Source organism: Phacochoerus africanus, chromosome 4, assembly GCF_016906955.1.
Source record: "Phacochoerus africanus isolate WHEZ1 chromosome 4, ROS_Pafr_v1, whole genome shotgun sequence".
Classification (NCBI taxonomy): Eukaryota; Metazoa; Chordata; class Mammalia; order Artiodactyla; family Suidae; genus Phacochoerus; species Phacochoerus africanus.
In genome coordinates this window covers 14,688,862-14,751,002 of record NC_062547.1, presented here as the reverse complement: position 1 = coordinate 14,751,002, position 62,141 = coordinate 14,688,862, and the positions used below count along the sequence as shown (strand labels likewise).

The 62,141-nt window shown below is 37.7% G+C and overlaps 6 protein-coding genes across 6 annotated transcripts; all 6 read left to right on the top strand.

Annotated features, from left to right (window-relative positions):
• Nucleotides 1-12,974: 12,974 nt before the first annotated feature.
• On the top strand, nt 12,975-13,913 carry LOC125124038 (olfactory receptor 5L1-like). The gene has a single exon (XM_047774214.1). The coding sequence runs from the start codon at nt 12,975-12,977 to the stop codon at nt 13,911-13,913; it is 939 nt and encodes a 312-aa protein (XP_047630170.1).
• Nucleotides 13,914-21,317: 7,404 nt separating this feature from the next.
• Nucleotides 21,318-22,271, top strand: LOC125124037 (olfactory receptor 5L1-like). Its single transcript, XM_047774213.1, has one exon. It carries the CDS (start codon nt 21,318-21,320, stop codon nt 22,269-22,271), a length of 954 nt encoding a protein of 317 aa, XP_047630169.1.
• A 10,080-nt stretch (nt 22,272-32,351) lies between these two features.
• Nucleotides 32,352-33,293, top strand: LOC125124036 (olfactory receptor 5D18-like). Its single transcript, XM_047774212.1, has one exon. The coding sequence runs from the start codon at nt 32,352-32,354 to the stop codon at nt 33,291-33,293; it is 942 nt and encodes a 313-aa protein (XP_047630168.1).
• Nucleotides 33,294-39,250: 5,957 nt separating this feature from the next.
• On the top strand, nt 39,251-40,189 carry LOC125124035 (olfactory receptor 5L1-like). Its single transcript, XM_047774211.1, has one exon. It carries the CDS (start codon nt 39,251-39,253, stop codon nt 40,187-40,189), a length of 939 nt encoding a protein of 312 aa, XP_047630167.1.
• Nucleotides 40,190-47,246: 7,057 nt separating this feature from the next.
• On the top strand, nt 47,247-48,191 carry LOC125124034 (olfactory receptor 5D16-like). Its single transcript, XM_047774210.1, has one exon. It carries the CDS (start codon nt 47,247-47,249, stop codon nt 48,189-48,191), a length of 945 nt encoding a protein of 314 aa, XP_047630166.1.
• Nucleotides 48,192-56,511: 8,320 nt separating this feature from the next.
• Nucleotides 56,512-57,438, top strand: LOC125124454 (olfactory receptor 1020-like). The gene has a single exon (XM_047774564.1). It carries the CDS (start codon nt 56,512-56,514, stop codon nt 57,436-57,438), a length of 927 nt encoding a protein of 308 aa, XP_047630520.1.
• The last annotated feature ends 4,703 nt before the right edge of the window (nt 57,439-62,141 follow it).

The following is a 62,141-nucleotide window of genomic DNA, read 5'->3' as shown; positions in this document are numbered from 1 at the left end:
CATGTTTTACTGGCATGGCATAGATTCATCTGGCGGACAAATATGGCAGGGTTACACTTATTTTAATTGAACTGTCCTCTAAATTGATTATTCATGTGTTGGTCTTAACCCAGTGAGTGACTGAGTTAGAAAACAATTCAAAATGTCATCTGTGTTTATCTCTCGCTGACCATAATTTGTAGCACAGAAGTTTTCTTAGAATGTGTGCTGCATCGATGTGTGATATTGTGGTTCCACGTCCCCTTCGTGATTAAATAATGGCCACATCTCCAGAGCACGTGTGTTGGTCTCAAATAAAACACTTAACTTCATCTTATACTACAAAGATATGTCACCCTACTTTGTGAGTAGGTAGACAACTATAAAACATAAAATAAACAGATATCTTACTTTTAATTTTTCTTACTTGTAAACCAGGTTTCCCATATGCCTACCATAATATTCTGACCAGTTACTAATGTACCGTATTGCGCATTTTCCAGATAATGCTACTCAAAGGATGGTCTTCACGCTGGACAATGAAATGAAATTTTTCAGTTTTAATTCCATCAGGAAGGATTGTATCTCTCTCTCTCTCTCTCTTCTTGTCTTTTGTCTTTTTAGGGCCACATCTGCAGCATATGGAGGTTCCCAGGCTAGAGGTCTAATCAGAGCTACAGCTGCCGGTCTACACCACAGCCATAATAATGTGGGATCCGAGCCATGTCTTCAACCTATAGCAGAGCTCACGGTAACGCTGGATTCTTGACCCACTGAGTGAGGCCAGGGATCAAACCTGCATCCTCATGGATACTAGTTGAGTTTGTTAACCACTGAGCCACGACAGGAACACCTCTCTCCCTCTTTTTTTTTTTTTTTTTCTAACAGCTGCACCTGCGGCCTATGGAAGTTTCCAGGCCAGGGGTCAAATCAGAGCTGCAGCTGCCAGACTATACCACAGCCACAGCGATGCCAGATCTGAAACACATCTGTGACCTACACCACAGCTTATGGCAATGCCAGATCTTTAACCCTCTGAGCAAGGCCAGGGATCAAACCTGAATTCTCACGAACACTATGTCAGGTTCTTAATCTGCTGAGCTGCAGCAGAAACTCCCTGGGACTACATATTTCTGTGTGTGTGTGTGTTTGTGTTTGTGTTTATTTGGGATGCAAAATATATAGACACTCCCTTTTCCAACATACTTGTGACAAAGTAAGCATTGTCATCCATTTCCCTTCAGAAAGAATCACATTATTCCATAGTTTGTGGCACATTGGCTTGCATATGGAGAAAAGATGACTTCTCTCTGGATTTGGATTTGTGAATAAAAGAGGAAAGATGATAAAAGACAACATAGAAAAAGGCAGAAAAAAAGTGCCCAAATCTATTAATTTATTTTTATCTTGCCAAATCACCAAAATTTCCACCAAACCAAGATAATCATTGATTTTAAAGCTCTATTCCTCGTGCATACCAACCATGTGTGCAGGAAAACGCAGATATTGGTGCTGTGGTGTGTGATGGGGCTAAAGGGTCTGCATTTCTAACAGACTTCCAAGTAAGCGATGCTGGTATTATAAGACATTGGACCAGACTCTGAATAGTAGGCATCTAAACAGACATTTTTATTTGGGGTAAAATTCAGCTGGTTTAGATGTGTGTCAGATTGCGTTTGGAGTCATCAGAGGCCCCTTAATGTCAACTCCCCTTTTCCCCTTTCTTCCATGGGCAAGAGTTTGACTAGTTATTAAACTGATTTAAGTTATGACTGAAATAAAATAATTTTAATCATGAAATTTTGATAATTTCACAAACTTTATAACAAGCATGTTTCCTTAATGTGAAATATTTAGAGAAATAAAGCCTTCATAACCTTGGGTCTTAGTACACTCCCTTTTTAAATTTATTTGAAGTTTTTAAATCTTTGTAGAAGTTAGAAAGGCACGAAACATACTCAAGCAGGGCTTCGTTGTATATTTTAAGAACATTGGCTTTTACTTTAAGTGAAATGGGGAAATATGCAGGATTTTAGAAGAGGGATATGATGTAGCCTAAATTTTAAAAGCTTAAATTTTAAAATTTAATTTTAACATGTCTGATGTTGAGAACAAACTGTGAGAGAAGAAAAGAGATAGAAATTGGAAGCATGTTAAGCATATGTATATAGTGTACAAAAGATGGTGAATTCTGCTTCTCTCTTTCCTCCTAAACCACACACAATTCTTAAAAAAAAAAAATCTCAGTTTTAGCAGCACTGGTCTTAAATGCTTCCTGGCCATTTGTAAGCCCCCGAAAGCTCATACAGTTGTCCTGTACCAGTTGTGTTCCAGCCTCCTGGCTGTTCCCTACACTCATCCTCTGGATTGTATAGCCTGCTCTGAGTCCATCATAGTTAATATGTTTTGCACGAATATTTTGTTGCCCTTTTGTATCCTGTTCATTTTATCAAGATAATGTGTTTTATTTTAGCCAATTTCAGTGGATTAAGAAAGCTCACAGTCATCATTTCCTAGCTTTCCTTTTGATCATTGTCTTAAAGGCACTTGCTACCTGGGAGCATCACAGAATCCTCCCCACCTGTGTCTTCCACCACCACCATCCTTTCTCTTCATAGTATGCTCAACTCCAAATGCTCATTGGGAATTGTTCCAGGAGGGTCTGTGTTTTTACACTGTGCTAATCCCCATGCTAAACTCACTGATATATACCTTGAGATACTAAAGTGTTAACGATCCTGTGAGGAAGTTAATAGGCTCCAAAATATTTTAGGGCTCCATCTAATATTGATAAATATTTCCTGTGAAATTATTTATGGGCCTATTCAAATGTCACCTTTCCAGGAAATTCTTCCCTGAAACTATAATGAGAGAGTCACACCTTATCCACTTGATCCAACTTACGTTTTTCCCATAATAATAGATGATATGGTTAGTGCATGCAGTGTTTTGCCTCTTGTTTGTTTCTCTCAGTAGAATATAAAATCTAAGAGTGGAAATTTCTTATATTATTATTATTGTACCTTATATCTCTACTGCCTGAAAAGTACCTAGGAAACACATTTGACCTTCAGTGGCTACTATCTGGATGAATAAAAGAAGAAAGGAAATATACATTTCAGATGAAACTGATAATATTCAGTATTATGTTTTGTTCACTTAGGTGAGACTTTAGGTATTGTCTCCGCAATGAATAGTTGTCACTTGAGATTCAAAAAGCTAAACAAATGCAAATAATACACTCAAATTAACTGTGATTATTTATGTGAATGCTTCTGATGATCATTGAACTGTGGAAGATATTTCTAGTATAATTTTAAGTGCTTAGCTGTAGTTGGATATCCTATAACCACAACAGTCTTGCAGTTGTCAGAACCATAAAAATGATGCTTCCATCATCAATGGCGTCTCTTATAATTAGGGTGAGAATAGTTTTAAAAAACTGGTCATGTTTAATTTAAAGATCCTTCCTTTTCAGATTTTAGCACAGATTCCAGAAAAATTGAGGGAGTTTATTCAGTAATATAGTTAATATTTCAGGCAATATTAGTTCATTTGAATTACTTAGACTCAAAAATTCAAACCTTTAAGGTTGTAGGTATAATTGACAAATAATATCCCTGGATTAGACAGACTCTGGTTCACCATAATGGAACAAAGTTGCGTATAGCTTTGATTAAGTACCAGAATACTTCTGGATCATTCCATATATTTCTGGCTAAATTTCTTTGGGGCACTGGCCAAGCAATAATTTTGCTTATTGGAAAGAGTGAAATAATAATGTATCACCACCAGAATTCTTGAAGTATAGAACCTCAAAAATATTTAAGATTCATAAATAATTATGCACAATTCACAAGAAAAAGTGTCTGAAATGTGTAAGTAGTTTGTGAAATATCTATGCAAAGCTCTCTGTAAAAAAGGATTTCTATTAAGAATTCTTGGAGTTCCTTTTGTGGCTCAGCAGGTTAAGTACTCAACATTCTGTCTATAAGGATGCTGGTTTGATCCCTGGCCTCAGTCAGTGGGTTAAGAATTGGGCATTGCCGCAAGCTATGGCATAGGCTACAGATGTGGCTCAGATCTGGTGTTCCCATGGCTGTGGCATGATTTGCAGCTGCAGCTCCAATTCAACCTCTGGCCCAGGAACTTCCATATGCTATGGGTGCATAAAAAGAGAGAGAGAAAAAAAGAATTCTTATAGGAGTTTCCACTATGGTGCATTGTGTTAGGGATTCACCATTGTTTCTGTGGTGGCGTGGGTTTGATCCCTGGAATGGCACAGTGAGTTAAGGATCCAGTGTTGCTGTAGCTGTGGTGTAGGTGTGGTTGCAGTTGAGGCTTGAATTCTATCCATGGCCCAGGAACTTCCACATGCATTAGGTGCAGCCTTAAAAACAAAACAAACAAACAAAAAAGTTCTTATAAAAGATGGCATCTTTTAAGACAACAAAGAAAATTTCTTTATTTCAGAGTAGGCAAACACTCAAAACGTGAAATAAATGTTACCACATTAAAATTAAGGCATATTTCATTGAAGAACATGGGAATATTAAAAAAGAGAAGCCTCAGAAGGAGAGAAAAAAATTGCAACATATTTAAAAGACTAAAGATCAATATCTAGGACTTCCCGTCATGGTGTAGTGGTTAACGAATCTGACTAGGAACCATGAGGTTGCGGCTTCCATCCCTGGCCTTGTTCAGTGGGTTAAGGATTCGGCATTGCTGTGAGCTGTGGTGTAGGTTGCAGACGCAGCTTGGATCCCGTGTTGCTGTGGCTCTGGAGTAGGCTGGTGACTACAGCTCCGATTCGACCCCTAGCCTGGGAACCTCCATATGCCACTGGAAGTGGCCCTAGAAAAGGCAAAAAGACCAAAAAAAAAATCAATATCTATAATCAATATGTGCTAAAGATCAATATTGCAATATCTATGACAAATTAATTGGGAAAGGCATTAAAGAAAGTGATAGTACTGGGAAAATAAAATGAATCATCTTCAGTTTTTCCCTGTGTATCCTCCAAATATTGTTTTCTGTGTATATCATGATATGAGAAAAAGGGGGCAAATCACTGCTCTGGAGAAACTCAAACACATATGCACTAAAAGAGATCTACAAAAACGCTTAAGGGAGTTCCACTGTGGTACAGTAGGCTAAGGATCCAACACTGGCCCTAAAGCAGCTCGGGTCACTGCTGTAATATGGGTTTGATCCCCGGCCTAGTAACTTACATATGCCTCAGGCATAGCCCAAAAAAAAAAAAAAAAAGATTCAATTGTATATAGCTTGTAATTTAAAAAATGCAAATAGCAAAATAGATATTAACAATAATTATATTGAACTGTAGAAGTTAAAATTATATTAGAAAAAAATATACCAGTTAGTATAAATACTGTTCAAAATCATTTAAATAGTTGAGAAGTACAATGAAAGAGTTCCCTGATGGCCTAGTGGTGAAGGATTTGGCAGTGCCATCACTGTGGCACAGGTTCAATTCTTAGCCTGGTAATTTCTGCATACTGAGGGAAAGGCCAAAAAAAGAAGTGCAATGAATACACACACACACATATCTATAGTGGTTATGAATATTCACTTAGGAACAAAATAAATGGTATCATGGAAATGAAAATCACCAAATTAAAGACGAAGTTAGCACTGAGAAGGGAGAGGGGTATGAAATATCTGGAGGTTATGAAAGGGTCTTTGATATGTAATGTAGTTTCTAAAAAATAAGTACATGTTAATTTGTTTCAAGTCAACCTCTCAAGTGCTTTATAGGGAAAAGAAAATCATGAATGTTTCAGTGTTCTTTCTTTCTGCCCCAAGGGAGATCATTAAACTGGAGCAAAATATCTTTTTCTAGGAAGCAATTACCTTTCAATGCTCAGGGAGCTTGGAGTCAGTAAAACAACCTGTCTTCACATGTAGTTTGCTTGTTTATACCCGCTGTGACCAATTTCTCTGGTGTAAATCCAAAACCATTTATGCTTTCATAAGGCAAGAAATTTCACATGTAGAAGGCTAGCAAATTGCAAACTGTAAATGGCTCATATTTAAAGGCATATTGGTAGAGAATAAAAGAAACTAGAAAATTAAAGTACAAAAAAGCTTTTTAACTAAGCTTATTATTCAGTACTCTGAAATTTTTATCTCATTGAAAGAAATTACGAAGTCTTAGCTAAAAGAAGGGAGTTACCTTGATTTACAACATAATTATAACGTTCTTCTTTTTCCTAAAAGAGCTAATGTATTATTTCCAAAAACATACAAGTGGCCAATATATACATGAAAACATACTCAACATCACTAATTATCAGGGAACTGGAAATCAAACCCAAGATGAGATTATCCCCTCATACCTGTTAGAATGCTTATTATCCAAAACACAAAAACGAGACACAAGAAATAAAAAGATAGAAGAAATGCTAAAATCACTTAGTTGCTAGCAAGGAAAAGACAGAATCCCAGTGCACTATTGATGAGAATGTAAATTTGTATACCCACTGTGGAAAATAGTATGGAAATTCTTTTAAAAAAAGGTAAATAAAAATGAAAATAAAACTACCATATGATCCAGCAATCTCATTTCTGAGTATCTATCCAAAGGAAATGAAATTACTACATCTTTTTTTTTTTTCTTTTTCCACTGTGCTTGCAGCATATGGAAGTTCCTGGGCCAGGGATCGAACCCAAGACACACCTGCAACCTATACTGCAGCTACAGCAATGTCAGATCTTTAACCCACTGTGCCACAACAGGAACACATTTTTTTTTAATAACTATGTCTTTTTTTTTTTTTGATGGGCACACCTGTGGCATATGCAAGTTCCCACTAGGTGTCAAATCAGAGCTGCAGCTTCTGGCCTACCCCACAGCCACAGCAACACAGGATCTGAACCATGTCTGTAACCTATACCACAGGTCACAGCAACTCCAGATCCTTAACCCACTGAGCGAGGCTGGGGATCGAACCTGCATCCTCATGGATACTAGTCGGATTTGTCACTGCTGAGCCACAAAACGCCTACCTGCATTTTTTATTATAGTTGATTTACAATGTTCGGTCAATTTCTGCTGTACAGCAAAGTGACCCAGTGATACACACACAGGTATATATACATTCTTTTTCTCACATTTTCCTCCATCATGTTGCATCACAAGTAGCTAGATATAGTTCCCTGTGCTGTACAGCAGAATTGCATTTCTTATCCACTCCAAATGCAATAGTTTGCTTCTAATAACCCCAAACTCCCAGTTCTTGATGTAACAGTTTAAGAATTTGCTTAGGAATAAATCAAATGACACCAAATAAAGCAATAAGTCAAATACAGGCTATGAAGCATTCTACAACTGATACAATTTCTCAAAAATAATTACCTAAACACACACACAAGGAACTGTTACATGATATATGGAACATAATATTACGTAACACTGAAATGGTCATATAATAAAGGAAATCTAGTTACAACTAAATTTGTTTGAATCTTGATTCAAACCTGTAAAAATATATCTTGATGACACTTGTGGAAGTTTAAACATAGATCTGGTATGAAATTACATTAAGACTATGTTATCATTTTTGTTAGGTGCAATTTTGGCATAGGTATTTAATCAAATTCTTACTTCGTTTGTAGTTATGCTTTTTATAAACCGCTATTAATGGCTTAGTTATTTTGGCAAGTGGATTGATAGAGAAACATAATATCCTACCAATATGATTATGTTTTACACGACTCCAGTTTATTGAATCGAAATGAGGGATTCACTGTCCTTGGAATGTCCTGATTCTTCTGGACAGACAAAGAACAATCTACATGCTCTCCTATTCTAATGCTGCATACAGGAATGTTTGGCCAAAAATTACATCTGGGACAGGAAAAAAGTGTAGCAAGCTGTTCTTATGATTTGAGGCTCGTAGCTTTGGCTTGAGTACTTTTTGTTTCCTTGAAAATCTTCAAAAGATTTAAAATTTTAAATTTTTTTGTGTTTCAGTATCCAGATTATTTCTGTTGAGCTGCAATTATTTAATAATAATTTATTAATGAAATTGAACTGGGAAAGTACTTTACAAGTGTCACCCCATGTTTTGTTATTGTTCTAAGAACTGCCAATTCAGTGAAAAAAACACATTAAAAAAAACCTGTAGATATTTTCAGATAAGTTTTTTATTTCCTTCTATAACTAATGTCACCCTTAAATATCATATATATATATAAAAGATTTAGAATGCCTTGAATATCACTGTAAACTGCAGAATTATTGAGATGCATTTTTTTAAGGCTGTCTATTTGAAAATAAGTTGTTTTCCATTCCCTTTGCCCAAACACAACACTCTTCCACCATTTATCTGTATAACTTTCTCCCTCACTTCATAATGGTCCATGCTCAAAAAGCACCTCATAGTAGACTTGTCTGAACTCCCTATTGAAAATGATACCTTCAATTGTATATTTTTAGCATTTATAATTACTGCTGTATGTATTTTTGTGCATCACCCATCAAATATAAATTGTTGACAAAGCAAAGTTCTTTTTCTTTTCCCCCAATATCTAAGAACCTAGCTCAGGGTAAACCTATAATAAATAGTATTTAATGAATGAACGAATGTAAGAATGAGTAATTATGTATCCTCATTTTGTACTTAATATTCTCTATTGCTTGTCATATAACAATTAAATATGTCTACTATTCTTCCCCTTTGAAGAACCTTGATTAAAACAGTGAAGAGTTTAGGAGTTCCCACTGTGGCTCAGCAGAAATGAATCTGACTAGTATCCATGAGGACACAGGTTCAATCCCTGGCCCTGCTCAATGGGTTAAGGATCTGGTGTTGTTGTGAGCTGTGTTGTAGGTTGCAGATGAGGCTTGGATCTAGGTGATGCTGTGGCTCTGGTGTAGGCTGCCAGCTAGAGCCCCAATGCGACTGACCCCTAGCCTGGGAACCTCCATACACCACAGATGTGGCCCTAAAAAGACAAAAAAAAAAAAAGAAGATTTTAGAAAATTTTAGATGTTGTTGAATTCATCAAAACTTTCCAATACATTATTCTTCTAAAATGGCATTATTTTAGGTGGTTTAAATACAGTTCATCAAAAACTTAGAACTTCATATTTAGATTATCCAACTTATGGGATAATGGCCATGAAATAAATTGCAATAATATTTTTATATTTAATTTTTTAAAAAACCACCTTCCTTCTCTTTATGATTAAGATAAACAATTAAGCAAAGCAACTTTCCTGTGAGTGGGTTGCTCAGATAATGTAAAGTGTCACTGTCAATGATGCTCTTTATAGATTTTGTTTAGTTTTACTATCATGAGACTCTTTTCTTCGGGGGATATATTTTGTGACAAGAGATTCAGAACAACAAAAAACAGATACTAAACAAATCTCATCAAGCTATTAGTGTCTAATCTCAAAACATAATTGTACTGGCTGAAACACGTCTAAAGTCATTATTTTCCACAAGAAATTTTATAGGTAGATAGATTATAGATGGTAGATAGATAGATAGATAGATAGATAGATAGATAGGGATATATAGACGTTTAAAGCTGCATGGAAATAAATATTTCACAGAGCTCTTAAGTTTTAGGTTTTGGAAGTCTGCTTTCATTTTTTAATTTGGATAATTCGCAGAGTAATAAGAGAAATCCTTGCTTTTAAAAAATGAAAGAGAAGAAAGTGAGAGTGCTAGGTGAAAAGGAAACACAGAAAAACTATTCAATCTCAGGAAATTATCAGATGGATCAATTTTAGGGAAAACCACATAGGTTATTGAGAATTTGGAAACAGATTACCTGAAACTAATTACATTTAAGGAACTCCTGAAATATTTGGTGTATCCAAAGACACAAACCACACACTGTTTGTTGCACACTATTGGTTTAGGGACACATTCTATTGTCAGCAAAGGAGCAGATCTGGGGGAAGTCCTTCCAGCAAACCCACTAAATGGCCTCTGGCATCGAGTAAAGAGTAGACTCTTCAGGACAGTTCATTTGTTCTGCTCTTCATCACAGGGTTGTGTGGGTGGCACAGACCAAAGAATAATATGCGAATTCATTCTATCAGTGATTCCATTTATGGCTTTATGCAACTTACACCCGTCTGTGCAACCATCACCTCATTCATAAATGTGCATGATTACACCTACCTCACTTGTTTCTGGAAAGTGAAATGTGTTAATAGTTGTATTCAAAATACTACCTAACATGTAGGAAGTGGTCAGTATACACGAGCAGCTTTATTCTCATGAAGAAATTCATTATTTCCATCCCTTTCTGGTGTTGGGCACTACTCTGCTGTGACTTCAAACCCTCAGCCCTCCAGGAAGGAGCCTGTTGAGTAAAAGACAGACCAAGTTGATAAGACCTATTTCATGATGGCAACATGGTCCCTGGTTCACTGAGGGATGTTAGGATGCAGTATACAATGCTCTAATATTCTTCATGACCTCTGGAGGGGAGCATGTCTTATTAGAATGGTATGTACCAACTTGGGATAGTTACTCTCATCAAAGTCATTAATTATTTGAGTCCCAAGATAACATTGTTTTGGTCATGTCTTGTGAATGTCCCACAGAGATCAATGATTGACTTTGGAAATAAGGAATATGGTCTCCAGGGACACACATGCATAAAAACACAAAGCCTGTAACGTTTATCTATCCTAGCATCTTTAGAAACAGGAAGCAATCTTTATGCCACAGGTTGGTTGTTGGGACTACACTCTGATTATTTGGGGAAATGGGAGGGCAGTTGTATTGACGTGTATTTAAGAATCTGTATCTAGTCCTCTTTTAATCAGAAAGTGAAGAACTGCAAGGATTTGGGCACTCCTGTAAAAAAAAGTTTTCCCTTTTTGTCCTGAGAAACCATCTCAATGGGAAATGGTAGCAATTTAATTGGCAGAAGGGAATATCATATAACAACTCTTGGTGTAAGAGGGAAGAGTGTAAGCAAATTGAGAACAATGCCTGATTTCGATCTCCTTCCCTCTTCCTCCTCTCTCGATTTAACTCTATCCATGGCACCTGGTGAAGACAGCATGGTGATTGTCCTAGCAGTCATTCTAGTGCTGAGGGTGAGAGTGAGGGGTCCCCAGGACTGTTCATGGAGGGACATAGACATGGGAACCACCTCCAAAACAGATAGGAAAGGAATTACTTGGGCTTTGTGCCAAAGGGACATTGAGATGTGTCTCCACAGAAAGTGTCTTAATCAAGATAATGACATTTTTGGAACTGAGTTCAAATTCCTCTTCCTCCAGGAATAACTGGCTCCTCTAACGCATGTATAACTAATAAGGATCAGGAGAGAGAGATAGGAAATAAGCATGTTTGTACCCCTGTTGCTATTTTCTAGATATCAAAGTCCATTCTTAAAAAATCCCACCATCCTTTCCCATACCGCCCCATAATGCTTATGTTTTGTGGGAAATCAGACGAGTTTCCATCTCGTGGGAGGTTTTGTTTGTTTGTTTGTTTGTTTTTTGTTGTTTTTTTTTCAAGGTAACTGGAATGAAATATTTATGATTCAATGATGTTGTGAAGGTTAAATATATACAGATATATAACATCCTATCTGTTCAATCTGTTTTACTACCTTTTAACTTGATATTTTTCATAATCTTTTTTCAAGGAATTAGAAGTTCTTGAAAAAGCTGCAGAATTTTCCATAATATATATGTGCCATAGCTTTGACCATTTTTCTGGTGTTTACTGTTTGTTTCTAAATTAAAAAAATATTGCAATGCAGCAGCAAGCATTTATGTAAATTTCATAGTCATCTCTTTGTTCAGGTTCTTCAAATAAGTAAAAGCAGTGATTTCTTCATTAAATAGGTCTTCATAAGGCTTTAGAATTAGTTGCAGAAATTTTGTCTTTGAGTACCAACTTCCTGAATGAAAAGAGACATTGTATAGCATAAATAACAAAATATCTATGCAAATTTTGTAGAAAAATGCTAATATTTTATAAAGACTAATTTTCTGTCTAAGGCGTATTGATAAAAAATTAACACTTATGGTTTAATGACCTTAAATAAGGATTTTTCTCATCAGTTCAGTGGGAATAAAGAAAGTTAGTATGAGTTATTTTAAAAATTATTTCTTGGAGCAACAAGGTACTATTATATAGCACAGGAAGATATATCCAATCTTCTGGGATGGACCATGATGGAAAATAATATAAAAAATAGTATATAATATATATATGTCATATATATGTATGACTGAGTCACTTTGCTGTAGAGCCGAAAGTAGAACATTATAAGTCAAGTGTATATATATATATATATATATATATTTAACTTTTTTTTTTCTTTTTAGGCCCATACCCATGGCATACGAAAGTTCCCAGGCTATGGGTCAAATGGAGCCACGGCCACAGCAACATGGGTTCTGAGCCATGTCTGCAAACTACACCACAGCTCATGGTAATGCCAGATCCCCAGTCCACTGAGTGAGGCCAGGGATTGAACCGCCATCCTCCTGGATGCTGGTCAGATTCGTTTCCACTGAGCCACAATGAGAACTCCCAGTCAACTATATTTTAATAAAAAAACAAAATAAAAAGTATTTCTTAGGATCTCAATATTTTCAGTTGCGTTTAATGAGTCTGCCATTAAAAAGATATTTGAATTTCATAAAAAATATGGCAAATTAAATTACATTGGATGTCTTTCAGGTGGTTCAATTCCAAGCTTTAAATTGTGTAGAACAGATTAAGGAGTTATACAGGCTCATATGAATATCATAGATTCTCTGAGATTTGTAAATAAAACTGTGAGCTGTATGCATTTGTGTGTTGTAAAATCTGAACTTTTCCTAAACTTCACACTGGCCTATTTATTTGCTAAAAAAAAAAAAAAAAAAAGTTAATCTTATTTATTTTCATGTGTGTTTTTGAAGAGTCAAAACTGGACTGGGATGATATAATGACAAATAACTACTAATATTTTTCTCCAACCTCAACAGTATGGGGTCCATGGGCAAGGAAAACTGCACCTCTGTCACAGAGTTCCTTCTCCTTGGATTCTCCGAGGTCCCCGAGTTGAGGGTCTTCCTCGTCCTGGTGTTTCTTGTCATCTACGGAGTCACCGTCCTGGGTAACCTGGGCATGGTTGGGCTGATTCAGGTCAGCCCTCGACTCCACACCCCCATGTACTTCTTCCTCAGCCACTTGTCCTTTGTGGATTTCTCTTATTCCACCATCATTGTGCCCAAGATGCTGGCTAACATCATAAACAAAGACAAAGCCATTTCCTTCCTGGGGTGTGTTGTGCAATTCTACTTGTTTTGCTTATGTGTGGTAACTGAGGTCATCCTGCTGGCCGTGATGGCCTATGACCGCTTTGTGGCCATCTGCAACCCCCTCTTGTACAAGGTCACCATGTCCCGAAATGTCTGTGTGGAGCTGGTGTCTTGTTGCTACCTGTGTGGGACTGTGTGTTCTCTGATTCACCTGCGTTTAGCTCTTAAGATCCCATCCTACAGATCAAATGTGATCAACCACTTCTTTTGTGATCTGCCCCCTCTCTTATCTCTTGCTTGCTCTGATGTCACTATGAATCAACTGGTGTTGTACATTGTGGCCACGTTCAATGAGACCATCTCCAGTGTCATCATCCTCACCTCCTACTTGTTCGTTCTCATCACCATCCTGAGGATGCACTCTGCGGAGGGAAGGTCCAAAGCCTTTTCCACCTGTGCCTCCCACCTCACAGCCATCATTGTCTTTCATGGAACAATCCTTTTCATTTATTGCCGACCCAATTCTGGCAACAAGAGTATGGCCACTGACAAAGTGGCCACGGTGTTCTACACTGTGGTGATACCCATGCTGAATCCCCTGATCTACAGTCTGAGGAACAAGGATGTGAAAGAAGCGCTCAGAAGAGTATTTTCCCAGAGAACATTTTCCTAGCAGGGCTCAGGGTTCCAAAGTGAAGCTGGAGGAAGTATGAAATGATGGGCTGCCCTGTTGGAAGAGGGAGAAGAGTGAAGGGGTGGGTAGCTGTGGATGAGTCTTTTTGATTCAATTATCTTTGTGCCTTGTTAATTTACAAGGGAGGCATTGAGAATGCTTCAAATTCTGTAGCCTACTTTGCTTTTATGCAATCTAAAATGTTTGAAATGCATCTCAGCAATGAATTTTTAAGACATGCATTTAGTTTGCTGTAAAACGTTCTTAAGTTTAATGAAGAACTCACATTTTAGTTCAGTATCCATTATGAAAACTAATTTATTTCAAAATTTAATTTCTGTTCTTTTACAATTAAGGCTAAATCTTCGTCAGCAGATTCCCTTTTTTCATTTCTCTTTAACTGTCCCTCCTTTCCCCCATCCTATCCCCCTCCCCCCCACCTTTTTTAACCTTTGGAGACTTGAAAAGAAAGCAGCTAGCAAGGGCGTCTGGGGATTCAGTTTACAAATCCCAGCAGCAGCAGCACAGCCCAAGAAATAGAAGACCTGCCATGAAAATAGAACATAAAGCAACAGGGGACTTGCAACTTATGAGGCTAAGAAAGAGATTCTTTTTATCTCTTCATGCCTCCCTCAGAGTACATAAATCTCTATAACTGAATACTGAAATACACCTCAGGATTCTTCACACTTCATTTTGTTATGGTATTTATAGATGCACTTGATTCTTTATAAAATTTATAAATGCAGAGTGTTAGACCACAGCTGTCAACCCCTAAGGCCTACCTACGTAAAATTACATGGTTTTATAGTATACGTTAGATCTACTGCTTTCCCTACTATTTCTATAAATTGAAAAGTCTTATATTTTCCTTGGCCGATTGTAACCATAGTAACAAAGATGAGACTTTCTTTGGCAACTTGTCCCAAAGGAATTTTAGTCATCCATAATAAATTCTCTTCACAGTTGGTGACTTTGGTATAAGATAGATTGCAAAGGATGATTCAGAATTTGGAAAGGGGGTGAGGGAGAGGCATAAATTATTGGGCCATAGAGAATAGATACAGTGCTAAACTTCATTTCAATATTTTATGTCTTGGGTCAAATAAAATGACATTTATAGTACATAAATCAGCAAGGAAAAGCATATAAAGAAACATTGTCTCAATAATAATGTTTTAGATATTTAGACTAAGACTTCAGGAACATCCTAATGCTGATTTTATCCAAGAGTTAGGTTTACTTTTTGTATCAACCTAACCATGAGAGACAAGAGAGAAAAAATAAAAACAGCAGGATGTTTGAAAATGAAGTGTTTTAGTGTTCAATGATTTTTAACTCTTTTCTGTGAGGTTTCTATTCAAACACTTTGCTCACATTTCCACTGGGTGTTGATATTTTTTGTAATGAATGAAAGATATTTTGCATCTTAAAAGCCTTAACCGCTAAGGTTGATATTTACAAAATACCATAATTTGGTAATGTCATTTAGTTTTATGTAATAGGCATGCTTTTTGATCTGTAGTTTTCATTTTTATATATTTATATTCATTATTTGGTAATTTGAAGAATGAGTGCAATGAAAATAAATCTTGCTCCATTCTGTGTTTTATCTTAAATTTGTATGACTTTAGAACTTAAATCTTGGTAAGTATTAAGCTTATTATTTTCCTTTTTTTTTGTTTTTATCCTGTGTTTGTTAAATCAAAGAGTACTTACAAACTTTTCACCCAGCTCTCCTTCCCAAACTGTATAGTAATGTTCATGACATCATGTACTGAGAATTCTTTCCTTCCCTATTGCTATGTGATCTATCCATTGACATATATTAAATTCTTTAATAAATTGTATGCTTAATCTTGATCTTTCTGCCAGACCCAGGAAATATTCCATGGTCTCCAGCCTCATCTTCTTTTATTTTTCTTTAATAAAGAGTAAAGATACATTTTTTTTACAATGTTATATAACAAGCAAAGTGCAAAATTTTCTCTGCAAGACTGTGTGGTGTTATGCAAGTCTCATATATCCTCCCTCTCCTCTGTTAGCCATTGGCGTATTAAAAGACAGACAAACTACACTGTACCTCTAGCTGGATACAGTAATGAAGGGGTGACTTTTATAAAGAGTCAGATTTAAACTTCACACAGAATAGGAACACATTGTAGACTTGCTTGCAAATGTTTGCCATACAATAGATCTTTAACACTTATGCTCAAGAAGTAAATTAAATCAATCACATGAGCATTTGCTCATAGCAGATTAAAAAGGAACTTTGAAAAATATAATCAATACATAGTTTTTTTTTTTTAAAGAATGCTAAGAAAGGTTTTAAAGGAATTAAACATTTCAGAAAATACTCTACTGAAGAGATGGGGAAATCATTTTCATGGTTCAAGTGACTCCTATTCTGAAATTTTGTTCAATCCACTAACTCATTTGATTCTTTCAAAGTCACTTTGATGGTCTATGCATTCTGAGCAGAATCATTTTTGAACATACAAGAATTAGAGTTTGTTCAGGATATTTTTAGCCTACAGAAGATCATAATTTATAATAATGTCAGAAACTTCAAATTCAATATTTTTTTCTTTTGATTAAGTCACTTAGTAATAATATGTAACCTGGAAATATGCAAAATGAACGAGCAAGCAGACCACCACCAACAAAACACTAGTTCTATGCAGTTTTTGTCTATGTCAATCTCTGTAACTTTAGACCAATCCACCTGGACTCTGTGGCCTTAATTTCATCTACAACATTCATTTTGAAAGACAGGATTTGAACACTGGTCATTATCAGTTTAACTACATCAAATGGTTAGGGTTCAGCATTCTCACCCCACAGCTTCGCGAAACCAGAAATGCTAGCCAAAGTGTAAATATTGAAGTTAAGAAAGATGAATAAATTCTGATGATCTCATGTATAGCAATGTGACTATATTTAACAAGAATGTATTGTTTCCTTGGAACTTACTAAGAGGGTAGAACCTATCTTAAAAAAAAAGACGGTACTGAGAGCTGATAGATATGTTAATTAGTTTGAAAGTGTGATTCTTTCATGAAGTATATGTAGATCAGAACATCTTTTGTACAACTTAAACATGTATAATTTTGTTTATCAATTTTACCCAAATAAATACAAAAAATAAAGTTATAAAACAATATACTAGAAAAGAGAAACATTTGCTGAGTAACATGAATAACTTTTGCTATGACTTGTCATTATCCAAAAATTTTGGAGTCTGTGGAGATGATCGTGGAGCCTGTGGAGAAGACATTCAATCTTTTGATGAATGTTTCTATAAAATGCTTGTACAACTGCTAGTTGTATTTCTTTAGGTTTTCCAAGACACCAGAATTACATCCAAAAACAATGGTTAATTTTAACTGCTTATTTTGAGGCCTCTGAAAGATGAGACAAGCGATTTTCTCCAGGGTCCTGATGGCACAGGGAGGGGAAGACACTTGAGACTTAGCCTGTCGCCCAAACCAGGAAGCTCTCCGAGGCTGGACAAGGGGTCCTTCCAACCAGTAGGGTTGTCTGAATGTTTGAGAACATATGGATATTTTTACCATGTAAGGTATGTAAAAGATACCATAGGTTCAGTCATTTTTCATGAGAAAAGTCATTTGGGGGAAATTGTGGGCCTCTGCAAACATAAGTATCAGTGATAGCAAGTGCATACTTTCTACAGAGCTTTGTAGAGGAGGCCTGGCTTAGCCGAGGTCTACATAGCAGTGTCCCGAACAAGTGTTTCCTGGAATTCGGGGACCAGAAAGGCCCTGAGAGTTTTCAGGTATATGTGTTTCTGCTTATGTGAACTTTTAGAAGACGTGTGCATGGGAGAATAGGCTGGTTTTTGTACAAGATTGAATTGAAAAGAATTTAAATGACTCTTTTGGATAAATAGGAACAGGTCAGCTCTAAATAAGATTTTAGAGAATGAGGGAAAGAAGCTGATTCACAGGAGCAAAAAGAAAACAAAATGGGAAGAAATTATAAGGATAAAGATTTTAGAAACCGGAGTTCCTGTCGTGGCTCAGCAGAAACAAATCCGACCAGGAACCATGAGGTAGTGGGTTCGATCCCTGGCCTCACTCAGTGGGTTAAGGATCCGGCATTGCCGTGAGCTGTGGTGTAGGTTGCAGATGTGGCTCGGATCTGGTGTTGCTGTGGCTGTGGTGTAGGCTATAGCTCCAATTAGACACCTAGCCTGGGAACCTCCATATGCTGCCAGTGCAGCCCCAAAAAGACAAAAAAGAAAAAGAAAAAGAAAAGAAAAAGAAAAGAAAGGATTTTAGAAACCATGCTTCTCTGGTTTAATGATAATACAAAATGTTAAATCTATATAATAATACCATTTGGGATGAGGGACTAGATATTTAATTTGCACATTAGTCAAACAGAAGAACATGAGGGAGTTTCTGCTGTAACTCAGTGGGTTAAGAACCCAACTAGTATCCATGAGGATGAGGGTTTGATCCCTGGCCTTGTTCAGTGGGTTAAGGATCCTGTGTTGTCTCAAGCTGCAGTGTGTAGGTCACAGGTGATTATGGGACCTCTAACTTTTAGTGCTGAAACATCTAGAATCGGCTAGGTCTAAAGGGGTAGGAACAGAGATGATCTTGTCATAAATGTTTATCTTAGAAAAAAATCTTTATCATACAGGGATATGTTTGAGGGATTTCTTTCCATGACTTATAGCACTAAATTGAGCACAGTTTCAGGTGAACTGGGTGTGCTGATCACAATATTCTGAATTATCCCGATTATTAATACGTTACCCAATCGCCACATACTTTTTTCAAAACATTCTGCAGAGCAAAGTTTCATGATTTCTACCAACTCACTTTGGTATTTGAGAACTCTGGTATGACTTCAGACCCTATTGTCTCTAGGAAGGAGTTTTGAGTACAGACTTACTCCAAACTCAATAAATTAATCAGCTGTATTCATATATTTCATAATTGTAACATAATCCTTGCATCACAGAATGACTTTTGGGTGCAGTGTCCAATGCTCTACAAATCATTATGATCTCTGAAATGAATTATGTCCTATTATAACAACACACTTGGGATGATTTTTCCCCTGTTTGCATCTTATGAAAGTTAAAGGAGTCCCAAAGTGATTTTTTTTTTTTTTTGACATCTCATCCCACAGAGATCAATAATTTCTTGGAAGTTTAAGGACTATGGTTTCCAGGGATGCATGCACATAAAAACCTAAAACCTCTAACACTGGCCATCATAGCATTTTCAGAAACAGGGGAAGCAATGCCTATACTACTACAGGTTGGTTGAACTACACTCTATCTTGGGTGAATGGATTGAATATTATCTTGGGTCTAAAAGTTTGTTGGTTTTTCTCATGAGGGAAATTTATTATCACCATGTATCAGAGAAAAGGAATTTTTAAAAAGGGCAGTGATATTAGACCTAATTTTAAAAGTCTATATTTAGCCCTCTCTTAATTAAAGAGTGTCAAGAAATGCCAAGGTCGAAGCACTCCTTTATGAAAATATTTTCCATTTTTGGACTGAGAGATAATCTCCGTTGGGAATGGGAACAATATAATCTGCAGAACTAAATATCTTCTAAGGGCTATCAGTGTAAGAGGGCGAAGAGTGTAAAAAGATAGGGAAGCGTGCTTTATTTCTCTCTCCTTCCCCCTTCCTTCTCTCTCACTCTAACTCCATCCATGGAACCTGATGAAGACATCATGGAGATTGTCTTAGCCATCACTCTGATGCTGAGGGTGGGAAGGGAGGGTCCCCAGGACTGTTACAAAAGGGCACCGACATGAGAACCACCTCTGAAGCAGACAGGAGAGGAAGTACTTTGACCTTGTGCCAAAGGGACTTTGAGATGCATCTCCATAGCAGGTTTCTCACCCTTGGGATTGCTGACCTTTGGGAGCAGATCATATTTTGGTGTTTGCATGTGTTGTAGTGTGTGTGCAGAGTGGGGTTGGGGAGGGGATGCTCTCCAGTGCCTTGTAGAGTTGTAGAGTGTTTAGCATTGTTACTAAAGGTCTGGAGAGAGAATAAATGAGTAAGTTATTACCTTTTGTTGGCATTTTCAACATCAAAGGCTTTCGATATATTCCTTCTCTATTAAAAAAAATTACAGCACCCCATAACACTTAAGTTTTGTGAGAATTCAGGCCAGTTGTTTCATTGCTTTTTTAAAAAAGTAATTGGAATAGAATATTATGGGTGTGTTGAGAGTTAAATATACGATGAGATTTATGTGTAGATATACAATATTCTATTTTTTCAACATAGCTTTCTATTTTTTGACTTCCCATTTTATTATAGCCTTTTTCAAGTCATTAAAAGTTCTTCAGAAAGCTGCATAATATTCCATTTTATATATATATATATATATATATATATATATATATACACACACTGTAACTTTGACCATTTCCTATAGTTTTACACATTATTTCTAAGTTTTGCTATTATAAATAATGCCAAGATGATGCAGCAAGCATTTCTATTAATTACATATTCATGTATTTGATTAGTTCTTCAAATAGATTTAAGACAGTGAATTTCTTTGTAAAGTAGATCTTTATAAGTTACAAGACTCACAGTTTCAGAAAGTTTGAAAATGAGTACCAATTCTCTGAACAACGACAGACCTTGTATAGCCTCATTAGCAAATCACTAAATTCATTTTTCAGGAAAATACTGCTATGGTATAAAAACTACTTTCCCCATTAAAAATATTGCAAAAATGAACACTTGTGGCTGAACAATAGTAATAGGCATGTTTCACATAATTTCAGTGGAAAAAAAGATTACAATGTGTTATTTTTATTTTTTTTATATAATGATTTTTATTTTTATTTCATTACAGCTGGTTTACAGTGTTCTGTCAATTTTCTACCGCACAGCATGGTGACCCAGTTGCACATACATGTATACATTATTTTTTCTCACATGATCATGCTCCATCATAAGTGCAATGAGCTGTTTTTAGTTAAATTATTTCTAGGAGCTGTAATATTTCTAATATTAAAGAGTCTGCCAATAAAAAGGAATTTGAATGTCCTAAAACAAAATGGCTAATTAAATAATATTGGATGTCTTCCTAATAATTCAGTTACAAGCTCTAAATTCTGTAGAACTGGTTTAAGGAATCATACAGACAGTTATGGATGTGACTGCTTTTGTATAATTTGTGAGTTAAAGTATGAGCTGTACGCATTTGTGTGCTACAATGTCTGAATTTTTCCTGAACGTCCAAAAGCAATGTTCCATTTCTCTACTGAAGAAATTTAACTCTTCCATTTATTCTCATGTCTTCTTTAGGATGGAGTCAAAAACTGAATTTGTGATGATATAATCAAAAATAACCGCTAATATTTTTCTCCAGCCTCAACAGTATGGGGTCCATGGGCAAGGAAAACTGCACCTGTGTCACAGAGTTCCTTCTCCTTGGATTCTCCGAGGTCCCCGAGTTGAGGGTCTTCCTCTTCCTGGTGTTTCTTGTCATCTACGGAGTCACCGTCCTGGGTAACCTGGGCATGGTTGGGCTGATTCAGGTCAGCCCTCGACTCCACACCCCCATGTACTTCTTCCTCAGCCACTTGTCCTTTGTGGATTTCTCTTACTCCACCATCATTGTGCCCAAGATGCTGGCTAACATCATAAACAAAGACAAAGCCATTTCCTTCCTGGGGTGTGTTGTGCAATTCTACTTGTTTTGCTTATGTGGGATAACTGAGGTCATCCTGCTGGCCGTGATGGCCTATGACCGCTTTGTGGCCATCTGCAACCCCCTCTTGTACAAGGTCACCATGTCCCGAAATGTCTGTGTGGAGCTGGTGTCTTGTTGCTACCTGTGTGGGACTGTGTGTTCTTTGATTTACCTGTGTTTAACTCTAAAGATCCCATCCTACAGATCAAATGTGATCAACCACTTCTTTTGTGATCTGCCCCCTCTCTTACCTCTTGCTTGCTCTGATGTCACTATGATTCAACTAGTGATATACATTGTGGCCACGTTCAATGAGACCATCTCCAGTGTCATCATCCTCACCTCCTACTTGTTCGTTCTCATCACCATCCTAAGGATGCACTCTGCGGAGGGACGGTCCAGAGCCTTCTCCACCTGTGCCTCCCACCTCACGACCATCGCTGTCTTACAGGGAACAATCCTTTTCATTTATTGCCGACCCAATTCTGGCATCAGTAGTGTGGCCACTGACAAAGTGGCCACGGTGTTCTACGCTGTGGTGATTCCCATGCTGAACCCCCTGATCTACAGTCTGAGGAACAAGGATGTGAAAGAAGCGCTCAGAAAAGTAGTGGAGTCAAAAAGATTTTCCCAGAGAACATTTTCCTAGTGGGACTCAGGGTTCCAAAGTGAGGCTGGTGGGACTGTATAATGATGGGCTGCAGTGCTGCGAGTGGGAAACAGTTAAGAAGCGAGGAGCAATAGTGAGGTTTTCATTCACTTATCTTTCTGCCTTGTCAGTTTGCATGCTTAGGATTGAGCATATTTCAAAATTTGAAGCCTATTTCTTTCCTTTATTTAATCTAAAATATAGTAAAAGGATCTGGGGAATGGATGTTAAAACTTGCTGTAAAGCATTCATAAGTTTAATGAGGCACTCACATTTTATTTCAGTATCCATTATGGAAACGTAAGTTTATTTCCAAGTTGAATACATGTTATTTTACAATGAAGGACTCACCTTGTTAGTTTAAGTACAGAACGAGGTTCCCACAAGTGTATATATTCTGTTTGTGTTTTATTTCTTGCTTCCTTTATTATTTTTTCTTGTTGCCATTGCTGTGTCAAGTATTTTTGAGACTTTATATATCATCACATCTGAAAAAATTGAGACATTAATGATAACTAACTCACAGAAATCTTAAGAAAGTTGAATAATTTTAGGTCATGTGCAAATAGGTTAGAACAATCCCCAGATCATAACTAGCTCTCTTTCTCCATCTCTTGTGTCTGTGTTTCTTTCGCTTTGTCTCTCTCTGTGTCAGTGTATGTTCGTATACACAAGCATATGTCATTTTATTGCACTTCACATATATTTTGTGTTTTTTTTTAATCTAAATTCAATGCTTGTGGTAACTATGCACTAAGTATATTTCAGCCATTTTTTTCCCAAAATAAATTATTCACCTCATGTCTCTTTATCACATTTTGTTAACTCTGGCAATATTTCAAATTTCTTCATTATTCTGTCATTATTGTGATTGGTAATTAATGATGATTGATTTACTGTACCAAAAAATTAAAGTCTCTGGTGATGGGTAGCAATTTTTAGAAATCAAATATTTTTCAGTTAAAATATATACAGTGTTTTTTTAGACATAATGCTGGTGAACACTGAATAGACTAGAGTAGAGTATAAACATAACTTCTATAAGCACTGGCAAACCAAAAAAAAAAAATCTATCTTTATTTGAATAATTGCTTTCATGCTATGGTCTGGAACCCAGATTCCAATATCTCCTAGGTAGTATGCCTCTGTGTGTGTGTGTGTGTGTGTGTGTGTGTATTCATAATGACTTAATAACTGTTGTAATGAGGAGCAGGTAGAAAAAATATAAAGAAACATTTTCTCTGTAGCAATATATTTTGAATATGATAAGACTGCAGAAAACATCCTAATATTGATTATATCCAAGAGAAAGGTTTATTTTCTATGTCAACCTGAAAATTGGGACAAGAGAGAGAATAAATAAAAAGAGCAAGAGAAATATGAAACTGGAAGCATTTTAATGACCAATGGTTTGGAATATTTCTGTGAGGTTTCTGTTCACTTTGTTCAACGTTCCACTGGGAGTTACTGTTTTTCAAAATGATTTACAAGACATTTTACAATTTAGAAGCGTTCACCTCTAGGGTAATACTTGCAAAAACACCATAATTTGGTAACGTCCTTTAATTTTATGTATTAAGTATGTTTTTGATCTGTAGTTTATATTTTTATGTAATTATACTCTCTGGCAATTTAAAATATAAATACAATGAAAGGAAATCCTGCTGCATTTTTACAGGGTATCTCAAATTTGTATGATATTTTAAGCTTAAATTTTAGGAAGTATTAAACTTAGTGGGTTTTGTTTATGTGTTTGCTAAATGAAGGGTGATTACAAATAAAGTTTCCAACTTCTTTTCCCAAACTATGTAGTAACGTTCACAGCAGAATTGATTAAGATTTCTTTTCTTCTCTCTTGGGATGTGATATATCCTTTAACATACACTAAATTGTTTAATAAATTATGTGCGTAGCATCCATCTTTCTGCCAGATGTTGAGTAATATCCTACAATCCCTGCCCAGTCTTATTTTTCTTTAATAGAGAACAAGGCTATATTAATTTATAATATTATTTTAACATTTAAGGTGCAAATTTTCCTCTACGACAGCCTGTGATATCATGTAGTTCTAATCTATCCTACTTCTCTTCTATTTGCCATTGTCATATTAAACATGGGAAGAACTATATTATGTCTCTAGCTGGATACCATAGTAATGGGGGGATGACATTTATAAAGGACAAAAAAAATTAAACCTCACATTGAATGGGACCAGACTGCAGTGGTCCTTGCCACTGTTTTGCCAAATAGTTAATCTTGTTTAGTACTCACTCTCTAAGACGTAAATTTAAATCAATCATATAAGCATCTGTTTATACCAGATTAAAAATAGCTTTTGAAAAGAATAATCAATACCTGGCAAAAAATAATGTTCAGAAAGTTTTAAAGTAAGAATTAAACGTTTCAAAAAATACCCTGTTAAAGAACTAGGGAATAATTGTTCAGAGTAAAAATGACCCATATTTTGAAATTTTAGAGTTTAATGATATGGGCACTCTAAGTGGAATCCAGCAGTGACCTCTCCCCATTCCCAAAGTACAAAGACCTTCTACATTCCTTCCCTCTTGTTTGAAAAGCTGAAATTTTCCAGGCCTCCCTCAGTAACGAATAGTAGGTGCAAGCATTTAATGATCAAGACAATAGCTAGGATGGCAGACTCACAGACTCAGTGGTACAGGTTCCTGGGTTGTTATGCAGGTACTCTAACTGCCACTAGAAGGAAAAATCCCTAACTTCTTCTTCCTGTTTAGGGCCACACCTGTGGCATATGGAATTTCCCAGGCTATGGGTCAAATTTGAGCTGCCACTGAGACCAAGGCCTCAGCCAGAGCAACGCTGAGCCTCATCCAAGGAGGAATCCGAGCCTCATCAGTGACCTATATTGCAATGTGTGACCATGCGTGTGGCAACACCAGATCCTTAACCCACTGAGTGAGGCTAAGGTTGAACATGCATTGTTAGTGGGCTCTTAACCCACTGAGCCACAATAAGATCTCCAAAAGCTAACTTCTTGATGACTAGACTGCGGTCATGACATAAGCTGCTCCATCTTGAGCAGTACTCATTCTATGGTACTGAAACTGGGCTTAAGAGACTGGAATTAACACTCTTGCTTATAATAATCTATGTCTCTGTGGACATAAAAATAATTCCAGCTTGTTCTGTCTGGAACTGTAAGCTGCCCACTAAAACTATCAGCAAAGAGATGCTTCAAACCCATGTTGACATCTTTCATCCTAAGACCTCAGTGCTTTTTCTCAGCATGAAGCACTTATAGAAGGTGGTCTTCCCTCCCTAATTCCATAGAAATGGAATGATATCTGATGGGTAGGGGTAGGGGGAACAGCTCTTTGTAGAAAATTACCCTACACAGGAAACCCCTTTTGCCTTGTCACTATAGCAAAGCTACATTGCAACTAAGGTGTTTTGTTGTTGTTGTTGTTGTTATGGTTGTTTTTTCCAAATGTCCCTGGTATGTAGAAGTTCCAGGGCCAAATATCAAATTCAGGCCACGGCAGCAACCTGAGCCATGGCAGTGACATCAGACCCTTAACCTTCTCTGCCACAGGGGAACTCCTGTAACTAAATTTATAACCAGAATCCCCTATGCTCTGCTCAACTCCAGCTCTGGCACTCTTTAAAACCTTTTGATCGTGCAACACCTTGCCATTAACATGTTGGTTCTTTCTGTACATTAAAGAAATAGAAATGAAGAATAAGTAATTAACAGATGACCAGATTGCGTCCCTAGTTCTCCTTCAGTCATCTGGAGAATAGAATCTAAAGAAGATCATGAGGATTCAACAAGCCTGTCTGTTGTGGGGGAAGGCTACAAGTCGGATTCCCTATCTCAATGGTTATCTGAGATTATTTCCCCTTTTTCCTTTCAGAATTTTCAGAGTTTGTTTTGAAGACATGAGCCCACTCTCTCCAAAGGCTGCCTGCATTCTGACTTAGAACCTCTTGGCATTGCTATTCAGGTGGTGAGCAGGGCCACCTAATTTCCATAACAGAAGCAGAGCCATCTTTTAAAATACAGGAGTTAGTGTTGTTCAGGATATTATCAGCCTACAGAAAACCATAATTTATACTTATAATGTTAATAACACCAAATTCAGTGTTTGATTTTTTTTTTAGTTTTTTAAATATACAAAACAAACAAATGAACAATGAAACATTCATTCCATTGCAGTTTTGTCCATGTCACTATCTGTGAGTCTAGTCAAATCCACCTGGACTCTGTGGCCTTCGTTTCATCCATAGTATTTATTCTGAAAGACGGCATTTGGACAGGAATCTCATTTTATTTTCAAATTAATCTTAACTTAGACATGAGTACCCTGAATGGGGATGCGAGGACACTGTTACTCAGTCTCAGGAATGCTATCTCTGAATACTTTTCAAGAAATCAGAATTACATCAGACCATAGTAAGTAATTTTACTTGCATGTTTGGAGGCCTCTGAAGAATAAGACAAATAATTTTCTCTAGGGTCCTGGTGGTACAGGGGATGAAAGCAAGTATAGAAGCCTTAGCCTCTCCCCAAAACCAAAAACGCTCTCCTGAGGCTGGACGGGGCTGCCTTTTCCACCTGCAAGGGTGTATGAAGGTCAGAGAAAATACGGATATTCTGTATCATATGTGGAATCTAAAAGACACCTTAGGTTCAGTTATTTATTCATGAGAAAAATCGTTTGGGAGAAATTTTGAGCCACTGCAAACATTAAGTATCAGGAACAGGAAGCACATACCTTCTACAGAGATTTGTAGAGGGGACCTGGCTTAGCTGAGGTCTACAAAGCAGTGTCCTGTACAAGTGTTCTCTGGGGGTGAGGAGCAGAAGGGCCCAGAATGTTTCCAAATATATATCTCTATGCCTCTGGGAAATTTTAGAAGAATTGAACAATGGCTAAGAGGCAGGCATTTTAAAAAACTGAATTAAAGTGAATCTTCTGGAGAAATAGAATCAGTAGGGTAAATTCTAAGTATGATTTTAAAGCATAGGAAAAAAGCTCATTCAGAGGAGCAAAAAGAAAAAAAATGAGAAGAAATTATAGGGATAAAAATTGTAGATCCCATGTTTTCCAGGTCTAAAGATAATATAGATTGTTTAATCTATATAATAACATCATTTGGGATAAAGGACTAGATGTTTAATTTGCACATAAGTCAGACAGAAGAACATGAAAATCTGCCAGATTTAAGAAATAAGGCAGCAGTGCTCAAACTCAGGGGATTATGCACCTCCCCTCCCATCCCAAAGAGATATCTGACAATTATATGGAGACATTTTTGATGTGTCACAAAGGACGGTCAAGGGTGAGGGTGATACTATCATCTCCTGGACAGAGGCCAGAGATACTGCTGTACATGGTACAAGGAACAGGGTAGCTCCCCACAAAAAGAATAATCCAGCATGAAACATCCGTAGTGCCAAGGCTGAGGAACTCTGAAAATGATCACTAAAGAATGTTATTAATAGTGGGAACTGACTTGGAATAATTATTTTCTGATTGATTCTTAAATCCTAGAATATCTGGGCACATAAAACCACCAAGAGCTCCCACTGTTTTCTGGGACCACTAACCTTTAGCGCTGAAACACCTATAGCAAGCTGAGTCTAGGGCTGTAGAAACAGAGATGATCTTAGAAATGTTAATCTTAGAAAGAAATCGTTGTTATAAAGGGATATGATTAAGGGAAGTCTTCATTTGTCTGATTTACAGCACTGAAACCCAGACAGTTCCAGGTGAACTGGGGTGGGCTGATGACCATAATATTTTGAATTATCTGTTATTATATCTTATACAATTGCCATGTACTTTCTCAAAACCTTCTGTGGATCAAAGCAAAAAGTAAATAGATTGAAAAGGCAGCAATGGGGAAAATAGTTGCTCTCCAGGTATCTGATAAAGGATTAATTTCCTGTATATATAAAGGAACTCAAAACTCAACAGCAAACAAACAAACAAATAAAAAACAAATACCCAAACAAAATAACTAACAGTCCCCTTAAAATGTTAGGTAAGGACATAATTTAGATGTTTCTTCTCAAGAGGTATGCAAATGGTCATTGGGTGATATAAAAGAAGAAAAATACTCATTGTTAGTAATCATCAGCGGAATATGCAAATCAAAACCATAATGAGATATCACCTCACATCTGTAAGGATGCTCATTATCAAAAAATAAGTGACAAGTGTAAATGAGGATATGGAGAAATTTGGGAACCTTTGTACCCTGTGGGGGGACGGAAAAGGGGCAGCTGTGGGGAAAATAGTATGCAGGGTTTTTATAACACAAAAAATAAATAACCATGTGATGCAGGATATTTATCCAAAATAATTGAAGATATGATTTCAAAGAGATATTAGCATTTCTGTGTTCACGGCAGAACTAGTCACAATAGCCAGGATGTGGAAACACACTAAATGTCTATGGACAAATCAGTGGATAAAGCAAATGCCACATATACATACAACCAAATACAATTCAGCCTTTAAAAAGATGGAAATTTAAAATTTGTGACCGCATGGATAAACCCTGAAGCCATCATGCTAAGTGCAATAAGCCAGTCCCAGAAAGACAAATACTGTATGACTCCACTTAGCTGATGTGTTGGATGTAATAAGTTCACAGACTCATAGAACGGGATGATCCCAGACAGAGGCCAGTGGAGGGGGAAGGGGGCGGTTACAAATCAAGGGGCATAAAGTTTCAGTTAAGCACGCTGAATAACTTCTAGAGCTGCACTGTACAGAAAAATCAGGAGATCCGGCTGTGATGCCACGGGATCGGCAGGGGCGTAGGCGGGCTGGGACGTGGATACAGCGTTGCTGTGGCTTAGTTAGCGGCTGCAGCTTGGATCTGATCCGTGGACTGGGCGCTCCAGATGCCTTGGGGCAGCCAAAACAAAAACAACAAAAAATCACATCTATCATCGAGAATACTGTGTTGTACACTGACAATCTCTTAAGAGGATAGTATCATGGCTGTGTTCTTACCACAATGAAATATTGTTTTTAAAGAGAAATATTAGTACGTTATGATCACTAAAATCTAAATTTTATTTGGATTCCATCATTTTTTTTTTCCATTAATGTGCTCTTTCTTTTCTGGGATCCCATCAAGGGAACCACATAGTATTGTCATCGATCTCACAAATTGCCTCTGATCTGAGATGATTTTACACTCTTTTCTTGTTTTTCTTGGCGTCGACAATTCTAAGGAGCACTGCTGAAGTATCCTATGGAATGCTTCCAAATATGGGTTTGCTTAATGATTTTCTCAAATTAACTTGGACTATGGGTTTGGAGGAAAGAATGTCACAGAGGTGAAGCTTTTCTCACCACATCATATCAGGGGATAAATTATATCCACATTCTACCACTGCTGAGGGTCACTTTGTCTTTTGCTTCAGGTAGAATTGGCCAAGTTTCTCTAAACTTGAATGTGGGATGTGAAATGCAGTTGAGGTAATAACACCTACTTCTCGAGTGTTCTTTTTCTTATTTAAATTTTACAGTTCATATATTTTGTCAGTGAATATGTATGATTTCTCTAATATCTAAATATCTAAAAATACTTAAAAGAATGGATGTCATGGTGTAATAGAGCAGAAGAGATATTTAAAAGGGACTAGATCATTTTCCCAACTTAATATTTAACTTTTGAAATAGGTCTGCTTAAATGATCATTAAATCATAATTACTTAAAGATGGAACTTCAAAAGTCTCCCATAGGTTAGCGTGGCAGTATGCGGACAGAGGGTTCTTTCCAGAATATTATAGTCACTCAGTTATCACTTGATAATGATAACATCTATAATTTCAGAGTTTTGATATCTGTAGGAAAATGATGACATGGCTGATAGAAGTGTCTTAAACAGATCAGTTTTCATATGAAGCGCCCGTAACTCTATTCCAGGTTTTCTAGTTTATAAGAGTTACATCATAGAATGATTACTGATTTTAATTGCTTATTTCATGGCTTTAAGAGAATGAGGCAACAGATATTCTCTAGGGCTTATGTCCCAGATGATGGGACTCTCGATGTAAGCATATATGCATCCCTGCCAACCAGGAGAGATCCTGCCTTGGCCATCAGCAGGTATGTTTTCAGATTCTATAGACAGATTAATATAAATTTCAATGTCGGTTATCTAGGAAAAAAAAACATGTGAAGGAACACTTAGCATTTAGATGTAGACAGTTCTTGAGAAATATTTAGTTATTGCAAAATTCACCTCTCTGAACATCAGAGAAGAGGAAATGTATGATCTATAAAACTTTGTATTAGAGGAAATGTATTTAGACTATAAAACTCTGCATTAGAGCCTCTGCATTACAGCCCTATAAACAACAGGTGGCTGGAATGGGGAGTTAGAAGAGCTCTGAGAACTTGGAGAAGGTGCATTTTTTGCTTGTACATGTTTTGAAGTAGTACTCAATCTAAAAAAGATAATTGCTTTAAAAAAAAAAATCAAAGTTCACACAAACTCTCTAGTGAAGAAAAAAAAAACAGAAAAGAAAAAGAAAAAGAGGCCATCCCTAACTAAGAATATAAAGCAGCCCTGAAAACAAAAGTTATAAGAAAACAGAGAAAAAAAACAGGAAATATTTTAATGTCCATATTTACTAGATTCACAGAAGTTTTTAAGTAACTTAAAAGAAGCATTTGGGTCACATAATATCCATTAGGTATAAACAAAGAGAACATGAGTTTAATATGAATTTTTAGGTGACTTAGATAAGTTAGCCATAGTTAAAGTACCTGGCTTTGTGATAGATTATCTTTTGAGGTTGTTTTTAGCATTCAAATTGATGCATTTGGGAAGGCATAGGGGCCTCAAGTGTCTCAGTTTTGCATATCATGTACTACCTTCCTGAGGAACCATCCAAAATCTATTTCTCGGAGTTCCTGCTGTAAAACAGTGGGTTAAAATCCAACTGTGTTAGCTCTGGTCACTGTGGAGGAGTGGGTTCAATTCCTGGCACTGTGCAGTGGGTTAAAGGATCCAGCACAGCTGTGGCTCAGATTCAGCCCTGGCCTGGGAACTTCCATATGCCTCAAGCATGGCCATGACAAAAATTCTTTCTTTGATTGTGGGACAAGAGAGAACCATATCAGAAATGATAGAGGAAGCGTTTCCCAGTATGGTAGGATCTTAGAGGTGTGCTCATCAGCTGCAGAAACATATTTCTTTTTTCTTGAGAAATGTCTTCAGAGTGTAGTACTACCTCTAGTATTTAATATCTCCTTCAAATGTAATATAGAGAAAGAATAAATATCCTCTATGTCATAAAGAGGCCAAAAAGGGAGAGAAGGGCCTAGGAAAGAGACATTTCTAAGTTAGAATCTTTACTATAGTTTGTTATTCTACCTGGGAGAGAAAATATTCTTAAATTCTCATTTCATCTTGATGCTGGTTTTCCAGTGTGATGAAAGTATTCTGGGGAACGTACTTTTCAAATAACCCCAAACCCCTTGATCTCGTATTTTTATTTGTAAATATTAAGAATCGCCATTGAGAACTCAACAATTCAGTAATTGTATTATTTTGCTTACAAATAGCTTTCGAAGAGTTACCACGTTTTGAAATTTTAGACATTTCGCTCATCTTCAAATTTTAGACATTTCATCTCAACATACCTAGAGAATATCTGACAGATATTTTGTTCCATCGCCCAGTTGTGGTCAAGAATAGTTAACCAGAGTTCCCGTCGTGGCGCAGTGGTTAACGAATCCGACTAGGAACCATGAGGTTGCAGGTTCGATCCCTGCCCTTGCTCAGTGGGTTAACGATCTGGCGTTGCCGTGAGCTGTGGTGTAGGTTGCAGACGCAGCTCGGATCCCGCTTTGCTGTGGCTCTGGCGTAGGCCAGTGACTACAGCTCCGATTCAACCCGTAGCCTGGGAACCTCCATATGCCGCAGGAGCGGCCCAAGAAATAGCAATAACAACAACAAAAGACAAAAGACAAAAAAAAAAAAAAAAGAATAGTTAGCCAAGTGTCTCATTTCATCACACTCCTCGATATTTTTGTTTTCAGGACAGATTCAGATTCTGACAAACAGAGACCATGATACCGTCAGAAAGAAACAAAAGCGGGGCCACGTTCACGCTCTTGGGCTTCTCCGATTCCCCAGAACTGCAGGTCCCTCTCTTCTTGATATTTCTGGCCATCTACAGTGTCACAGCTGTGGGGAATCTTGGGATGATGTTCATCATCCAAATTAACCCCAAACTGCACACGCCCATGTACTTTTTCCTCAGCCACCTCTCCTTTGTGGATTTCTGCTATTCCTCCATAGTTGCTCCCAAGACCATGGTAAACCTAGTGGTAGAAGACAGAACCATTTCACTGGTAGGCTGTGTGATACAATTCTTTTTCTTCTGTACCTTCGTGGTGACTGAATCCTTTGTATTAGCAGTGATGGCCTATGACCGCTTCGTGGCCATTTGCAACCCTCTGCTCTACACAGGGGCCATGTCCCCGAAACGCTGTGTCCTGCTTGTCATGGGATCATATGCCTGGGGTGTGGCCTGCTCCTTGATACTCACATGCTCTGTTACCCCATTATCCTTCTGTGGTTTCAACACAATCAATCACTTCTTCTGTGAATTCTCCGCTCTGCTCTCCCTCTCTTGCTCTGACACCTCTCTCAACCAGTTGCTGCTTTTCATCTTTGCCACCTTTAATGAGGTCAGCACACTCTTCCTTATTCTCCTTTCGTACGTCTTTATCGTTGTCACCATCCTCAAGATGCCCTCGGCCACAGGTCGCCGCAGAGCCTTCTCTACCTGTGCCTCCCACCTGACCGCCATCACCATCTTCCACGGCACCATCCTCTTCCTCTACTGTGTGCCCAGCTCCCAAAACTCCAGGCACACTGTCAAAGTGGCCTCTGTGTTTTACACAGTGGTGATCCCCATGCTGAATCCCCTCATCTACAGTCTGAGGAACAAGGACGTCAAGGACACGATCAGCAAAATAATGGACACGAACGTTTTTTCTCATTGAGCACAATAGTTGAGTCTGTCCTTGACATGTAAATAAAATGTGTCTCTTAAGGTTCCTTTTTCAGTATGACGTTAAAATCAATGATGTGGTCATGTTGTATAACGGCAAGAATGTGTATTTTGGCTCAAAGAGACCAAGCCTGTCTCTCTTTCTTACTTACTGGGAAGAAAATCAGCCATCTTGCAAATCTTTAATTTTTCATCGAAAAATTGGAGACTGCATAAACTCATCTGATGGTGAAGATTAGAAAACACTGTAGATAGATATCATGTGGAATATATTGTATAAGTTTAATAAATATTAAATTCATCCACCTCTCTTGTACCTAGAATAAATCAGGCTCTCAATCAACATGTGCATTTCACGTATAAAAGTCCAACTAGTAGTTAAGATAAAACTTAGTCTTTATCCCTTCAAGGAATGCAAATCTATTTTTGAAGGTAGGGTGGTGAAGAAAAGTGACCATTATATAAAGTTGAAGATAGTAAGCATCACTGAGGGTTTTTGAATAGGAAACGTATAAATCCCTTCATGAAATGAGAATTGTCTAAACCTTGCCTGGGACAACAGAAGAGTCAGAGTGTTAGGAGGTGTGTTTCAACAAGGTTGGAGTTTTATTGGGGAGACTAAAGCAGGGCAATCAAGGAGGAGAGAATGTAATACTGACTCAATGATCCAACACATTTTTAATTGAGAGAATACTGCCTAACGTGGGTGTATATATGTCTGCGTGTGTTTGAGTGTTTATGTGTGTGGTGTGGTGTATGCATGTTACGTGGCATGAATGGACGTTGATAAGACATGATCCATATTCTGAATGTGTTTTCAAAAGTGCTCCAGTGTGGCAGCATGACCAGCTAAGACGACAACAGAAGAGGCTTAAAAATGGTAGACTGGATCTCAGAAAATCACACATGCCAAAGAAAGTGTGAAGTGCTCTCTGCATTTTGTGTCATCATTCTGCCTATGAAGACATCAAAAACATTATCAATCCATTATGGCTTTTTTTTTTTTTTTTCTGGCCATCATGTCTGAATCCTCTTCACTAAAATCCTACTTTAAGAGCTTCCCGTCGTGGCTCAGGTGTTAACGGAGCTGACTAGGATCCATGAGGTTGCTCGTTCAATCCCTGGCCTCTCTCAGTGGCCTAAGGATCCAGTGTCGCCATAAGCTGTGGGGTAGCCACAGACGTGGCTTGGATCTGGTGTTGCTGTGGCTATAGTGTTGGCCAGCAGCTGTAGCTCCGATTCGACCCTTAGCCTGGAAACTTCTATATGCTGTGGCTAAGGCCCTTAAAAAAAAAAAAAAAAAAAAAAAAAAGCTTTGCTAATAGAAGGCCACTGAAGTGACATTGTGCCACTTTCAAGTCTCTGAGATGCCCCCTCTGTCCTTTCATAATCTCGGTCTTTTCATAATCCCAGTCTTTTTCATAATTTTTCAGTCCTTTTCCTAAGCACAGTCTCTTAGGGGAGCTGCCTGTGAACAAGCACAGACGAGCATATTGGATAATGAGAAACATGGTCCACACACTTATCATGTCACCAGGCATCCAGCCAACCTCTGGACGTGAGTGTGAGGCCCATTTGTCCTTTAACCTGCCAAGTTGCTGTCACACACATCAGCAAAGCAGCCAAGATCAGCCGTGCCAGGATCAGATCAGCAGAGCAACCTCAGAGTCATCCATGAAAAGCAGTTGTTTCTTCCTCATACGTCTTGGAGCAATTGGTTATGCAGTCATTAGAGCCACTAACTGCCTTGATTTCTGATATTAATACAATGACCTTCCCAATTCTTAGCATAAAGCAATTGAGCTTTTGCTGTTCTTCCAATTACTGACAATTGGATTAAAATGAGCAATTAAAAAGTTAGAAAATTTGACATCATTTTGATTTCATTGAATTGTTGGATAAAATAGTCAACTACAATGATATTATTTTAGGTGGTATAAATACAGTTCATCAAAAATTTAAAACTGCATATTTATATTTGATTTATGGATAATGATTATAAATTTCCATTCAAAATTTACATATATATATATTTTTAAGTGCTCTGTCTTGGAGTTCCCATTGCGGCACAGCAGAAATGAATCTGACTAGGAACCATGAGTTTGTGGGTTCGATCCCTGGCCTTGCTGAGTGGGTTGAAGTTCTGGCATTGCCGTCAGCTGTGGTGTAGGTTGCAGACACGGCTGGGATCTGGTGTTGCTGTGGTTGTGGTGTAGGCCTATGGCTACAGCTCCAATTAGACCCCTGCCCTGGGAATCTCCATTTGCTGTGGGTGCGGCCATAAAAAGACAAAAGACCAAAAAAAAAAAAAAAAAAAAAGGCCTTGTCTTTAAATCCAAGATAAATAAATGAGCAAAGTTTCCTGTGAGTATATTATCCAGATAATAGAAAACATCACTCTCAATGATGCTTTGTATAGATGTTCTTTTAGTTTATCTATAAAAAAGAGACATTCTCCTTTAGATGGATGAATTCTGTGGCAGTAATTTTAGGGTAGACTAAGAAGAACAACACAAATAGTTAATAAGCAAATATCATCACCAATCTGCTAATGTCTCATGTCAAAACATTGCTGTATTGGATAAAAGACATGTCCAAGGCACTTATTTTCCATGAAAAGGAAGATAATGCTAGAGAGAAACAGGAATTCATACCATAGGTTCCAAAAGTCTTGATTATGCAAATTTCAGGCTTCATGGAAACAATCTGTCAAAATGTTCTTATAGTTTAGATTTGGGAAGTTTGCTTTTGCTTTTCTAATTGGGGTGATTCACAGAGCAATATGGAATGGATAAGGGGAATCCTTGCTTCTGAAAAATGAAAGAAAAAGAACAGTGCACATGCTGGGTGGACAGGAGATGCAGAAGCACTCCTCCACCTCAGGAAATGGTCAGCTGGATCAGTTTTAGGGAAATATATATAGATTGATGAGAATTTGGAAACCTATTAGTTGCAATTAATTACATTCGAGTGTATGCAATGGCACAAACCATAGACTTTCCTTTGACCACTGTTGGCTCAGGGAGCTATTATGTATTCAGAAAAGGAGCAGACCTGGGGGAGATACTTGGGGAAACCATTAAATGGCCTCTACACTGAGCAGGGAGTACGCCACCCAGTAGCTCTTCTCTTCCTCACAGGGTCACATCAGTGGCTCATCCTGTCAGTGATTCAGCATGTAACTTTGGTCAAGTGGCACCTGTCAGTGCTTCAATCACCTGATTTGGAAAGGTACATGACTGTACTTATCTCATCTAGAGTAACAGAGGTGAAGTGTCTTAGTTGTACTCAGAACAGGGCAGAGCACATAGGAACTGGTCAGTAAGTGTAAGCAGTTAGATTCTTTCTCACCAGAGGAAGTGTATTATCCCTGTTTTGGGGATTTGGCAGAACGTGGGACCTCCAGGAAGGAGCTTTGCGTGTAAGACAGCACTGTTTCTATGACCTAGTCATGCCTTTCACAACTGCAACATGACCCCTGGTTCACAGCAATGCTGGGATGCAGCAAACAATGCTCTGTGATTCCTCACAACCTCTGGAAGGAATCATGTCCTATTATGGGCCAACTTGGGATATTTTTTCCCCTCTTCTTTTATCTTGGAAAAGTCAGTAATTATTTGAATCCCAAGAGGATGTTGCTTTCTTCATTCCTTATTTATGTCCCACAGAGATCAATGACTGGTTTTGGAGGCGTAAGGAGTATGGGCTCCAGGGATACACACAGGTAAAAACATAAAGCCTGTATGGTTTTCCTCCATAGCATCTTTAGAAACGGGGAAGGAATGACTATCAACAGGTTGGCTGCACTACACTGTACTGGGGAGGATGGACTGAAAAATATTGTCTTGGGTCTTGAATATTGTTTGTTTTCTTCTCATGGGTGTATTTAATCATAGCCAGTATAAGACAAGAAGGAATTCTGAAAGGAGGTGGTAGTATTGGATATATTTTTTGAAGTCTATATTTAGTTTATATTTATAGATGATTTTAAGAAATGCAATGTTCTGGGCACTCCTTTTTGATGGTTATTTTCCCTTTTTGCCCTGAGAAAAAAACTCAGTGGGAAATGGAATCGATTTAATGCCAAGAGGAAATAGCTTGAAACAGTTATTAGTATAAGAGGGGAAAGAGTGTAAACAGATAGGGAAGAACGAATGATTGCTCTCTCCTTCCCCTTCCTTCCCTCTCACGTTAACTCCACTCATAGAACCTGGTGAAGACGGCATGGAGATAGCCCTGAAAGTCACTCTGATGCTGAGGGTGGGAAGGAGGGGTCTCCTGGACTGTTAGGAAGGCGCACGGACATGGGACGCACCTCTGAATTAGGAAGGAGGGGATCAGTTGGACCTTGTGCCAGAGGGACTTAAATGACTCTCCATAGAAGGTTTCTCATCCTTTGTATTGTTGATTGATATGATTGTTGGGCCAGATCATATTTTGGTGCTTGCCTGTGTTGTAGGTATGTGTGCAGGGTGGGGGAGGGGTGCTAGTCTGAGACTTGTAGATTGTTCAGCAGTGTGCATGGTCTCTACCCACTGGATGTCAGTAGTTTTCCTCCCTATGGTGACCTGCAACTATGTCTCCAGATATCGCCGAATATCCAAGGGGATCAAAATCCCTGGTGGTTAAGGATCACCACCCTGTACGTGATGAGCAGCCTGATGTTTCATCTCTAGAGTTAAAATCAGGAAAGGCATTCAAAAGCATGTACTACTTTGTACTCAGGAAAAGACAAATGACTCACAGTTATTGGCCATGGAAGAGAAAACTGGGATGTCTTGATTCACATATCCTTTACTTTGAAATTATTTGAGAATGAGGGGGAAATATGACTATGCTGGGTTTTATTCTAGATTCCCTTTCTTCCAGGAATAACCAACTGGCACCTCTGAAGAATTTCATTGTTACTAAGGGTCAGGAGAGAGGATAAATGAGCATGTTTACTCTCTGTGGCATTTTCAATATGACAAAGGCTTTGAAGGTATCCCTCCTTTAGTAAAAAAAAAAAAAAAAAAAAAAAAGAAAGAAAAGAAAAGAAAAGAAAGTCCACTACCCCATAACACATGTTTTGGGAAAATTCAGGCAAGTTTCTGCATTGCTTTTCTTAAAGTAATTGGAATAAAATATTGATGTTGCATGTATGTTTTAAGAATTAAATATACAATGCAACTTATGACAGATATATACTATTCTATCTGTCCAATCTGTGTCATTTTTTCACTTATTTTATCCTAGTCATTTTTCAGGTCATTAAATATTCTTTCGTTTTCCATGATACATGTGCACCATAACTTTGAACCTGTTGTTTGACACTTTATTTCTAAGTTTTGCAACCATAAACACTGGAGAAATGAGTAACAATTCCTGGAAAAATGACCACCATTTTATAACACAATGTTTACAATCACTATGCTAATTATATAGAAAAGATACTAATATAAGATAAAAACCTCATCTCCTTCTAAAACATATTGATTAAAAATTAACATTGATGGATTAATAATCCGCACATCAGTTCAGCAGGAAAAAAAAGAAGGTTCTTATGTACTTTACAAAAAACAATTCTCTGGAATAAAATCTGCCAGGAAAATGATATTTAAATTTCATTTTAAAAACAGCTAATTAAGTTCTATTGGATGTCTTTCTAGTGATTCAATTACAAGCTCTAAATTGTGTGCAGGTGATTTAAGGAATCATATAGACTCAAGTTTGGTGAATGCATTTGCGTGATTTGTGAATTAAACTGTGAGCTCTATACATTTGTGTACCACTTTGCCTGAACTTTTCCTAAATTTCACAAGAGCAATGTCCTCTTTCTTTGGTGAAAAAAATTAACTATCCTACTTATTCTCATGTATTTTTTAGGAGGGAGTCATAACTGAATTTGGAATGGTATCGTGGAGAATAAGCATTAATATTTTTCTTTAATCTCAATAAAGTGGGGGGGACATGGGCAAGGAAAACTGCACCTCTGTCACAGAGTTCCTTCTCCTTGGATTCTCCGAGGTCCCCGAGTTGAGGGTCTTCCTCGTCCTGGTGTTTCTTGTCATCTACGGAGTCACCGTCCTGGGTAACCTGGGCATGGTTGGGCTGATTCAGGTCAGCCCTCGACTCCACACCCCCATGTACTTCTTCCTCAGCCACTTGTCCTTTGTGGATTTCTCTTACTCCACGGTCATTGTGCCCAAGATGCTGGCTAACATCATAAACAAAGACAAAGCCATTTCCTTCCTGGGCTGTGTTGTGCAATTCTACTTGTTTTGCTTATGTGTGGTAACTGAGGTCATCCTGCTGGCCGTGATGGCCTATGACCGCTTTGTGGCCATCTGCAACCCCCTCTTGTACAAGGTCACCATGTCCCGAAATGTCTGTGTGGAGCTGGTGTCTTGTTGCTACCTGTGTGGGACTGTGTGTTCTCTGATTCACCTGTGTTTAGCTCTTAAGATCCCATCCTACAGATCAAATGTGATCAACCACTTCTTTTGTGATCTGCCCCCTCTCTTATCTCTTGCTTGCTCTGATGTCACTACGAATCAACTAGTAATATACATTGTGGCCACTTTTAATGAGCTCATCACCATTTTGATCATCCTCACCTCCTACCTGTTCATTCTCGTCACCATCCTAAGGATGCGCTCTGCAGAGGGAAGGTCCAGAGCCTTTTCCACCTGTGCCTCCCACCTCACAGCCATCATTGTCTTTCATGGAACAATCCTTTTCATTTATTGCCGACCCAATGCTGGCAACAAGAGTATGGCCACTGACAGAGTGGCCACGGTGTTTTACACTGTGGTGATACCCATGCTGAACCCCCTGATCTATAGTCTGAGGAACAAGGACGTGAAAGAAAGTCTCAGAAAAGTGGTGAACTTCAAAATATTTTCATAGAGAATATTTTTGGCACATTCTGGCTTCTGAAGTGGATGCTGATGGAAGGGTGAATTGATGGGCTTCAGTGTTTGGAGTGGGGAAACATTCGAGATGTTGATAGTTAGAAGTGAGTCATTCTGATTCACTTATTTTTCTTTCTCAACTATTTACAATTTTAGAATTGAACATATTTCAAAATTTGCCACCCAATTCCTTGCTTCTTTTTAATCTAAAATGTTTTAAATGTATCTTGTTAATGGACTGTTAAGACACACACATTTAATTTGCGGTACAAACTTCATCAGCTCAATGAAGACCACAAAAAAATCACATTTTATTGTAATATATATTATGGGGACTACAATTCATTTTAAAACTGAATACCTGTTATTTTACAATGAAGAACACACCTCTGCCAGTTTATGCACAGAATGAGATACCCACATATCCTGTTTATTGTTTATTTCTAGCTTCTTTTATTATTTTGCTGTTGTCATTACTTTGTCCACTGTTTTTGGAACTTCATATTTCATCACATCTGAAAAATGGAGACATTTATAATAATCATATCACAGAATTTTTTAGGAAAATTAAATAGCAGGTCAAATGCATTTACTGCAGTTATCCCTGGAACAAATTACTGTGTGCGTGTGTGTTGTATATGTGTTTGTGTATGTGTCTGTGTGAGTGAACAGGCATACCGTGTTTTTTCCACTTTGCTTTATTATGCTTTGCAAAAGTACAATTACTTTTACAAATTAAAGTTTTGTGACAATCCTGTCAAGAAGTCTATTGGTATTGCTTTTCCAACAGCATTAGGTCACTTTGTGTCTCTTTTTCACACATTGGTAACTCTTGCAATATTTCAAACTTTTTCATTATTGTGTTTGTTATGGTGATATGCTATCGGTAATCTGATGTTGCTATTGCAAAAAGATTATGACACACTAAAGGTTTACATGGTGGTGAGCATTTTTAGTAATAAATTATTTTTCTATTAAGATAGGTACATTCTTTAGACATAATGCTGTTGCACACCAAAAATATTCTCAGGTTCTTAAGCCACCAAGCCACAGTAGCAACTCCCATCTCTGATGTGTTATGAGTTATCTCTATTTTTTATCTTTAAGTCATTAGATGATTGGATGAATAAATACTGGTGAAGAAACACTATGTACTTTGGGCTTAACATAGGAACTTAATGCAATATGTTGACTTTTAAGAATCATGAGCAAGTTCAAACTTGCCTGGCATTATCTTGAGTGTTATATCAGTCATGTCCACTTAGGAAAATAAATCCCAGTGGGGCTGAATACAGAGAATGTTATGTTCTTAGCATTGATATTCCTGCCAGATTCTGGGTAATATCCCACAGTTCCTAACTCATCTTCTTTTCTTTTTCTTTAATAAAAAGTGCAGAATATGTTATTCTATAATGTGATTTAACATTAAAAGTACAACATTTTCTCTGCAAGACTCTAATATATCCTACGTCTCTTCCATCAGCAATTGCCGTATTAATGCATGGCTACAACTATATTATGCCTCCAGCTGGATACAATAAGCCTCAGTGAGGGGATGATGTTTATAAGCCACACACACACACACACACACACACACACACACACACACACACACTAAACTGTACAATTAATGGGAACAAGTTGCAGGGTTCCTTGTAAATGTTTTGCCTTAGCTATTGATCTTATATTCAAATTACCAGAAGTAAATTAACTCAACGATAAGAGCATTTGCTCATACCAGATTAAAAAAATAGCTTTAAAAAGAATAATTAGTAACCAGGATAAAGAGATATTCAGATTTTTTTAAATATTAATTTTTTATAATTAAAATTTTTAATTACTTTTTTAAAATTAAGAAATTAAAAAAATTCAACAAATGCCCTATTTAAGAACTGGAGAAACAATTTTCAGGGTTCAAATAACCCATATTCTGAAATTCCATCTCAATGCACCAACTCCTTTCATTATTTTAGAATCATTTTCAGAAGTATATTCATTCTGACCCAAACCATCTTTGAAAATACAAAAAATAGAGCTTGGTTAGTATATTTCTGGCCTATGGAAAAACACATTTTATATTACTTTTTTTTGTTGTTGTCTTTTATCTTTTTTTTATGGCCTCACCTGCAGCATATGGAGGTTCCCAGGCTAGGGGTCTAATCAGAGTTGTAGCTGCTGGCCTACACCAGAACCACAGCAACGCCAGATCTGAGCCATGTCTGCGACCGACACCACAGCTCACGGCAACGCCAGATCCTTAACCCACTGAGCGAGGCCAGGGATCGAACTGAAACGTCATGGTTCCTAGTCGGAGTTGTTTCCGCTGTGCCATGATGGGAACTCCCATACTTTACATTTCTAAAGTTAATAATATTGATGCCAGGGTTTGTTTGCTGTGACTCTTATATAAGTGTACGTCTGCTGTTGATAGATATAGAAATAGCGAGAAGGACACACAGATGAAAGAAATAATGTCCACGATCTCAAAAAACCCACACCGTAGCTGGAGAGAAGCCATGTAAGTGTATAAACTGATAACCACATTACACTGTGGTTCAAGCAATAATTAAAGAAAAGATGATTCACAGAATTCGTGACTTTTAAAGTTTAATGACCTTAGTCTGGAGGAAGGAGAGTAGGTTTCCGGGAAGGGTTCATGCTTCAGCAGTATTTTGTGGATGAATGAGATAAGTTGAGTTAAAGGTGCCCAGATGGATGAGACATCGCATCAATGTGCAAATATGTAAATAGCTTATATCTATCCATATATAGATAACTAGAGGTATAAAAATGTTGATATTTATAAGAGAATGAAATTTGTATAGAAAGTGGAGAGAGATAAATCCGGGGGATAAAGCCTTGGAGACTATTTTTAGGAACTTGGGTGTGTACCCATAAGTAACTGAGTCAAATTTACAATTTGGAGAATAATTTGGTCATTTAGTCTACACCTATTTAATGTATGTATTTTTGAAATAGGTATTATAGTCTTATGACCCACTTCTTTTTTGCCCTGTGAAAAACATGCCTATATACTTCATGGGTATTTTACGCATATTCAAACAAATATCTAAATGTAAGTTGATTTAATTCATGAAGAATTATTTTAGTGGCAGTGTGGCAGACAGCTACGAGCAGGTGAATCTGTAGGTTTAAAGACCAATTTGGCAGCTATTGAACAGTAGAAGATTAAAATAATATAGGTATGACTTAATAAATGTCAATGGTGACAGAGAAGACAGAGTGAATGATTATGTGGAAATGTGGTATTTTAAGGGGCTGCAGAGTTCAGGATGACAGCCTTATAATAATTTAGAAGTAAAGATGAGATCATGCTGTGAACACTGTATCAGGTATCCAGGATGTGTGCAATGACTTTAGAGACTCTTATGTACTGTTTCTAACCAGATGTAGCTTCTGCAGGGCACACTGAGAAACCAAATTCCCTTTCTAGTCCTATCACCAATATATATATATGAGGAGATGCTCAGCTAGGCCCCTAATACTATTAGCAGGATGATAACAAAGTAGCTGAAGTATCTGAAGGAAAATATTCTCCCACTCTTTTAAGTGTGGTTAGTGTAACCAGATGTAATCGTGCCTCACAGAGGTCAGGAACATGGTAGAAACTTAAGAATATTTGTTGAAAGGCAAATGCTTCTTGATCTTACCTGTAAGTGTACCTTTCAGGGCTGGGAGGAGGGGGAAATGAAGAGCTATTGGTCAAGGGGTACAAAGTTTCAGTTATAAAAGATGAATAAATTCTACAAATCTAATGTACAACAATATGACAATAGTTAACAATATTGTATACTTGAAACTTGCTAAGAGGGTAGCACTTAATTGTTCTCATTTTACAAAAGAGGAAAAAGAAAGCAGGTACCACATGAAGTTATGGATGTGCTAAGTAACTTGATTATCGTGATTATTTCACTATATATACATGGTATAGCAGAATATTTAGTTGTATATCTTAAAGATAGAAAATTTTTGTTAATTAAACCTCAATAAATCTAGAAAATTTTTAAAAGACAAAACAACAGATTAAAGATATATTTTCTGAGTAATAAAGATAATTTTTGCTATGACTTATTATACAAGAATATTTGAAATCTCCGTGAATGATCATGGAACATGGGGAAAAAACATTTAAATTTTTCATGAACATTCAAATAAAATTTTTGAAAGCTATTGCTTGATTTTTAAGAAACCATAATTACATCAGAAAACAAGAATAATTTTAATTGCTTGTTTTGAGATCTCTGAAGAATAAGGCAAGCGATATTCTCTAGGGCCCTGGTTGCACAGGGAGGGGAAGATGCTTAAGAGTCTTAGCCTCTCCCCTAAACCAGTGAGCTCTCCAGGGCCTCGACAGGGGCTACTTTTTCCACCAGTAGGTTTGTTTGTAGGTCTGAGAGAATATGGATATTCTTTACCATGTAAAGTATCTAGAGCATATTTTGGTTTTAGTGAGTACTTCCTAAGAAAAGTCATTTGGGGAAATTTTGAGCCCCTGCAAACATTACCTATCAGACACAGGAAGTCCTTACTTGCTACAGAGCTTCATAGCGGTGGGGTGGGGTGCTGGCTTAGCTGAGCTCCTTTATAGCAGTGCACTGAACAAGTGTTTCCTGGGGGTCGGGGACCAGAAGGGCCCTGAGAGTTTTCAGGTACAGATTTCTCTGCTTCTGTGAATTTTTGGAAGAATTGTGCAAGTGAGAATAAGCAGGTATTTAAGCAAAATTGAATTGAAAAGAAGAAAGTGAACCTTCTGGAGAAATAGAATCAACAGTTTTCAGGTATATATTTCTCTGCTTCAGTGAATTTTCAGACAATAGTGAGGTATTTACATAACATTGAATTAAAAAGAATAAAATGAACCTTCTGGAGAACTACAATCAATTGAACTAGCTCTAAATAAGATTTTAAAACAGGAAAATTATGCTGGCTCACAAGTGCAAAAAGAAAAAAATGAGAAAAAAATGAGAAAAATATTTTAGATATTATGCTTCCTGAATTCAAAGATAATACAAATTGTTTAATCTATACAATAACATCATTTGGGAGATAAGGAATAGTTTTAAGTCAGACAGAAGAAACATGAAAATCTATCAGAGTCAAGGAAATAAGGCAATAGTTCTTGACTACAGGCAATTATACACCTCCTCTAGCCTCCAAGGGGAGCTTTGATAATATCTAGAGACATTTTTGATTGTCATAATGGGATTAGGGGAACGCTGCTACTGTCTTAGGAGCCGGAGATGCTACTATACATGGTACAGTGTCCAGAGTAGCTTCCCAGAGAAAAAAATAAAAAATAAAAAGACTAAACCAGCACAAAAAATAAAAAGAATAAACCAGATGAGGTTGAGAAACTCTGAGAAAGGTCACTGATAAAGAATTTTGTAATAGTGAGAATTGACTTGGAAATACTGACCTCTGATTGATCTTTAAATCTTTGGATTTCTAAACATATAGAACCATCAAGAGTTCTTCCTGTTTTATGGGACCATTAACCTTTAGTGCTGAAACATCTAGAACCAGCTGGTTACCAAGAATGTTAGTCTAAGAAAGAAGTCTTCATTATAAAGGGATATGCTTGAGGGAATTCCTGGTATGTGTGGCTTACAGCACTAAAACAAGGACAGTTCTGGGTGAACTGGGGTGTGTTGCTCACCATAACATTCTGAATTCTTCTGATAAGGGGTTGCAAGATTCAGCAAACGAAAATACAGAATTCTAAGTTTAATTGTACTTCTGATAAAGAATTTTTTTTCATATAAGTATCCCCATGTAATAATCAGGACACCCTTATAGCAAAAATCATTATCCATCTGAGATTAAAATTTAATTAGCCTTCCCATCTGTGAATCAATTTGATGAATTTCACTATTCTGTATTAGAAACCCCTTTATTATAAATGTCTTCAGACTGTGAAGAATCTTAATTTTCATCCATCTTTTTGACAGGTAATAGAAGGACAGATTGAATATTCTAGGTGACTTAAGAAGAGAGAGTCCTAGAATAGGTAACTGTCAATGTTTAAAGGTTTTGACCATATTTATTCCTAAACAGGGACTTCTCTCCAACTTCCATTCTCTGTGTTTCATCTTGATACATCTTCAGACCATTTCTGTGGCCCTCAACATATTTATTGGAATAATTTCCATAGTTTTTTTTTTTTTTAGTGTGAAATTTGTCTTTAAAGTGACCAAAAGAAACAGCAAAATGAAGGGTGAAGATGTGATCGTTACAAAGTAAAAGTGCTAATATCTCAGCCTGCAATGTGGATCAGAGCCTGGCATAGAGAGATGGGTATATTACCAGGATATTAGGATTCTGAGCTCTAGTTGCAGGAAGATTATCCAATATCTATACGTCATTTGTCAAGTCATAGCTTCTTCAGGTTTCTGTTTGCTCACCTGTAGAAAAAGGCAGTTCAGTAGATATATTTACTAAAGTATATTAATCACTATTTACTTTGATATCTGTATTCAATCAAAAAGAAGTGCTAAATGAATATTTAAAATACAGGTATAAGGAAGTATATAGGTTATTCTTTATATCACAGATATGCATATACAGTATATAGAATTTTGTTTTGATTATAGACGTTATTTCAGGGGTTTCCACTTTTCATTAGTGATTATAGGATAGACTAAAATTATTTCATTTTGCTAAACTTTTCTTTGCAGAAACCACGAAGTTCAATGAGCCTAGAATAGCTCACATGAAGATTTTATTACAACACCTTCTAAATTGCTCAAGTTCATAATCGTTGCATGTGTATGTCTTTAAAATTACATTTCAGAAAATGAACAGAATTGGGTTTTTATAATTTTGAGAAAGTAAAATTAACTAGTAATTCTTTTCTGAAATTTTAGATATCCCTGCCTTGGATACCAAATGCCTACCAAGATTATATCAGATAATATTTTGTCTCACTTTATATCCCTCCTAATCAGGGCTTAGGTAAGCATGCTTCATGTGTCAATCACTCTCCAGAATGTATTATTTCTAAGACTGATTTTCGGATCCTACCATCAGGAGACATGTTTCTTGCCAAGAGAAATATAACTGCTGGGGCCACGTTCACCCTCTTGGGTTTCTCAGATTACCCAGAATTGCAGGCCCCCCTCTTCTTGGTATTTCTGGCCATCTACAGCTTCAGTGTAGTAGGGAATCTTGGAATGATTGTGATCATCAAAATTAACCCCAAACTGCATACCCCAATGTATTTTTTTCTCAGCCACCTCTCATTTGTGGATTTCTGCTATTCTTCCATCATTGCTCCCAAGATGCTGGTGAATCTACTTGCAGAAGACAGAACCATTTCATTTTCAGGATGTATGGTGCAATTCTTCTTGTTTTGCACCTTTGTGGTGACTGAATTAATTCTATTTGCTGTGATGGCCTATGACCGCTTTGTGGCTATTTGCAACCCTCTCCTCTACAGGGTTGTCATGTCCCCCAAACTCTGCATGATGCTAGTGGTTCTATCCTATGTCTGGGGAGTAGCCTGTTCCTTGACACTCACGTGTTCTGCTATCAAATTATCCTTCCGAGGTTTCAACACTATCAACCACTTCTTCTGTGAGCTCTCCTCCCTGATCACCCTCTCTCGTGCTGATTCTTATCTCAGCCAGTTGCTTCTTTTCGCTGTTGCCACCTTTAATGAGGTGATCACACTGCTCATCATTCTCACATCTTATGCGTTCATTGTTGTCACCACCATGAAGATGCATTCAGTCGGTGGGCACCGCAAAGTCTTCTCCACCTGTGCCTCCCACCTGACCGCCATCACCATCTTCCACGGCACCATCCTCTTCCTCTACTGTGTGCCCAACTCCCAAAACTCCAGGCACACTGTCAAAGTGGCCTCTGTGTTTTACACAGTGGTGATCCCCATGCTGAATCCCCTCATCTACAGTCTGAGGAACAAGGATGTCAAGGACACAGTTGGCAAAGTAATGAAAATGAAATTGTTTTCATATTGAAGCCATCTACTGGTAAATATTTATTTCAGTTATCAGAGAACACTTTTCTGATTTGAGAGTGAACTGTGTGCCAAGAGTGCATTTTCAAAACAAACATTTTGATTTTGGAAAACAAAGATTATTTGGCAATGGAGGATATGAGTTTTAGATTAGGAGACTATCCCTGGCTCTGCTTGAATAGATCAGAGGAGATGGATTGAGATCAGTCTTTATCTACAACAATTACATATGATTTAGTTCATAAAGGGGTGTGGAGAATAAAAGAAAATGTACACAATATTCCAGGCATATTGAATATGTGCCGTAAATTCTAGTTTTGTTATTCTTTCTTCCCTGATGACTAATAGGTAGTGTGAAACTAACAACCAATTTCATATTTTAAATTTAGTAAAATCAATGACAGGAAACAATAGAGTCACTTTCAAGAAGCTCACAAGCCAGTGGTGTTAGTAAATATTGTGACAGAGCTGGTGGTGAGAGACTGTTCACCATCATATGTGGCTATTGTGCATCCTTTACGTGGCCTTGAAGGATAGGCAAGTTGTTTTGTTGTTATTGTTGTTTTAACTTTTTAAGGCCGCACCCATGGCAAATGGAGATTCCCAGGCTAGGGGTCAAATCAGAGCTGTGCCTGCTGGTCTACACCACAGCCACAACAATTCCAGATCTGAACCGTGTCTGCAACCTACACCACAGCTCACGGCAATGCCGGATCCTTAACCCACTGGGTGAGGTCAGGGATAGAACCCATGTCCTCATGGATGCCAGTCAGGTTCATTTGCACTGAGCCATGACAGGAACTCCCGTTTTTGTTTTAAGAGAAACAAGTGAAAAATACATTTTTCTTTGGAGTAAAGAATGTAAATGATGTTCAAGAGTCACTGATTCTGCAAATATTTTAAGCTACTCTTTTATGTCATATGCATACAAGATATCTTGTTAGGTGCTTGAAGAAATGGAATTTTGCATAAGTTGTAGCTACTCCTCACTTTATTTTGGAAGAGTTTCCGTGTAAAGGATGAAAGGATCTACAAGAGACTTAGGGATATTAGCTTGTTTCTCAGAATATTGGGAATAGCAACAAAGACAGTTTATTCATGTTCTACGTTTTAAGCTTCCTGTCTCTCACCTCCTCATTAGCATAAATAGATTGTTACTTCATATGGCAGTTCAACCAAGGCTGTATCTCAAGTCTCTTTATCAGGACTCTCTAGGCAGTCTCCATAAAATAACTGAGTAGATGTGTTGTAAAAATTGAGAGCTTTTCTTGGACTTGAATGTTGATTTAAATTAACTCTAACTTTTAAGTATAATCTGAACATAGACATAATCAAACCTAGATGGTTGTATATATTAGGCAGGATTAATTTTCCCTCTAATCATTGTAATATTTATTATAAGACACCCTCATGGACACAGGTATATAATTTGGAAAAAATTTAACATTGTATATGTCATTTCTTTCAACTCTCCTATCATCATCCTTTTTTTCTTTGTTTGTTTTTGGCCATGCCTGCAGCATGTGGAAGTTCCCAGGCTGGGGATCAAAACTGCCCACAGCAATAATCCCTGTTCCCAGGCTGCTGCAGTGACGATGCTGGATCCTTAACCCACTCTGGCAAAAGGGATTTTCTCTTCTATCATTAATTTTGCTTGAATTACTAACACATCCATTCTTTCATCTGTATTCTTTGTGTCTGAGTAAAATTCAAAATTCTGTGATAAAAATACTGAGAGAAGAATTTCTTGCTATTTTTGAGAGGGTAAAGTGAAGACTAGAGAAGAATTTTACAACAGTTCAGTGAAGCAATTTGAAATGGCTTTATAGTTTCAAACTTACAATAATGGATTATCGCCATTTTTTCTGGTTGATGTTTGGATAGGTAATGATAATTTATATTGTTTTACATATTTACAAATAAACTATCTTCTACATATTGTCACTTACTTGATATTTAACTCAAGTAGAAGAGTGATAAGTCATAGAAATGTTATGTTGATTTTGATTGCAATCAGTGACAAATAATCCATTTTCAGAGGATAAACTTCATGTTTCTTCTCTTTCTTGGCAAAGGATTATTAATTTTTAGCAAATTCAGAGGCATAATCCCTTTACTATTTATTCTGTGAAAAAGGAAATACATACGTTTAAGTCTCCTGATCTTTGCTTAAAAATTAATGGGTGACAATATAAAGAGAATAATTTGATATTTTGACACTACAGGCACTAACAGTCTTCAGTAAATACTGATGGAAAATATTATATTCTTCTATTATTTATCTTTAGATTTCAAATTATCTCCTTGGTAACTCTTACAACTGCTATAAAGCATGAGTTAACAACCCAATCAAAAAAATGATCAGAAGATCTGAACAGACATTTCTCCAAAGAAGACAGACAGATGGCCATAAAGAACATAAAAAAAAGCTCAATATCACTAATTATTAGACAAATACAAACCAAAACTACAATGAGATATCACCTCATACAAGTAAGAATGGCCATCATGAAAAAGTCTACAAAAAATAGCGCGTTCCCATCATAGCTCAGCAGAAATGAATCTGACTAGCATCCATGAGGCTGAAGGTTTGATCCTGGCCTCACTCAGCAGTTTAAGGATCTGGTGTTGCTGTGGCTGTGGTGTAGGCCAGCCAGCTCTGATTGGACCCCTAGCCTGGGACCCTCCATATGCTGCAAGTGCAGCCCTAAAAAGACAAAAAGACAAAAAAAATGAAATAATGACATTTGCAGCAACATGGATGGACCTAGAAATTATCATACTAAGTGAAGTTAGACAGTAAAAACAAACATTTTATGATATCTCTCATATGTGGAATCTAAAAAAAAGGATACAAGTAAACTTATTTGCAGAGCAGAAACAGACTCACAGACTTTGAAAAACTTATGGTTACCAAAGGGGACAAGTGGTGTGGGGAGAGATGGGCTGGGGGTTTGGGACTGACATATGCACACTTCCTATATGGAAAGATTGGCCAGTGGGGACTAGCGGCCAATATTATGTGATAATCTATGTGGGGAAAGAATCTGAAAGAGAATGGATGTGTGGACATGTGTCGGGAGACATGTTTCTACAATCTTTCCTTAGCCTCTCTGTTTCTATTTTCTGTGCTGAAAACTCCACCTTGTCCTGCTTTACTTTACCCCATATTCCTGCTTGAATAATAGTCGCAGGGCTGGTAAATAAGGTAAGCTTAAGAACAAAGACCAAAAGGCATAAGTTATTCATGTGGTCAGCTGAATGAGGACATAATGCTTTGGTCTGGGCAAGCCTGACTGTTAAAATAAGAGAAAGAGCAGCAAGAGAAAGAGGAGCCTCATGGCCCCAGGGGGTTTATGAGGGGTCGTTAGTGGGATATGCATGAGCAAGGAGAACAAAGTGTGCAAACCTAGGCACACCTGGTTGCTGCAGATAGGCACGCTGTCTGCAGAAACACAATGATGATTCTCTAGAGGCTATGCATAAACAGCTAATGCCAGGCTTCCTCAGTGCTAATGAGTGTTAAATGCCTAAAGGTCAGAATAAAAGCTTAACCATCTACCAGCTATGGGACTTTTAAAATAATAAAAGAATTATATCCTGCACCTACAGCCCCCTCCTCATTTGATGTAATTCTAAAGAGCACAATAAAAGCAGTGTGGTTTCTTGAGGCAGCTCTCTTGGTCCCTGAGACCTTGGGTCCCCCTCTTCCCGCCTTTAATTAAGATAAATGTCTTTGTGTTTTATGTTAACTTTTTCTTAAGTTTCACAGCACCCATTCCTCAGCCCTCACCTGCATAACTGCATAACGGAGTACTTTATTGTACAACAGAAGTGATCACAGCCTTGTAAATCAACTATACTTCAATAAAACTTTAAAAAATAAAAAAAACCACACATAGTTAATGTGAAAAAAAAGAGAGAGAGAAATACAAATCAAAACTACAAGGAGCTATCACCTCACACCAGTGAAAATGACCATGATTAAAAAGTCTACAAACAGTAAAAGATAGAGAGAGTGTGGAGATCATCTGAGATCACTAATATGCAGAATCTAATAAAAAATCTAATAAAATGATATAAAAGAACTTATGCATGAAACAGAAACCATCAAAGATTTCAAAACCAAATGAATGGATAGGAAAGGGGGAAATGATGGGGGAAGGGAGTTTGGGATTCTCTGGACACGATGCTGTCTACAAAACCAATAATTAAGAAGTACTTCTTTAAAGAGCTTATCACATTTTTCAAGGAAAAAAGGGTTGATCTCCCTCTGGCTTTAAAATATATCACTGAATTTATTTCCATGTCCATCAAAATATCTAGTTTAATTCATCAGCTCAATTTACTGTGATAGATAAAGTTTGGGAGTCACATAGGTTTCTGCTGATACTTTAATTTTGATCAGCAGGATCCACTGAGACATTGAACGTTTTAAGTTGTTTGACAATTTTATTTCAAACACACCCTGTTTGATACCAACATGATATTTTTCTAAAGTTAATATAAACACTTTGTTTCCTCTCTTTTTTTCTCAGAAGAAACACAACATATATTATTTTATTTCCCAAACATATGTAAAATTGTCTCCCTGTGATAGTGTTCATTGCTGCTGGACAATCAAATTCAAGTGAGGAGAGAATTTTTCTCTCCTTGCTCTTCCTTCTCCTGTATGGAGCCAGTTTGGGCCAACCTGGGCATGCCTGCACCAATTCAAGTCAGCTCTCTACTTCACACCCCCATGCACTTTTTCCTCAGACACTTGCCTTTTGCAGATTTTTGCTACTCCACAATCATTGTGCCAAAGATGTTAATATCTCAAGCAAGGAAAAAATCCATCCCCTTTCTGGGGTTCATGGTGAAATTCTACTACTTTGCACATGTGTAGTCACTGCGGTCTTCCTTGTTAACTAGGACGGCCTTATGACTGCTTTGTGCCCATCCATAGCCCACTGCTGTACAAAATCTTCATGTCCTGAAAACTCCATACAGTGCTGGTTTTCTGGCTGCTTACTTTTGTGGAACTGTGTGTTCTCTGACTGAACTTGCATGTAGCTCTTTTTTTTTTGTCTTTTTGCCTTTTCTAGGGCCACTTGAGCGGCATGTGGAGATTCCCTGGCTAGGGGTCTAATCCGAGCTGTAGCCACAGGCCTATACCAGAGCCACAGCAACACGGGATCTGAGCCACGTCTGCAACCTACACCACAGCTCAGGGCAATGCCGGATCCCTAACCCATTGAGCAAGGCCAGGGACCGAACCTGCAACCTCATGGTTCCTAGTCCGATTCATTAACCACTGTGCCACGACGGGAACTCCCGCATTTAGCTCTTGAGATCCTATCCTATGGATCAAAGGTAGTTAGCTACCTGTTTTGGGATCTATCTGCCATCTTTATTCTTGCCTTCTATGACATTTCAAGTAATGAGCTCGTGGTGTCTTGACTGATGAACTCAAGTCCACTTTCACTCGTGGCCAGTGATTGGCGAGATCATTGCCAGTGTGATCATCCTCACCTCCTGTGTGTTTATTCTCATCACCATCCTGAGGATGTGCTTTGCTGAGGGAAGATGCAAATCCTTTTCCACCTGCATCTCCCACCTCACAGCATGGTTGTCTTTCAGGGAATAGTCATTTTCATTTATTGCCAGAAAGCTTTGATTTTAGGGCTTGAATGTTAGGAATTTTAGTTACATTTCTGCAAAACGATCACATAAAATTTTCTTTCGTACTTCTTTACGTGGTTTTATTTTACACATAAAATCTGGTCACTTCACTTGCAAATTATAGGGATGAATATGCATTTCTCATTCTCTTACCAAAAGCATCTCAATTTCCTGGGGGGGACCCAGCCTCTCCTATTGTTTGTAGGTCCTCGTGTTTGTATCCAATAGCATTTGGTGAAGTGTTTCCCCCACCCTTTTTTTTAAGGGACACACCTGTGGCACATGGAAGTTCCCGCCTTAGGGGCTGAATTGGAGCTGCCGGCCTATACCACAGCTCAAGGCAATGCTGGATCCTTAACCTACTGAGTGAGGCCAGGGATCGAACCTGCATCCTCATGGTTTCTAGTCAGGTTCTTTTCCACTGAGCCACAGTGGGAACTCCAGCATTTGTGAAGTGTTCATGGCCAGTCACCAAGAGTCCCAGTGATTGGTTTCTGAGTGGACACTAGTTAGCTAGTGACTTAACTGTAGGATTTTTCTGGAATTATTGGAAGATTACTTTCTGCTGAAGTTAATCCTATGGGCAAATAGAGACTCAAAATTGCTCATAGCTCGTCAAGATTTACAGACAGATAGATAGATAGATATAGATATAGATATATTAATGTTTCTTCATTAGGCAACATCTTCTTTCTAAATCTCAGGTCTCCAAACATGCCATGGACTTGCCAATCTCCATGAAACCCCTTGTAGTTTTTGCTTTTGTTCTTTTTTTCCTCTACCATGTCTCATACACCATTCTTTACTTGACAGAATTCTTAGTGTCAAGTTCAATTTATCCTCTTTTTCTCTGTTTTGTACCTAGAACACTATCTGACACACATTCATAGCCTGAATGTATTTATTGAATTAAGACATTCAGATTGGTTCCGGACTTAGATGGCCAGAATTCCATTTGTATGTGATACGCATATAGCACACATTCCAATTATTGACTTCATTTGTAATGTACTTGCTCCCTACTTGGGCTTTACAATCTTTTTTTTTGGAGTCGTTCTACTCTCATGTTGACTTTAAGGATCTTCTCATTTTAAACACCTGGGTAGATGCAGGGTTTTTGCTTCTTTCTAGATTATTCCACATCCTACTACATAGAAAGCTCTGTTGTTTGATAAGTTTATTTGAGCAGGTTAAATCAAGTTAGATAGCAAGTATCGTAATCCAATTTTATGTATAATACTCAACCACTTAGAAAGCCATAATATATTTTTTTCCTTGAGACACTATTAAGATGTAGAAAAACATGTGACATCATCTTGTGTTTAATCAACTCAGCAGAATTGTAATTTCCCCGGGGAAATGGTCCCATTGGGATTTGGGTATCAGAGTATATGTGCCTGGGATTTGATGTGAGATGAGAAAGCTAATCTCAAAAGCATCAAAGCAAAATATAAAAAGGCTTGCATTATCCTAGAGAACTACCGCCTTCCTATGGGAGGTACATCTTTCTTCTAAGAACATAGAAGGCCTGCTCAAATGGACTATAAAAAAAACATTCCAATGGGCCAATTTCTTTAGTGTCAAAGTGTCAAAATTGATTTTTCACGTGAAACATGAACTGACGTTAACAACAGTGTGGTAAGAAGGTAAATGAAAGAGATAATCTGGTAAGTGTTCTTACCTTAATCCTAGGATGTTCAAGGTTGATGGAATTTTAAGTGCTTATCTTCCACAGTCACTGATTTTATATGTCATAACTGATGTTTTGAGCATAAACATGCCTGGGGTAACACAGGTTTTAAGTCCCCAAGATTTATCCAACAAAAGCAACAGCAACTACAAAAACATTTAACACAAGGTTTCAAAAGGGCTGGATGACAGAACTAGGATTCACTTACCTACGTAGCTAATTTAGAATCTTTTCTCTTTTTATTTTATCAGTGGATTTCAAGCACTGTTAATAAGTTCCTTTGTTTGTCCTCAGAGGCAAGGCCACACCTCAAGGTAAAAAAGATGGAATTTCTGCTCATCAATATTAGGCTTCTCCTGGAATGGCAATATTTTATTTTGTTGTTAAAATAAAAACACCGCAAAGGAGAGTAGAGGCTAGTTACTCCAAGTTTGCTATATAGCAATGTAATCAACTGCAATCACTTGGTATTGATGAAAAATGAGAGAGCTAATGAAAGTCAGAGTGGAGCCCAGATTTAAAGTTCACCTACTGGTTTGATGATGTGTCATTTAATGAGAAAAACAATAGCTTAAAGGAATAGAAGTAATAAGTTATCAATACATTTTTTTAAAACAACTATGCATTATGCTGTACTTACTGTATATATCTAGGTGTTATCAGGATGCCCACGCTTATTTAAAGTTACTATTCTAGGGAGTTCCCTTGTGGTTTAGTGGGTTAAGGATCCAGGGTTGTCACTGTAGTGGTTTGGGTCACTGCTATGGCACAGGTTCGATCCCTGGCCAGGGAACTTCCATGTGATGTGGTCGTGGTCCAAAAAACAAATACATACATACATAAAATTACTATTCTAATTATTTTAACTCTTTAAAATTTTTTTTGGTTAACATTGAGGTTACTATTTGCATTGCCATCTTTACTCTGTCACAACCTCAGAAGTCCAGGAGCACCGCAGAGAAAGGAGATGGAGAATAGCACTCTGAAGATAAAGTTCTTTCTCGTGGGATTCAGTGACCATCCAGAACTGCAGGGTGCTCTTTTTGCTGTGTTTTTGTTCATCTACTCTGTTACGCTCATGGGGAACCTTGGGATGATTTTACTAATCACAACCAGTGCCCCCTTGCACACCCCTATGTACTTTTTTCTGTGCGTACTGTCTTTCATAGACACATGCTACTCTTCCGTCATTGCCCCCAAGTTACTTGCAGACTTGCTTTCCGATGAGAAGACAATTTCTTACGATGGTTGTGTGGCACAGTTATATTTTTTCTGCTCTCTGGTTGACACGGAATCTTTCCTATTGGCTGCCATGGCTTATGACCGGTACGTAGCCATCCGCAGCCCACTGCTCTATTCGGTTATTATGTCCAAAAGGATTTGCTGCCAGCTTGCCATTGGAGCCTTTTTGGGAGGCACCATGAGCTCGGTTATTCACACCACTAATACCTTTTATCTGTCTTTCTGCTCCAGAGAAATTAACCATTTCTTTTGTGATATCTCCCCACTCTTCTCTCTGTCCTGCTCTGACACGTACATCCACGACGTTGTTCTGGTCGTCTTCGCTAGTCTGGTGGAAGCTATCTGCCTTCTAACAGTTCTTCTCTCTTACGTCTGCATCATAGCAGCTATTCTTAAAACAGGTTCTGCCCAGGGAAGAAGAAAAGGATTCTCCACCTGTGCTTCCCATACGACTGTGGTCACTATCTACCACGGGACCCTGATTTTCACTTATTTGCGCCCCAGTGCTGGCCATTCCCTGGATATTGACAAAGTGACCTCCGTGTTCTATACCTTGATTATACCTATGCTGAACCCCCTGATTTACAGTCTAAGGAACAAAGATGTAAAAAATGCCTTTAGGAAAATGATGAGCAGAAAATTGCTTGATTAAGCACGGATGGCACTGAGCCTGACAACTGTTCAACACTGGTTCTTGAGTATTGGCTCTAACCAATGGAAAAGTCAGTTTGATATAGAAGTTCCTCAATTCTATAGGCCAAGAGGACTCAACCATAAAATAGGACCAGAGCCTAACATTAGAGCCAGGCCTTCTCACGACACTTATATTATGCTTAATTCTTTATCAACTTCAAGTGGAAATTTTTATCCCACTCATTGTTGATGGAAGTGCAAATTAGTGTTGTTTATAGAAGATCGCTTGCTAATATTTGTTATGGAGCGTAATTCATCTGGCATATAAAAATTAAATATTCATGCACCATTTGAACTAGTAATTCTGTTCCTAGGAATTAAACCTATAAGTTCATCACTTTCAAAAGTATTCGTTGCATCATACTTTGGAGTAGAAAAGTATTGAAAACCCTCTAAATGTCCCTGAAGAGGGGGACAGGTTAAATAAAATACATTCAAATGTTTAAATATGTATTCCTCCGGTAGATGCACCTTCATATAATATTCTATATTTCCTATTCTTAGTCCTTTTCTCTTCTCATCCTAGAATCTTGTTATTAGCTAGTCTCAAGACTAGATAAGCCATGGATATATATCACGAGAAAGGAAATAAAAGCAATTCACTGAAACTCTTTGTTAATGTGATTTCCGAGTAAATACACACTCATCTTAGCTGTCTAAACTGCATTCATCGTAAAAACCTTTCCCCAAATATGAACGCATACATGACCTTTTTCTTTGACTTCCCTCTTCAGTTACTGATCTTAACTCATATTCTAAACCTCACTAGAATCTTCTGTGTTCCTGTTAAGACTCTTAGAATTTTTTTATCATGGAGTTATATGTGTCTGTGTTGTAATCGCCTACTAGATTTATCCATTAATAATTATTCTTTATTTGAACACTTGCCTCTTTATCACTGTAGCTTCCCTATTGCATATACTAAGATTTTATAAAATAAAATATTTTATTTTTATTATTATTTTTAATTTAGATTATATATCTGTAATAGAAACTATTTCTTCCTCTTGCAGTATTTTTGGTTCATTTCTGGAAGGGGTACTGTATACACACGTCTATTTTAAGATATTGTCAAGTACGATGGCTTTTTATAAAGCACTTTGTGAATATCAACGACATTGATGCCTGGCTCCTAAAATTTTTTTCAAAAATAGATTTAGTCTGAAATCTCTTGATGGGTAAGCCATGAATATTTCTGGAAGATACCCTCTGAGAGCCAGAAATGGGAACTGAAGCAGATGAGTGATGAGATGATAGTTGGGTCGGCCGCTGGGGCATGACCAGTAAAGAAGACAGGGGTGGAAAGTCTAAAGCGAGTGACAGCAGTTCACATGTACCTGGAACATGTCCCCAGGTGGGAAGATCTGTCCCACTCCTCCCTGGACAGGTTCCATTTACACTGCTTCCTGGCGTCCAGTCGGTGGCCCTTTTTACTCTCAAAAGTGTCCCTATACAAATTAGACCGTGGTGTTGGCTGCACAATTCTATGCATTTGCTAAAAATCATTAAATTTCATGATGTGTCAATTATACCTCAATAATGTTTTCATGGTAAATTTCATGATGTGTCAATTATACCTCAATAATGTTTTTTTTAAGAAAAAAAAAAGTGAAAACCCTCAGGTGAGTTGAATAGAGTAAGAGAGGATGAACTAGAGAGGAAAGCCTTCTGAAAATAAAAACGGATGCATGCCGAGACCAGCTCAGCGGGTGAGGGCTGAAGAATGGGTGCTGTGAAACTTAAGGAAAAAGTTAACACAAAGCAAGACAGAAAAAAAGTTAACATAAAGAGAGGTGACTGAACTTATTAAAGTGGATAAAGTGAAAATTGTAGCCTGTGATGGTAAAAATACTGGTTCCAATACTACAAAGTGAATAGAAGAATATGGCTTTTTAATGCCATTCTCTGTTATTGTTCATCACTTTTTGAAGAGAAGCACAGAGGAGACTTTTTTTTAAAATTTATTCTAGCATTGCCGAAATGACTACACTGTCTGTACTATCAGAGAAACCCTGTAGAAAGAAGCTTATAACTGTACTGAGGCTTATAAATGCACAGACATTTATCTTAATTAAAGGTGAGAACCGGGGGACTCAAGGTCTCAGGGATGAAGAACGCCACCTCAAGAAACCACACTGCTTTTACTGTGCTCTTTAGGATTATGTCAAGCGAGGAAGGGGCTATAGATACAGGATATAGTTTTTTTATTATTATTATTTTAAAAGTTCTTTTATTATTTTAAAAGTCTCATAGCTGGTAGATGGTTAAGCTTTTATTCTGACCTTTAGGCATTTAACAGTCATTAGCATTGAGGAAGCTTGGCCTTAGCTATCTACGCATAGCATCTAGAGAATCCTCACTGTGCTTCTGCAAACTGCATGCCTATCTGTGGCAACCCAGTGTACCTAGGTTTGCACCTTGGTTCTCTTTGCTAATGCACATTCTGCTCACAACTGCTCATAAACCACTTGGGGCCATGAGGTTCCTCTTTCTCTTATTCTTAAGAGGACATATCATGCTTGTGCAAACGACCTGCCAATCTGCACCGGTCCGGTGTGCCTAGACCAACACATTATGTCCTCATTCAGCTGACCCTATGAATAACTTATGCCTTTAGGTCTTTGTTCTTAAGCTTAAGCCATTTACCAGCACTGCGACTGTTTTCCAAGCAGGAATATGGGGTAAAGTAAAGCAGGACAAGATGAAGTTTTCAGCATAGAAAATAGAAGCAAAGAGGCTAAGAAAAGATTGTAGAAACATGCCTCGCGACAGATGCCAGGTTCTAAATCCAGACTTCCATTCCACTCACTGCAGTGGAAGCTGACTTTACAGAGGGGTTTTGTCCATACAGTGGGTGGTGAGATATGGTTCGGCTAATGTGGGATTTCAGTGGGGACAAATGGAATGAGAGCATGAGAGTGATGAGAGCCATGTGCTTTGCCCTAGACAGTAGGAAATGGTGCCAGAAGTGCACTGGTTCACCACAACAGATAGTGTTCCCTTTGCAGCTGAGTGAGCCCTTTCAGCCACAGCCCCTGGGACAGAGCCACACAGAACGTAAAGCATGGTCTTTCTGGGTTGTTTAAACTCATTTCTTGGTCATGGGGGATCTGGGAATTAGATTATTAGAGTGGTTGCAGGCATCTGGCCTGGGTTGGGAGTGGTGCGGCCAGCATGGGCCACTGTAAGAAATCTATACTCAGCTCCAACCTGTAATGAATTCAGGGACATGCAAGACCTGGGGTTTCCAGGCAGAAAGCTCCAAACATGAACATGACCTGAGGCTGGATGTGCAGTTGGCATCTGAAAGACTGGGTGAGCTGAAACTCCACCTCATGACTCAATGTGGTGAAAGATACTATCTTTTCTTTCAGCACCAGGGCCTTAGTCCCTGATGGGGAGTTAGATGGCCAAGGTCACAGATCTGACAAGTGAATGGCTGTATACAGGTTTAAAATCAGGTCTATCTCAGTTCAAACTGTTATTTTCTTAAATTCTCTTCCGTAATTATCATTTTCTTAAAGTGAATATAAAAAGAAAACAAAAACAAATGACATGGGTTTCCTGACCATATGTAAAGTGTCTTAAATCAAAATCTTGAAAGGAAAAGCTAACAGAAAAAAGGGAGTATCTTTTTTTTTGTTACAGGTATATGCGCAAGATGGCCAGTGAAGCTAATTTTACATAGTAGAGCAGGTTTCATTTTTATAGATATGAATATTTTGAGGTGTTTTAATAAAGTACATTGGGTTAAGAAGAGGATTGGACAGTGACTGTGTGTTCATGATATAGGATATATTCTATGAACAGCAAATAAATTGTCTATGATTATAAGAGAAAGTATTGAAGACATAATAAAACATTTTGGTCTGAAATTCTGTTTAATCTATAATGCAAGACAAATGACCTGCTGAAAATTTCATGTCTCTCATATGTTGTTTCCTTCCTATGATGCTTGGGTTACAAAACAATTGACACATTTTGTACACTAAAGGAATATTTAAAGTTAGGGAAGAGGACCTAAATGGAAACCTTACATAAGGCATTACTCGCTCCTCTTGGAACCAAAAATAGAGTCTCCATGTTCCTTCCCTGGCAACAACCTAAGATAAAATGAACACTTCTGAGAACTTGAAATGGTGGTATGTTTTCACAACTGGATTAATTGTTCATTGAATACAGGGTGAATCCAATATGCAAAATTAATTTAGTTTTTGGAAGAGGTTACAGGATTCACTAACATTCAACCACTCCGCTCAACACAATAGCAGTAACTAATGTTAAAATTTTGTTTATAATTTCCAATTTAAATTATATATCAATGGGGCATTTCAGTTTATTTCTTTCTTTCTTTTGGGGAAGGGGCACACCCACGGCATATGGAAGTTCCCAGGCTCGGGGTCAAATCAGAGTTGTAGCTGCTGGCCTACACCACAGCCGTAGCAATGCAGGATCCAAGCCAGGTCTGTGACCTACACCACAGTTTGCGGTAATGCCAGATCCTTACCCCACTGAGCAAGGCTAGGGATCAAACCTGCGTCCTCATAGATGCTAGTCTGATTCGTTACTGCTGAGTCACAACGGGAATTCCATTTCTTTCAATTTTAAGTGGTATAATGCTATGAACCCCTGGGGAGCTGGAGTCTTTTCCAGTGACATTTT

What these genes read in the sequence shown, in the direction of transcription:
- LOC125124034 (XM_047774210.1), top strand. Translation starts at nt 47,247, where the DNA reads ATGTTTCTTGCCAAGAGAAATATAACTGCTGGGGCCACGTTCACCCTC.
- LOC125124035 (XM_047774211.1), top strand. Translation starts at nt 39,251, where the DNA reads ATGGGCAAGGAAAACTGCACCTCTGTCACAGAGTTCCTTCTCCTTGGA.
- LOC125124038 (XM_047774214.1), top strand. Translation starts at nt 12,975, where the DNA reads ATGGGCAAGGAAAACTGCACCTCTGTCACAGAGTTCCTTCTCCTTGGA.
- LOC125124454 (XM_047774564.1), top strand. Translation starts at nt 56,512, where the DNA reads ATGGAGAATAGCACTCTGAAGATAAAGTTCTTTCTCGTGGGATTCAGT.
- LOC125124037 (XM_047774213.1), top strand. Translation starts at nt 21,318, where the DNA reads ATGGGCAAGGAAAACTGCACCTGTGTCACAGAGTTCCTTCTCCTTGGA.
- LOC125124036 (XM_047774212.1), top strand. Translation starts at nt 32,352, where the DNA reads ATGATACCGTCAGAAAGAAACAAAAGCGGGGCCACGTTCACGCTCTTG.